The 71,366-nt window shown below is 49.0% G+C and overlaps 1 protein-coding gene and 1 long non-coding RNA gene across 4 annotated transcripts; one reads left to right on the top strand and one right to left on the bottom strand.

Annotated features, from left to right (window-relative positions):
* Positions 1-32,176: 32,176 nt before the first annotated feature.
* Positions 32,177-38,849, bottom strand: BOD1 (biorientation of chromosomes in cell division 1). Its single transcript, XM_034656726.1, is given in 5 exon segments — positions 32,177-32,926; positions 33,875-34,071; positions 35,153-35,277; positions 38,614-38,790; positions 38,793-38,849. Coding segments are annotated over 4 exon segments (555 nt in total). The 3' UTR covers positions 32,177-32,926; position 33,875.
* Positions 38,850-38,940: 91 nt separating this feature from the next.
* On the top strand, positions 38,941-58,917 carry LOC105236565. Of its 3 annotated transcripts, none has more exons than XR_855023.3 (3): positions 38,941-39,362; positions 39,800-39,948; positions 56,403-58,917. It is a non-coding gene; the product is annotated as an uncharacterized LOC105236565 (long non-coding RNA). The 3 variants fall into 3 exon arrangements; XR_004624199.1 differs by having other exon boundaries at positions 55,392-58,917; XR_004624198.1 differs by having other exon boundaries at positions 54,874-58,917.
* The last annotated feature ends 12,449 nt before the right edge of the window (positions 58,918-71,366 follow it).

The following is a 71,366-nucleotide window of genomic DNA, read 5'->3' as shown; positions in this document are numbered from 1 at the left end:
GACAGACCTGGGTTTGGTGGTGGTCTCTACCTTGTACCCGGCGGCCTGGTATATGGCCCTTCATTTCCAAGAACTATTTTCCTTACACGTTCCTTCATAAGCTTTGAGGGGATTAAAAGGGATGCTCTTGTGAGGACCCTAGCCCAAATGCCCAGGGTCCCCTTCTCCCTATGTCCTTCTCTTTAGTTTTAGATTTTCCTGCTAATTCTCTATTTAATTATTAATAATTCTTACTTATTTTTTTATTTTTCTAATGATTTTTTAGTAATATTTTTTATTATGTTAGTCACCATACAGTACATCCCTAGTTTTTGATGTAAAGTTCCATGATTCATTATTTGCGTATAACACCCAGTGCTCCATGCAATACGTGCCCTCCTCGCTACCCATCACCAGCCTATCCCATTCCCCCACCCTCCTCCCCTCTGAAGCCCTCAGTTTGTTTCCCAGAGTCCATAGTCTCTCATGGTTCATTCTTACTGAACATTATTCGTTAGGCACTTTTCAAAGCACTTTATATACGTTAATGCTTTTTTTTTTTAAGATTTTATTTATTTATTTGACAGAGACAGCCAGCGAGAGAGGGANGATAGAGACAGCCAGCGAGAGAGGGAACACAAGCAGGGGGAGTGGGAGAGGAAGAAGCAGGCTCATAGCAGAGGAGCCTGATGTGGGGCTCGATCCCATAACGCCGGGATCATGCCCTGAGCCGAAGGCAGACGCTTAACTGCTGTGCCACCCAGGCGCCCCACGTTAATGCTTTTAATATTTACCATGGCTCTTTCAAAGAGAGGTAGGCCAATGTGTAGGCACATATTTTAAACTCTGCCTGTAGTAAGTTTGCCTTTAACTATGCACAAGGGCAGTTTCAAAGTGCGCTTGGCAGATCAGTGATCACATGTGAACTTGCTAAAACATATGCATTCTCAGGTCCCAGTCCAGACCCACTGAATCAGAAACTGTGCGGTTGGGGCCCAACCATCTGTGTGCAACATGACCTCCAGGTGACCTTGATGTGCACTCAAATTTGAGAACCACTGGCCTCATCTTTCCATGGGTTCAGCTGCCCTGTGTAATGATTAATAATAACCATTGCTAACACTTATTTGACTTTTAGTATGTGCCAGGCCCTGGCTAAATGCTTTGACATGGTTGTCTCTCTCTTTCCCAAAGTATTCTATGAGGCTATTAATATCCCCATTTTATAGGCAAGGAAACAAAGGCATGAAGATTGTTCAAGGTCACCCAGGCCTGAACTCCAGTATCTGCTTCCGTGTTTTCACAGTGGTTGTAATGATGACACAGAGGCATGGCAACATATTATACAATTTTTAAAAAATCTATTCCCTGAAATCCTTGCAACCTCAAGGGTTTTTCTTAAATAGTGGTTGACCAGAAAATGTGACTGATGGGAACTGGCCTGTTCTCAGGGTATCTGACTAATCTAGGCTTTCCTTTGGTCTGGGTGGCATATCCAGATGCCCAAGGGGGAGGCAGGTGACATCGCAGGCATGACAGGTGACAGGCAGTGAGGTGGTCCCAAAGTGAGGCAATAGGGCTTGGTGAGGACTGTGGTGAGCTGGGGTGTATGCCCAGTCCAAAGGTGGAGACCACTCCACAGCCCTAGAGAGATGTTACCATGTGATGACATGGGCTCCTTTCACCCCATTTTATAAGCAAAAACAGAAATCTGGATTTTACGTGAAGTCTTCCAATTTTAAAACTGACCCCCAATTCAGGTTTTCAGACACCATGAAGGCTGAACAGAAGACATCTGGGGGCCAGATCTGGCCCAGGGGTTGCTCCATGGACACTTCTGTGTAGCTCTCTTCAAGAAGGTAGTCTGCCCTGGTCGATTTAGCTGTATTTTCCCAGATCAGTCTCCCAAATTAATTACTGAATTCTATGCATTTTCAGTGTCACCCTGGGGCCAACAGCCAGCCAGCTATGCAGGCAAAAAAAGAAGGGAGCAGGGAATTGAGTAGGATGTCGGAGATCCCAGAACTTCTGCACAGGGGTTGGCAGGTTCTTTTCAGCCCACAGTGGCGGAGGTCATGGGGCCCTGCGGTCCCGCGGACCCGCGGTCCAGCGGTTCACAGCGGTGCCTGCAGGGCAGACAAGGAGGTGTTGCGAGCGCCCCCTAGTGGGAAGAGAAAGGCACTGCCGACAGCCGGATGACTGCGGGCGTGAACTTCTGAGGCTCAGGTCCCCGTGGGGAAGCTGGAACATTGGAAAATGACCCGGGTGGCGGTGGGAAGGGTGGGGGAAGCAGAAAGGCAGCCGGATCTCTGCAATCCCAGAACTACTCGAAATGTTAACAATATCAGTAATAATAATAGAATAAGTATAGTAACCATATTAAAAATAAATAGAATGACATAATAGTTGGTATTTAACAGCCGAAGATTTACAGTTCAGAAGAGGTTTTTCTTACTGTGCCTATTTAATCGTTAAAAACACAATACTCTGGTCACACATAAATGTATTTTCATTGAGCAAGGTTCAAGCGGTATGGAAGAACGTACTCCAAATATTTTTAAGGTCTTTAGAAAACTTTCTTTCTTTCCTTGTTTCTTTCGAGGGAGAGAAAGGTGGGGGTGGGGTGCAGAGGGAGAGGGATCGAAAGAATCTTAAGCAGGCTGTACCCCCAGCACAAAGCTGGGCGCAGACTCCATCTCCCAGCCCTGAGATCATGACCTGAGCCAGAATCAAGAGTCTGACGCCAGTCCAACACTTAACCAACTGAGCCACCCAGGCGCCTCCAGAAAACTTTCATTTTGAAATAATTCTGAACTTACTAAGAAGTTGCAGGAATAGCACAAACTTTCCATACACCTTTTATCTGCTTCACTGGTTGTTAATATTCTGCCACATTTGTTTCTTGAGCATTTGCTCTCTCTAAATACATACTACTATTTTTAAGAGCTGAGCCATTTGACAGAAAGTTGTAGCATGAGACTCCTCACCCATAAGTAGCTCCGTGAGTATTTCCCAAGAACAGGGTCATCCTTTGCTGTGGCCCCTGTCCAGTTATCAGAATCAGGAACATTACCATGGGGGAAATACTATGTCATCTGCAGACCTTATTCAGATTTCACCAATTGTTGCAGTAATGTCCCTTGTAACATTTTTTGTTGATCCCTATTAAAAATATGAAAGTGCAGAAGTTTTCCTCACCCTCTCCCTTGGCCAGAGGTAGCCCTCCCAGTCCTTGCTCTCTTCCAGCCTCACTGGCTTCCTTGCTGTTGCTTGAACACACAAGCACACTTCTACCTCAGGGGTTTTGTCTGGCTGTTCCCTCTGCCTGGAATGTTCTCTCTGATATTCCCACTGCTCTACCTCTTCCCTTATGACTTAGTGAACTGTCATCGTTGAGTGAAGCTTCCCCCTAATTGTTCATTCATTCAATACATTTATTCATTTCTTCAACAAATATTTGTCGAGGGTCTGCTTTGTGACAGGCACCACTCCAGGTACAGAGGAAATATCCTTAACAATATTCTCACCCACATGGAGGAAGACTATAAACAATAAGATAAAAGGTCAATGATAACTATTTAAAAGGGGGAGGTGAGCCGGCAAGGGAGATTGCGTGTGCTGGAGGGCTTGCAATTTAAAATTGGGTAATTGGGGCAATTCATAAATGCCATTTGAACAAAATTTGGAAGAGGTGAGGGCTTGAGTCCTGAGGACACCTGGGGGAGGAACGTGATAGGCAGAGGGAACAGCCAGTGCAAAGGCCCTGAGGCAGGGAACATTCCTGCAGTTTCAAAGAACAGGAAGCACTCCAATGTGGCTGGAGTAGACGAACAAGGAGAAGCAGTAGGAGACAGGAGGACAGAGGAGGAAGGAAGTTTGTGGGGGTGGAAGACGATGGTGTCCAGATCTTTATTCTGAGTAAAGCAGTGGCCACTAGAGAGCAAACACCCTCCTCCTTGCCAGTGCTCATGCTCCCTGCCTTGTTCTGTTATCATCACTCAGTAAACTTACATGCCAGGGCCTTTTCTAGGTTCAGGGGACACAAGAGGCTGTTGCTGGTGGCTGCCCTCAGAGACTCCCCAGGCGAACAGAAGGGACAGAGGAAGGATGAATGCACAGGGAGCTAAGTGGAGGGCTTCGTGGCGTGATATGGTCCAAGGCAACTGGCTGTCTGTTAGCTCATGGTTGTGGTGGCCAGGCCAAGGGGCTTCATCAGGGAGACGGGCAGGCTGCAGTCCATCCCCAGTGGGAGTGTTGACCAGGGTCTATGGAGCTGGGTGTGCTGACAGAAGTGGGGTATTCCTTGCTCAGAGAAGGAGGGCAGAGGGGACACACGATCACCTGTGCACGTTTAACCCAGAGCACTTGCAGCCGCTGTGGTCTCCCCGCTCTGTGCCGGGGCACAGAGAGCGTGCTAGAAGGGCTGAGCTGTCCCCACCAATCCCTGAATCCCAGAGGGGAGTGGGGGCAGAAAAGAGGGCTGGTGCGCCCCTCTCCCAGGTTCTTTGCTTTGTTCTCCATGCTTTATGAGACACTATCCCCAGATACCATGCGCCCTGAGACTCCAAGACTGTGGGCCATGAAACTCTGCTCCCTGAGGAGTTTTGTCCCTGGGGGATCTGAGTCTCAGCCCTCAGTCCTGCTGGAGCAGTTGTAGAAAAGCGACCACTGCTGTCCTGGGAGCGAGGGTTGATGTCCGCTGGGTCACGGGAGGTGTTCGATTCCTGAAGACTGCAAGCTTCCCTGTTTCATAGCGTCTCAGCTGGGAATTGAGAGTGCCAGCCCCATAGTCTGTCTGTCAGCCTTTCATTCCTGCCACGCCTCCTGCTGGACCCTCTGCTGGAGTCGGGAAACAGACACGAAAAGGCACAAGTCGGCCAGGGTTGGCTGGAGAAGGCCAGCAGGAAGCAGGTCTGGGGCAATAGGAGCAGTGCCGTGAGTTAGGACCAGTGGCAGCGTGGCTCAGATGGGGCCACCAAGGCAGACTCAGGACGGGAAAGGCTTCAGAATAGTTTTCTATGCCTGCTGTTATAAGTTGCCACAAACCTAATGGCTGCAAGCAACATACATTTATCCCCTTTCTGTTCTGGAGACGGGAAGCCTCACTGGCTAAGGTCGGGGTATTGGCAGCGCTGGCCCCTTCTGGAACCACCAAGGGTAGAAAATGTTCCTTGCCTTTTTTCAGCTTCTAGAGTTTGACCCTGCTATAGCCCCTTCCTCTATCTTCAAAGCGTTGTCATCCCAATCTCTGCTCTGCCAGAGCATTGCCTGCTCCCCTGTGGTCAAATGTCCCTCTGCCTCCCTCTTTAAGGGTGCTAGCGATGATATTTAGCGTCCACCTGGATAACGTGTGACAATCTCCCGGCATCAAGATCCATAACTTACCACACGTGCAGAGACTGCTGTATGTGGCGGCATGAGTTCGGGGGTTCAACCGCGGACAGCTGGTGGCCTAGCACCGCTTCCTGGCGCAGATGACTGTGAGACAGGGCGAGATGGGTGAGGGTACTCCTGCATGGGGGACGGGCACGAGCAAAGGCCAGGAGGCATAGAAAAGGCTGGCACAGTTAGTGAGGGCAGAGGCCAGATGTCGAAGGGCCTGGGGCACCAAGTGACAGGAAGCCTGGCTTTGTCCTGGGGGAGGTGGTCTGCCCTGAAACTGAAACGTGGACAAAGGTGTTTATCTGGACCGGGGCCTCTCAGGACACAGATGTCACTCTCAGAGGTGCTGTTTACAAAGGGGTGGATGGGGTTCTGGAAGACCAACAGGGATGGGGCCTGCTTGGGACAGGGCAGTGATACGTGACCACCTCTTTGGGAAGGTGTGACCACCTGCAGGAGGCAGACAGGGAGGGATGGTCAGTACCAGAAGGGGTGGCCCTGTGGCCAAGAGTTTGTGGGAAAGGGGTGCAGCTGACCCATGTGACCTGGAAGGGAAGGAGCTGTGTTATGGATGCCCCAAGCCCACTCTCCTCTTGCCCTCCCACGGCCTCCTGATGCGCCCCTACGGGACAGAGCAGAGAGGAGAAGGACGGGGTGGGGGACCGGCCAGCATGGATGTCACAGGGGCGGTGGCCCCACTGGGTCACTTATGAGAAAGATCACTCTGGCCACACATAGGAGGATGGACCTGAGCGGGAGAGAGGGCCAGCTCATTCCAGATGATCAAAACGGCACTTTTAAAAGATAGATTCCCCCAACTGGGGGCCTGTTTACCCTGTGGGGTGTCTGGGAGGGTTTTGGAATCAGCTGGAATCAGTCTGATGGGTTAAAANGGCTCGGGCGGGCTTGGCTGCGAACCACGGAAACCACCCGCGGTGAGTTTAAGCAGACACGGAATTGATCCCCGGATGGTGGGGGGCTCCCAGCATCTCTTGATCAGCCCATGGACCAGGCTGAGAGGCCCTGCAGCAAAGACATGGCCCAAATACACCATTTCAGGGTAGCTCCTGGGAGCGATCCTGTGAGCCCCGAGATGGCCTGGGCACCACCCTGGGTCCTCTTGCCATGGGAAGGGGCCTTATCCTCTTGCTGCTGCCCACTGGGGCCACTAACCGCCGAGCGTGGTCACGTGCCTGTACCCTAGTGCTGGAAACAGAGTTTCTGGCTTCTCTGGGGAGTCAGACACCCAGAAGGAGGGAATTCTTCAAAGCTAAGATGGGTGTTCAAGGGTGCTGGGCACACAGAAGGTCACAGATACATTAGGGGTAAGCAAAGTAAATTACTTTAAAGCTCAGGCCATCCCGCACCTCATCCTCTGGACAGCAGGCACGTGAGTGGCTTTGTCATTGGGGAGTCGTATGTCCCTGTTATTCCTCCAGCATGAAAATCCTATCCAGGGCCCTCCCCCTGAGCGGTATAGGCACCCCGAGGTACGCCTTAGCTCTGGTCCATGTTGCTTTGTCATGAAGTGTACAGCCTTCTCGTGGCCCACGCGGGCCAGTGGGCAGGGTGGAGTAGTGATTCAGTGCTCCCCTTGGGTACCCTTCACTTCCCTCCCCTTCCTTAGAAACATATTGAGGGCCTAGTCTGCTCTAGACTCTGGGGGGACATGAACACGATGTTGTCTGACCCCCAAGCTCTCTCAGACCCAATCTAGGAATCAGCAGGAGCCACAACCCTCTACCTACCACAACTCCACGGAGGCCAGTTGCTGAATGAGACCTGCCCAGAGGCCAAGGACAGGCCCCATGTCCTGATTCCTCCATATGTGTAATGAGTGAGATACCTTTAGTGCGGGATCCCAGTACCTGGACTTGCCTGGATACCTCCCTACTAGATCACCCCATTTGATAGGTACGTTCTGTACTTTCCATGTTGCTGCAGGTTTGCTAAATTTCTGCCTCTCCACAACAGAAGCCCCCTTTCTTCAGTTTTCAGTATATTTTCCTTTAAATCCTCACCACCACCCCCCCTCTGGCAATCTGATGCTGTTGTTTAGACTTTCTCGGACACTTCCTTCAGGGGCCTCCCAGCTTTTGCTGGATTAGGTTTATGTTCCAGGGGCACCCCAGGCCTGGTATCCAACTTTATCCTGGTTATCGATTGCCGTGTAACAGACTACCCCCAAACCTAGCAGCTTAAAACAACAGCAAACATTGATTAGCTTTCACAGTTTCTGTGAGTCAGCTTAGCGGGTTGGTCCGGCTCTGGTGTTCTCAAGAGGTTGTAGTCAAAATGTCAGCTGGAGTGGCTGTCATCTGAAGGCTGGATCGGGGCTGGAGGACCCACTTCCGAGGTGGCTTACTCAGACGGTTGGCACGTTGGTGCTGGCTGTGGTAAGCCCTCACTTCTCCACGTGGCTCTCTCCATCGGGCTGCATGAGCAGCCTCGTAACACGGCAGCAGTCTTCCCCCAGAGCAAGGGGTCCGAGAGAACAGGTGGCAGTCACAGTGTCCTATGACTTAGCCTTGGACCTCATACACCATCCCTTCTGCAGTGTTTTGTTGGTCACACTGACCAGCTCTGATTCAGTGCGAGGGGAGAACACACAGTTGCATGGATGCCAGGATGTGGGGCTCATGGAGGGCCATCTTGGAGCTGTTGACCACAAACAGTTAAAGAGAAAGAGAGAAAATATGCATCATATATACATGTTTTTCATTATAAAAGTAATAAGTTATTTATAGAAATTTAGGAAAATTCAGATTAGTAAAAAGAAGATGGTAAAAACTGTCCCATAATAGCTCCACTCTGAGAAAAACCACTGTCAACATTTTGGGAGTATATCTTATCAGTCTGGGCTTTAAAATTTTTTACAAAAATTGGATAATAGTGGCCAAAATTGTTCATGACTTCTATTATTTCATTTAATAGTACAGTCACAATATATTCTGATGCATCTTTTTTAAATGGGAACATTGTATTCCTGGGAGCTTTGAAAACCCAAGGCCTAGGTCCTACCTCCAGAGAGTCTGATGTGATTGGTTTCGTGGAAGGTAGGCTTAGCAGGTTTTTAAAGCCCCCAGATGATTCAGATATGCTGCCAAGGTTGAGGACTGCTGCTCTAGGATATCTGGTCCTGCACAGGTGTGTGTGTGTGTGTGTGTGTGTGTGTGTGTCCCAGATACCTTCAAGTTTGCATATTCCCAAGGTCACAATTCTGGGGTCGTCCTTCCTGAGAACCCTGTTCCATGTATTATGGAAGAGCCTGGAGATCTTTCCCAAATGTTCCCTGATCCCACCCTTGACCCCCAGTCAGCACTCCCTGCACCCTGTTGCCCCTCCCCCACTCCACCTCACTCCCCACCACAGGGGCTTATGCCTTACTGGTCACTTCCTGCCTCTGATTTCCTGTTCATGCTGAGCACTCAGTCCCATTCCTGTCTGTCCCCTAGGACTGTTTCCTTCTTTCTTTCTGTCCATGTCAACTTAGTGCTGGTTTTCACTGACCACGAGCACACAGCTGTCAAGTTTTGCAGATGTTTCCTGAAGGTCAGCAGTTAATGAAGGGTGTTGTTCCCAGAGTTAAATTACTCTGCCCTAAAGTCCTGGGGTTGACTCCTGCAAAGCCTGCTTCCTCCAGTAGTCAGCATGCAGCGGCTGGCCAGATTCCAAACTGCTGTTCCTTCGTAATCAGAACAATTCAACTCACTTTTTCTATGCATCTCCCCTACATCCACGTAGTTCTGAAAGAGATGCAGTCTCCCTGTGAAGAATGGAGTGACTCTGTACTCCTTCCAGGCGAGCTGGCTCCAGCTGCAGCCAGTGTTAAAAAAACCAGCATCTCCTTTTTTCTTCTATTTGTGCAAATCTTCAGGGATTCTAACAAATCATCTTAATAGTTAGAGGATGCTGCTGACTTCAGTGCAAGTATTCTGACCGAGATCCAGGGTTCTTAGATGAAACCCAATAGTTAGAGGGGTCAGGGGGTTCCCTGGTTCTGGAGAAAGGCAGCTGGTGTCTCAGCAGATGTTCTTAAAGATTTGGGCTTGGGCCATATCTGTTCTGTGGGGAGAGCAGGAGAAAGGGAGGAAGGGAACAGGAAAGAGAGCAAAGGAAGCTAACAATTAAAATAGAAAGATATGGTTCCCCCTAATGTTAAATTCTCTCGTCCCAGAAAAAGCAGGTAGAGAATTGGGGAGGGGGAATCGTGGTGACTCCAAGGCCAGGTGGCCCACCCTCCTTCAGATCCTAGTATCTGCAGCCTGCCTTGGCTGTATGGGATAGACACTTTCCAGCCAAGCTGCCTGGGAAGCGAGCTGCCTCTTCCTTTCCTTCCCTTATATTTTCCCAAGAGGGGAGAGGGCTTTGCTTGAAAAGTTCAATGTCAAACTTCACTGTGTATACTCACCAGATGAGTGAAAATTTGAGAGTCGTCTGATGCCCACTGTTGGCCATAGTGCAGGTGCAAGGGCAACCCTGCTGCTCTGCAAGGGAGTGAGGATAGGTGCTGCTACTCTGCAGAGCAGCCTCGCCTTCCGGTGCTGGTTCAAGGTCACTGTGGGAATCCCCTGCTGCTGACCAGGCCAGCCTGCCGCCCATTGGTATTCAGGCCAGAGACACTCTGTCCTAGGGCCACATGTCGAGGATGCTTATTCAGCGCTGTTCGTGGCAGGGGAGTAGCAGGCCACTGAGGATGCCGTCCCTGGAGGCTCCCATCAGGCAGAGCAAAGGAGGTGATGTACACACAAACTGACATACTCTATAGCACAGACTACATTGAAATTCAAGGATGCACATGAAACACATAAGAAGGCTGCCTACGAGGAAAGGATTGCAAGTGGGACCTGGGGGTTGATGAGGATTAAAGGTAGTTCTGAATGCATGAGCGTTGCTTCCTTCTAGAGCTGGGCTGATACCTCTGGGGTGGGGGGCGCTCTGGCTGGCTAATAGAGTACAGCAGAAGCAATGTGCTATCAGTTTCTGGGTCTGGGCCTTATGAGATTGGTAGTTTCCACCCCCTCTCTCATGGAAGTTGGTCTCTGGGAGCTCTGAGCCACCATGCAGTAAACCAACTACCCTGGCCACCCCAAACTGGCACTCTGGTTTATGATCGTAACTGAGCCCAGCCATCCAGTCAGCCCTGACCCTCCAAGGTCACCAGATGTATAAAGCCATCTTGCATGCTCTAGACCAGCCCACCTAAGCTGATTACCACTGACTGTAGTGGATGCCACGTGGGGCAGAAGAATCAACCACATGTGTCCTGCTAAATTCCTGATTCACAAAATGTGATATGATAATAACATCCTTAAGTTTGGGGGCATTTTGTTGTCCAGCAGTAAATACCTGGAAAAAGATAAAGGGCATTAGATCTTGAAAGCCCTTGCAATGAGCAATGGTGAGGCTTGGTGGCACAGAAGTGTACAGAGTCCCATGAACTGAGCCCTCCTGCCACATTCTGGGCAAGGGAGAAAATTCCTGGATCTATCCATGCAACACCAGTGCTACGGGCAGGGAGGGGGAGGCCAGCGGATCCTTGGAGAGAATACCGCACAGATTCTGTGCAGCTGACAAGGAGGAAATTTACTTTCTCAGTCGTTAGTTCCACAGCCTAGAAGTGGCACACACCTGGTCAATTTGGCCACCATTAAAAATGTGATGGTAATATTAACATGTTTTCAGAGTTAAAATCATTTGAGATTAGAAATATATTGAAATGTAATTCTTTTTTTTTTTTTTTTTTTTTTTTTTTTTTTTTTTTTTTTTTTTTTTTTTTAATTTTTATTTTATTTATTTATTCGACAGAGATAGAGACAGCCAGTGAGAGAGGGAGCACAAGCAGGGGGAGTGGGAGAGGAAGAAGCAGGCTCATAGCGGAGGAGCCTGATGTGGGGCTCGATCCCATAAAGCCAGGATCACGCCCTGAGCCGAAGGCAGACGCTTAACCGCTGTGCCACCCAGGCGCCCCTGAAATGTAATTCTTAAGGCAAGAGATAGCACATCAGCTCACCTGAATAAGAACTGACCAATATTCAGTAAATACTCATGGTATATCAGGCACAGTACCAGCACTGGGCCTAGAAATGAAATAAGACACAGGTATTCCCTGGGGGTACACAAAGAACAACACTAAATAATGAGCTTGCACTCATCACCTGTTACAGACCACGTTGTGAACTTGGAGTTCCTAGAATTTCCTTAAAGATGTGATAATCTCCTACTATTACAGTATTTTAAAAAAATTTTAGTGGGTTTTTCTAGGATGAAATCTATTTATATATTGCCCTTCTTCCAAAGCATCATTTTGAAGGATGGTGGTTGCTACCAATATTTGATAGATAATTGCTAGATCATCAGGAATCTTGTGGTTTTTTTTTGATTGTTTGTTTGTTTGTTTTTGGTTTTTTTGCCCCTAGAATTTCTACACCAGAAGATTCATTGTCACAATTCAGGAGTTCTTTTTTTTTTAAAGATTTTATTTATTTATTTGACAGAGATAGAGACAGCCAGCGAGAGAGGGAACACAAGCAGGGGGAGTGGGAGAGGAAGAAGCAGGCTCCCAGTGGAGGAGCCTGATGTGGGGCTCGATCCCGGGACTCCGGGATCACGCCCTGAGCCGAAGGCAGATGCCTAACGACTGAGCCACCCAGGTGCCCCACAATTCAGGACTTCTGAGTGAATTGGAAAAAAAAAAGGACTGTATTAATAGGGTATGAGTTTTATTTCTAAATGTGTTAATTTCGATTCCATCTTATTGCAAAATGATTTGGGATAGCTGACGTAAATATACACCACATGAACTATTACAAGTCAATAATGAAATGACAAGCCATTTAAAAAATGGGCAAAGCATTTTGAATAGACAGCTCTCCAAAGAAGATGTACACATGGCCAGTAAGCCCATGAAAAGATGTTCACTGTCATTCGTCATCAGGAAAATGCAAATCAAAGCCCCAGTGACTTCGCACCCATGAGGATGGCTATAATCAAAGATCAATCAGAACATGTCTTGGGAAGGCGTAAAAACGAGAACCCTGATAGACTGCTGGTGGAAATAGAAATGGTGCAGCACTTTGGAAACCAGTCTGGCAGGTCCTGAAATGGTTAAACAGAGTCACCAAATGATCTAGCAATTCCGCTCCTCGGTATACACCCAAGAGAAACCGCGACATATATCCCCACAAAAAGTTGGATGGTACACAAATGTTCAAGGAAGCATGCATTATTCATAATAGGAAAAAGTAGGAATAACCCGAGAGTCCATCCATTGAAGCATGGAGAAATAAAATGTGGTGTATCCATACAATGGAATATTATTTGGCAATAAATTAAGAAAGTACTGATAGGTGTTACACAACACGGATGAACTTTGAAAACATGCTAGTTGCAAAGGGCCACATATCGTGTGATTCATTTATATGTTAATAGGCAAGTTAGGCAAATTTATAATAGGTAGGGCTGGGGGCTGCTGTATCATCTGTGTTTCAAAATAGTCCACAGGATATTGGCAGGACACAAGTCATAAACATTATTATTATTATTATTAATTTACTACTCATAGAGTCCAGTAGGAACCAGTGGAGAATCTCAGCTCCTTATGAAGTCTCTGACTTAGTCTAGGAGCCATGCAGTAAACATTGAACAGGGTAGTGGTCCCAGACCCTTGGGAGCTCCTTTAAGAATACCGGACGAAGGGGTGCCTGGGTGGCTCAGTTGGTTAAACGTCTGATTCTTGATTTTGACTCAGGTTATGATCTCAGGGTCATGAAATCAAGCCCTGTGCTGGGCTCCATGCTCAGCGGGGAGCCTTTCTCTCCCTCACCCTTTACCCCTCCTCTTCACTCACATGAGTATGCTCTCAATAAATAAATAAATAGACAAATAAATAAATTAAAAATATATATATAAAGAATGCCTGAGGAAGACTGAGCCATATTTGTGTGCCTGTCTTTGGATCAATGACGGGCTTGATAGACTGAACTTGCATAGCCATCTCAAAGGGGGAAGCCAAACAGATAAGCATAGAAGTCTATAAAATAGACTGTAGGACCAGCTAAGATGCTGAGGCTGGTAAGAAGGTGATGGAGGAAGAAGGCAAACAAGGAAAACAAAAGGTAAAACTAAAACCATTCATTTTTTAAAATAAACTTCAAATTGTCAGTTTTAGACCAACAGAAACATTGTAAGGGCAATAGAGAGAGTTTTCACATATTCCACACCCATTTAACTCTACTATGAACATCTTCTATTAGCATGGTACATTCTTCACAATAAATGAACAAATATTGATACATTATTATTAACTAATATTAACTCAGATTTCTTTAGTTTTTATGTAATGCCCTTTGTCTGTTCCGGGATCCCATCCAGGACTTCACAGAGCAATTAGTGACCATGTTTTTTTAGGCTTCTCTTGGCTGTGGCAGATTCTCAGACTTTCCTTTTCCATCTGGTTTTCGATGACCTGGCAGTTTAAGGAGTATTGGTCAGGGATTTTGTAGAATGTCCCCACACTGAATTTGTCTGTTATTTTTCTCATGAGTAAAATGAGGTGGTCGGTTTTGGGAGGAAGACCACAGGAGGTCAAGTGCCACACACATCACATCATGTCAGGGGAACATACCGTCAACATGACTTCTCTCTTGTGTTGTTGACCTTGATCGCCTGGCCAAGCTAGGCTTTGTCAGGTTTCTCCTCTGTTGGGTTACCCTGTCCTGCTGCTTCCATACCTCCTCTTTGGAGGAAATAACAGCATGCAGCCCACACTTAAAAGAGCCAGGAGTTACGGTCCCCCTCCTGGAGGGTTGGGTAGCTACATCGATTATTTGGAATTCTGAACAGGAGACTGGAATATTCATTTAGAATCTGTTCTCAACCAAAGGGGAAAGTGGGGCAGGGAACATAGGTCTCCAGGTTTGAAATTGATCTTCTATCCTTAGGGAAGAAGGGGGAGCTGGTGCCACTCAGGGATAAGGGAGAGAGGAAGGAGAGCTTGCTGGGCTTCTCCCTTCCTCACAAACCTCGTGAGAGAGGGGTGCTATGTTCCTGACTCTGGTGTCCCAGGCTATCTCCACTGTCCCACTCCTGCTGATAGGAATCTTGACATGATACATTCATGAGTTTCTCAAGCAATAATGGAAAAGTTTTCTATCTTTTGCTCTGAGCAGATTGTTTAAAACAGAAAGAAAAGGTCAGTTATAAAACCACAACAAAATAATCTGTCCCAAGTGTGTTTCTCCTCCTTCCCACCCTCTTTGAGTGGCCAGCACTGAGCTGCGTGCCTAGACCTCTTGAGATGACGTGCTATCCAGCGAAGGCCCCAGAATCACCTGACCAGGGCATATGGGGCCCTTGGGACTTGTGAGTGGGTGGGTCCCAGGTCTGGGAAAATGCCACCAAGAATTTTTCCACTCTGTGATGAAAGGAAAGACTCTTCTGGGTTGGATTGTTTAATGAAAGGCAAAAGTAATTTGGAAAAAACAAGATCTGGCCACTAAATTGAAAGATTATTTTTACTGTAGAGGGCCAGCCATCTAATAAAATGCCACCATTGCCCAAGTTTGTCTCTCCCCCATCCCAGGAAACTTTACAGGCACCCAAGTGTCTGTCCTTTTGATTAGGCTGTGAGTGTCTCGGGGAGTTCAGTGAGAGCCTGGCCAAGGTCGTGGAGTCCCTGCCAGTGGATTTGGTGTCACCTAAGGGCTGAGGTTTATTTCCAGAAGGAGAGATTGAGGTTTCCGTTTGTGACAGTCACATAATGCTTCCTCAGTGCTGTCCTGCTCAGGCCATGAGCTGCACCCACACGTCAGCTCGGGGGCTGCAGGACACTTCGCACGAAGTCTTGGTGGTTCTGTTTTGGAGCTGCCTGCAGACACTGAGGGGTGAGATGCAGTTTTGTCCTGAGTTCATGTGTCTCGTGCACAAATCCCTTGCAGCTGGACAGCAAATATTCTCTGACGGTGATCTGTAGACAGGTTTAGGGCTGAGCACGGTGTCTGCGTTTCTGAACCCTGACTTAAGATGTCAGATAAGCCATGGCCTTCCTAATAGGTATTTTGAAATCAGCTTTCAGACCTCCCCCAGCACTCGCTGCATGCCTCCCCTCCTCTTCTAGAGAGACCAGCAGAGCGGTGGCAAGACTGGGTTAGAATCCTACATCTATCACTACTTACTATTTGACTTTGGACAATTCACCAGCACCTCTCTGCCCCTCTGTTTCTATAATTTCAAGAGGGGATGATAGGACACGATGACTGCACGATGTCTGCACAATGACTGAGAAACAGTGGTTTGCACAAAATAAAGCGAGTGAATGGTAAAGAATACGTTTCTTCTTCTGACACAGAGCCCCAGCTCTTGAATCTTAAAAAAACTCAATGATTTACTTTTCTACTACTTAAAAAAAAAAAGAAAAGAAAGACCTTAATTTTTTACAGCAGTTTTACGTCCAACACAAAATTGAGAGGCCGGTAGAGATTTCCCACATATCCTCTAACTCCCCCCCCCAGCCTCCCCCATTATCAGTGTCACTCACCGGAGTGGGACAGTTGTGACCAAGGACAGATCTACCCATCATAATCATCCAAAGTTTGTGGTTTACCTCAGTGTTGTGCATTCTATGGGTTTGGACAAAAGCATAATGACACATAATCCACCGCTGTCATATCATACAGAGTCTTTTGCCTGTGCTCTGCCTGTTCATCTCCCCGCCCCCAACCCTGGCAACGACTGATCTTTGTACTGTCTCCATAGTTTTCCCTTTTCCAGAGCGTCATATAGTCAGAGTCCTTACCAGACTGACTTCTTTCACGTGATAATCTGCATTTACGTTCCCTCTGTGTCTTTTCATGGCTGGATAGTTCACATCATTGTAGGCCTGAATGCTATTCCAGTGTCTGAATGCCCCACAGTGTACTTATCCACGCACCCCCTGAAGGACATCTTGGTCACTTCCAAGTTTTGGCAATATGAGTAAAGCTGCTATAAACATCTGTGCGTAGGTTTTTGTGTGGACATGAGTTTTCAGGTCCTTCGGGTGAATACCTAGAGCGCTGTTCCTGGACCGTATGGTAAGATTATGTTTAGTTTTGTAGGAAGCAGCCAAATTGTCTTCCCAAGTGGCCGTGTCATTTTGCATTCCCACCAGAAGTGCGTGAGAGCTCCTGTCGCTCCACGTCCTCGCCGGCATTTGGTGTCAGTGTTTTAGATTTTGGTCATTCTAACAGGTGTGTGGTGATATCTCCTTGTTATAAACCATTTCTTTTTTTAAAAAGCATACGTTGCAACAGATTATTGATGTGGTTTTTGAAGACCCTAATCTTCCCACAAACCTGAACGTGGTGATTTATCACGGACCCTAAACAATGGCTCTGCCTTAGGTTTTCCCTTTTAAAAAGCATTTTATGAGAGAACCACTAAAGTCTCACCCTATGCTCTGTGGATATTTAGGGGTGCCTATGCCCTTATGTGCTGGGACTATACTAAAAGAGTAGCCAGTCTGAAGGGCTAAAACACACTTTCATATGACGGTGCTTAACAGCTAGGCAGAAGCATTCGTATCCTGTGGAACCGATATGACCTGTACCAAGAACTTAGGGTACGAATCTGGTAATGTTTCTTTTTTTCTAATTCATCACTTGAATACTCGCCCCGCTCAAACTCTGTTGTTACAAAGTTTAATATCTTGCTTTTGATTTTTCCAAAAACTCCAGGGCCTTACTCAGTCCTCCTTTTGAAATACCAGATGCAGGGGGACCTGGAGAGTCGACATCCTCTTTTGCTCTTGCCTGTCTTCACCACAAGGTGGCGCTGTTGAACAGCAGGCCTGCACAGCCCTGGGGAGGGGAGGCCCTTACTCTTCTCTGTCTGCTGTCCCTGCAGTGATGTTCTGCTCTCAGGCCCCAGAGTACGCTCCCTTGGTTCATGTGCAGATGTTATTCCCCCAAATGAGACCCTGAGCAGCACCTACCAGCTTTCGGGTGTTGAGCCTGAATCATCCACCACCTAGACTCCCATGTTTTTCCTGGTAAGCGTGATGGACTGAATGTTTTGTCCCCACTCCCTGCTGCCCCCCCCACCTCCACCCCCAATTCATACATTGAAGCCCTAAACCCCAGTATGACTGTATTTGCAGATAGAGGCTTTGTGGAATGGACTAAGGTTGGTAAGGTCCTGATCTGATAGGATTAGGGCCCTTCCAGGGAGAGACACCAGAGAGCCTGATGTCTGTCTTCCTCAGTGAGGCACTTAGGAAAATGTATAGGGGCAGGAAGAAGTCAGCACTGTACAAGCCGGGAAGAGGGCCCTCCCTGGCGCCCTGACCTTGGACTTCCAGCCTCTGGAGCTGTGAGAAAGTAGATCTCTGTTGTTTAAGCCCCCAGTCTGGGGTAGCTTGTGATGGCAGCTGGGGTGGACTGCTACAGTGAGCTGCTCACTGGGTGTTGCAGGGAGTGGCCTCTGTGGCACTCCCCATGTCCAGTCCCATCAACATCCTTTGATCAGGGGCACCGCTATCTTACCTGCCAAAGCTGCTTGGAAAGGGGATGCTCGCACACTGAGTTCCCGGGCCACAGTCTAGCGGGAGCGGGAAGGGAGGAGTGTGGGACCCAGGTGGGCATGTCCTTGGCCCTTGCCCTGGGGGAGAGCATGGTCAGAGGAGGGGCATAGCAGGGGCCTCTAGAATGTGTGGCCCAGGCTAGGGGTCCTTTTCCCCAGCCTAACGCCAGGCTGCCTGGGCTGGATCCTGGGTCCACCACCCACTACCTGTGAGCCTGGGGCCAGGTTCTTTATTCTCTTTGTGCCTCATTTTCCTCACCTGGAAAAGTGCGGCGGGTTGGGGGAAGGGGATAATAATGGGACCAACCTCCCAAAATCTTCATGAAGATTAGATGCATCAGTGGCGTGAAGTGTGTGAATACAGTAGCTATTACTTAACAACACACCAGCCCCTGTGGGAGCTTGCACAATCATCCCCCCGCACATGAGCAGTGCCTGTCACTGCAGACTTTACTCAAGGTTGGGGACGTGGGCCAGGGGCCTGGGGTTGCATCGTGCTCTCCACAATAAAAACCCTAAAGGTCTCCTTCTCTCATGTTCTCCTTGGTCATCCTGCCGCCAGGCTGTGTCTCTCTGGCCCATAGCCCCAGGGGTCCCCAGCCTTCCCATGTCTCTTATCTAGTCCTGACTTCCCTTCCCCTGAGAGAGGACACCTTCCTTTCCCTGTCTCCTCGTCCCCGTGCTAGTCAGTCATGTCCTTGTTCATTTGTACAGGAGCTAAGAGTCTCACCCTCCATCCCAGTCATTCTGTCAAAATATTTCTTTCAAAGAAATAAAATGTCCTCCTTGCTGGATCCCGGTGGAGGATGTTTTCTCCAGCCTTCCATGTACCGAACTGAGAGCGGGGCTAAGGTACGCTTGGGGAGCCCTGCTACCCCCTTTCATTTCTGCGTCTGTAGCCCTCATGGAAAAGTGAGTTCCCCGAAGACAGGGATGACACCTTATTTGTGACAGCAGGGCCTGGCTCCAGGGGCATGATGACGTGTGGGTAGGGTGAGGGAGTGCTGCCTTTGCTCTCTGCCGTGTCCCTCAGTAAGGCCTTCCTGGGCCTTTCCTCTACTCTCATGAGGGGATGGTTCTGCACACCCTGACATGCTCTGAGCTCCAGGCTCCCTCCTGGGAATGGTACTTTTCTAGCACCCACTAGTCATTTCCACTTTTATCTTCGCCCTTGGGCTTCTGAGAAGCTTGCTCTGAGCTTTTCCCTAGCAACACAGAACATTCACAGCTTTGGCGTTTAAAATTACCCCCTTCAGGTCGTTTTGCCTCACACAGAAAGAAAGCAGGGAGACTCAAGTGCCAAGACTTAATTGGAGACCCCTCCCCCACCAACGTTATGGACCAAGGCCTGACATCAATCTCTTATATAAAACCAAATATAAATGAAGAGTTTATGTACATTTATCCGCCCACAAGCAACCAAGAGGTAATGCTTATAGCAGTTTGGTCAGACACTAGCTTAGTAAATGCATACTTTTAAAGGTATACACAACTGTGACTTGTTCCAGAAATAGAGACAGTTATAAAGTAGAGTTATAAACTCATATATATATAGTTTGGTTTTTTTTTAACAAACACTTATTTGGGGGGCATGTGGGTGGCTCAGTTGGTTAAGCATCTGACTCTTGATTTCAGCTCAGGTCATGATTCAGGGTCGTGAGGTCCATCCCTGTGTTGGGCTCCGTGCTCAGTGGGCAGTCTGCTTGAGATTCCCTCTCTCCTTGACTTCTGCCCTTCCCCCACCCTCTCTTAAAAAGCAAGCAAGCAAACAAACAAACAAACAAACAAACAAATTTCACTTATTTGGAACCATTCTGTGCCAGGAAATGTTCTAAGAAGGCTACAAATGCTGACTCACTGGCTCCTCATGTCGACCCTGTGAGGTAGGCGCTATTAGAATCCCCAGTTTACAGAAGAGAACACTGAGGTACAGAAGAATGAGGTAGTTCACTCAAAACACGTTGCTGGTAAGGGGCAGCCAGGAATCCAGGCAGTGCGGCTTCAGGGTCCATGTGTTTAGCACCTATACTATGCTTCCAGAACTTCGAGGAGCCTAGGAAGAAATCTGTGTGCATTCATGGAGCACGCTCACGGTGATCCCCACTGCTGTGCCGGGTCCACCTAGGGCGCTGGCCACCCTGGAGGGACCGCGTCTGGGGGTCGCCCTCACCGGGCAGCGGGGCTGAGTGTGGCATCAGGACCCCAGGCCCAGGAACGCCTCTGAAGGGCGTGAGCCTCGGGCACGCCGCTGAAGCTCTCGTCTCTGCTTCTTCAACTGTTGCCTGAGCCTCAGACCCCCGACCCTCTCAGGCGGTTTGGAGGCTGGGACAAACTGGTGCTTGTGAAGGGGCTTGCGGAGTACTGACGGACACCTGCTCAACCCACCCGTCCTCCTTCAGAGAGACGTCACCTGTTCGGGTTCTGGCCTCCGTGTCCATCTGTAGAGTCGGTCAACAGACGTGCTTTGTTGGGTGGTGTGGGAGTGTGTGCTTGGCGCTGGGAGAGAAGGGTAAGGTTGAGCCTGAGAAGTGTCGAGGGTTGACTCCAGGGCAGGCAGAAGTGATTTTCCAGCCTGCAGCAGGCTGAAAGCCGAGGCGTGGACTCTAACTCCGGTCGGCTCTCCCCAGCTCCGTGATTTGGGGCTGGCCGGTTTACTGAGAGGTGGCTTCTTGAGCTGAGCTGGCGCCGGTCACACGGGGCGGTGAGGGGCTTAAATGAGACGGGTGTGTAAGGCGCCCGGGTGTGCCCTGCTGTCCGAACCGCCGTGTGGTCCGAGTGGGGGTGAGGCGGGCAGGATGCACAGGTGCTCCCTGTGGGGAGGGCACATGGCTCAGTTAGAAGGAAGACCCCAGGGCCGGGGTGGCGAGGCCCCATGGAGGGTGGACGGGACGGAAGTCGGGGACACCGCCTGGACGCCCTCCGGCTTTCTGCGCCTCACTTGCCGCTCTGCCTGGCCGGGGGTCTTTCACGGCCCACCCTGCCCTTGGCTTTGGTGCTTATTGACATCCAACCAGGCTGCCGCCCTCCACCTGACCTCTTGCGAGGCCGGCGACCTTGAGGGCCACCAGCGAGCGGGTGTTTGCTTACACGGCCTCTGTCTGTTTATAGCAGTGGAACTGCTGAGACGGGCGCTGTGGTTGGGCCGGGGTGGCTGCCCCACAAAGACAGCTTTCAGGCCACACTCGGCTGGAAATCTGGGGACAAAAGCTGGGTGAGATAGAAGGCAAGGTCAGGCCCGGATCGGGTTCAGGCTGAGAGGGAAACTGGCAGGCCTCGACGATGTTTTCGGTCCTTACTACATGCCAGGCTGCACTAAGGGCCTCACGTGCACTATGCCAGCTGCTTACTCCACAGAGATGCTGAGAAACTGGCCTCTGGCTGCTTAGCCACTTTTTTGGAGAGCTGGGATTTGAGCCCTGTTCTCTCTACGGGTCTGTGCTCTCTTCCCCTTGGTTACTCTGCCTCCCCAGGTGAAATGAATATCAGCAGTTTCTGTTTAAAGATCGTCTATAGTCCCCAAAGCACTGTTCTAGATAAGGAGACTAAGGTTCAGAGGGGACCAGTGACTTGCTCGTGGTCACACAATTAGGAAGTGACAGAGCTGGGGCACATGACCCAAGGAGCCTGGCTTTCTGACCAGGAAGGTCTCTTCTGACAGACACTTTTCCTCCAGGAAAACGCACGGCGTGCCCCTCCTGACCTGCCTTACAGGTCTTCTCCCTGTCTCCCTCTTCCGGCGTGCTGTGTGGGGTGTGTCTGAGGAGGACGGAAGTCCGGCCTCCATCTCTGCCCTCGGCTCAGCCATCTCCAGCTCCGTGACAGGTGATGCTAGGTCACCCAGCTATGGAGGGGTCCACGCGCTGGACTAACCTGGGGGGGTTTCACTTCAGAGCTCGGACGGTGGCTGCTGCCTCCTGCCTCCTGCAGACCCTCAAATTCTGAGGGCCTCTCTGTTCCCTTCCCTATGCCCATTGTACCCTCTCCAGCAGGTAAGCCTGCTTCTGACCCGCTTTCCCCTCAGATCTGCCTCCTCTCTTGCACACCCCTGCCCCGTCCGTGCTCCACCTTTTCCATCTCTCTGTCTCCTGTCCCCAAGTCTTTTGGAGCCTGGCTGTAAGATAAAGTCCATGCCTTCAGCTGGGCTCCTGGAACCTCCTGTGGGAGACTAGCCCTTGCTCCGGCTCTGCTGCCCTCAGGCCAGTGGGACAACTTGGGCCAGATGGCTTCACAGCCCAGGGCCTCAGTTTCTCCATCTGGAAAATGGGGGGATGATGGCTGCTCTGCATTCTGGGGTGTTTCATGGCTGCTGCCCCGGCAGCCATTTCTAGGGACAATAGCAATATTTAATGAGCCCTTACTGTGTCATTAGCGGCTGGTGCTCTCAGGCACCATCTCATTCCCTAAATGATGGAAAGAGGCAGGTTGAGTGGCGTGGGTGTTTCTGAGCTTCCTGTTCTTGCTGTTTCCTCTCCCTCTTTCCCTTCCACTCCTTCTTCCTCTTCCCCTTCCTCTCCTATCCCTCTTCTGTTCCTGGAGAGCCTGGCCATGAGAGGACTGCCACACTTCAGAGCCCACGGAACAAGAAAAGCTGCCAGATAACAAAGGTAGAGGTTGAGGCGACCCTGTTCCTTGAGGATGTGGTTGTATCACTCCTCCCAAATGGACGGGCCTCAAGTCCCTGGCCAGTGCCACATTGGGGCACTTGGAAACCATCCCAAGGCAGCCGCTGGGAACTGCACACCTCCTGTTTCTTTCTTTTTTTCTTTTTCTTTTGAGAGAGAGAGAGAGAAAGAGAGCACGTGCACAGGGGAGGGGCAGAGGGAGAGGGAGAGAGAGAATCTTGAGCAGACTCCCCGTTGAACATGGAGCCTGACGCGGGGCTCGATCTCACAACCCTGAGATCATGACCTGAGCCTAAATTGAGAGTCGGATGCTTAACCCATTGCTACCCAGACGCCCCACACACCTCCTGTTTGTGGTTCTTACAACAACCCCTGACAGATTTGCAGAAGGTCTGCTCCTGCCTCCCTGGGTCCCTGTACCTTCCTTCACCCCACCCTGGGGCTGATCCCACGAAGGACACCCCACTCACCAGGGGAATGAGGCTGTAGGAACTGGTCAAATTCCAGGGCTCCTGTTGGGCCACAGGGCTAGCGTGGCTTCGTCACTGGTGTCCACTCACAGGCCCAGTGCCCTTGGTCGTCACCTTTCTTTGCCCACCCATGAGATTAGCGTGGCACAGAGCTGGCTCTGTGACCTCAGAGCAGGCCCGGGCATCTTCTTTCTCTTTCTTTTCTGCCTGGGAGGCAAGCATGGAGAGCAAGGCCTGGAAGAGTCCTCTCCATTTCTCATGTTGTCTCTCCCTCCCCGTGGCCACCCAGCATGGGACTTTCTCTGGCCTGACATGTCCTGGGTTCAGTTCAGCTGCACTCCGGAATTGGGGGCCCATGAGCGTCTCTTGTGGTCCTTCCTCTCTCTCTTATGCCTCAGGTGGGGGAGGGGGCACCTTGCAGCTCCCAGCGTGACAAATTCTGGGGAGTAGGGTTTGGGCATGGGGGAACAGGCAGAGATGGCCTTCCTAAAGCTGATTTTTGTTCAAGACCATGTCATCCCGGAACTGGCTTGGGCAAATAGCCCCCCATATTGTCCGGCTTGTTTCCCCGGAGTTCTGTGTCAGGGCTGTGACCACAGGCTCTGCAGATAGTCAAGGAACATTTTACTGATGTCGACCATATAAACATGTCCTTTCAGGGATGCGGGAGGCGGGAGGCTGGGCCAGGGAAGGACAGAATTGGTCCTGGGTCTCCAGGTCAGATGGGACTGGTTTACAACTGCAAACCACAGGCTGTTCTCAGCACGGACTTAATGAAGGGAAGTGGAATGATGTATTACAATACTCCTTTTATGGGGGTTTTATCCAGTAATGTTCACTGAGTTTCCATCCACCCCTGCCCAAGCGTTTATGGGGAGATGTGTGCTTGGGATGGAATTAATAAGATCCCAGCCTATTAATAACTTACGGACTATAAATAAGTTTTTGTGAGTTTCCACAGCTTGTGCAAATGGCAGCGTGGCCTTTCACCCCATCTGGTGGGCATGTGTGAGGTGGTCTTGCTGGGTGTATGAAGAATAAGTTACAGGCAGGCCTGAGAAGGACAGGTGGCCTGCTACCCGAGTGGCTGACACGGAGCCCCAGCAAGAGACACAAAAGGCAGATGGGGTTGGGGGGAGAGACAATAAGATAATGTGAACAAAGAGAATACAAAGGGCTAGCTTGACCCCAAAGCCTGCTCTTGTCTCTCTGCTCTGCTCTCCTGCACTGTCCGGGAGGCAACCCCACTGTTTCCCCTCGTAGCCAAGCCCGGAGATGGCCGAGCCACCTGCCCTGCCTGGCAGGGGTTGTCACGTGGTGATGATTCACTGTGTCAGCCATTTCATCTCTTCATTGTCACCACCTCGTGGTGACTGTCACCACCCCTGGCCAGCTCCCTCCCAGGCAGGACTTGTCTGTTCATAATCATCTGACCTTTAGGCAGGGCTCGGGCTAGAAGTTTGCAAACAGTTACCGAGCTGCTAGGTCGGCATCCGTGGAGATGGGGCAGGGGGCAGGAGGCCAGCACGGGCTGTCAGAACTGGCGAGGGGCCGTCTGTGTGGGTTCGAGGTGTTGACGGTGACAGGAGGTGGTTCTGGGTAGAGGTGACCGATCCGGTGTAAATATATGGAGGATAGTGGGAGAGGCTAGAGGAAGAATGAAAATTAAGGGAAGGAAAAAAACTCGAATGCACCCCAGGAGGGTGTGGGAGCGGGGGCACATCCGGCCCTCAGCGGGATTTTAAATACCAGACAAAGGGATCAAAGATTCTTGGAGAAATGGCAGATTCCAGGGCAGGAGCAGGAAAAGCAGGAGATAAGCCTAGACCTCCTCCTTGGGTCAGAAAGTAAGGAGGTGCTCAAGGACAGACGGTGGAATGTCGCGGGCTACAAAAGCCAGCCCAAAAGGCTGCCCACTAGCCAAATCTGGGACAACCGGATGCCAAATGAGGTAATGATAGCCCCGGATTGTATAACACATTGAGTAAAATAGGAATCCATGGGTCCATACGGATAGAAATAAACAAGTGCATCGATAAACAGGGACAAGAAAAAGCTTTTTATTATAGTAGGATGCCAATGAGTGTAGAAGGAACGATGAGATTGCAAAATGCCCACTTGGCCGTGGTCAAGAGCGGTACTTGGTTCAACAGAGCTATGTCAATGGGCATGAATGTTGGATGAAGAGCAGGGTATGTACAAAATCTCAAAGTCCCTCCCCACAAAATACTAATTTATTACAGATGGACAAAAGAGGGATCTGGCCGACACCACTTTAATCAAGTGATGAAAGTTAACGTCAGCCACAAAGGGACAGATCTAACCATGTGTCTCATAGGACGCTGTGACAAGAATGCATCATCGCTCCTGTGATGATCCTATCCAAGATGCAAGATCAGAATCTCATCATGAGAAATCATCAGATGAACCTAGTTTAAGAGTTGTTCTATGCAAGATCTGGCCTGGAATCTTCGAGAGGGACTGCAGATTAAAGGAGACAGAAGACATGAGGTCACTAAATACACCATGTGATTCTGAACCGAATCCCTTCACTGCACAGAACGAAATCGGGCCCAACCGGCAGAACCCCAGGGAGGTCTGAGGACGAGGTGGTAGTGGTCAGTGAGCGGTCAGCCAGTCGCGGAGCACAAATGCGGTACGGCTCCACTTACGTGGGGTGCCTGCAGTCCTCAAACTCATAGAGATGGCGGTAGAATGGTGGTTATGGGGGCTGTGGAGGGGGAATGGGGAGCCAGTGGCAATGGGGACAGAGTTGGAGTTCGGGAAGGGTAAAAGTTCTGGAGATGGACGGTGGTGACGATTGAATAACAATGTGAATGGACTTCATGCTGCTGAACTGGACACTTAATTAAGATAGTAAATTTTATGTATATTTTACTGCAGTAAAAAAAATGGGGGAAAATTGCGTGGCTTTGGAGATGAACAGAGCAAGGTTGGTCTCTCAGCTCTGACTTGTCACTGGATGATCTCGGGTGAGTGCTTGTTTCTTTCATTGTCAGCAGGGACAATGACCCCGTCTCCCTGCAGGGACGCCCTTTAGTGAGTGGCTGCAGTGGCCTGCATGTGGCAAGCACTCAGACAGAACAGGCTGCCTCCTCTTATCTGATCATTGCACATCGTTGACTCCGTAGCTGCCAGCTGGCTGCCATTTTGCCCATCACCTCCACCCCAGCCCACCCCTGTGTCCTGCTGGCCACTCAGAGCTCCTAAGCCCGCGATCATCTTCTCTCCAGGAACTTCTCATGGGGGCAGTTGCAGAGGTAGAGAGGGTCCCAGCTAAGGACAGTTATAGGAGCTGATGTGCTTGTGCACGCATGAGCCGTCTCTGGAGGCGTGAGTACGGACCTGGTACTGCAGCGGTTGCTGCTGGGAGGGTATCTGGGAGGGACGCTGGTGGGGAACAACTTCTTCCTATGAAAACGTTCATGCCCTTAGAATGTCTCCCCACATATAAGCATTGTCTATGTAAATAAAATAAACACACAGCTCCATCATTACCAAAGAGGTGCCGGAGAGGGGCCCCCATTCCCTCCTCTGTCTCCTCAATGCTCTGCCTTCTGGCAGCAGCCCCCCCGCTTTCCAGCTGAAACTGCTGTGGTCTTTGTTGATGAATTCAGTGGATTTATCCCTCTTCCTCTCAGCTCTGTGGCATTTCGAAACACCGCTTCCCCCCACTTCAGAGAAACCAGTGAAATATATTTGTGATTTGGGGAAGGGCCACGTCTCTCATGGCCACTGTTGTAATCCCACAGTGAAGGGCACTGCCTGACATACTTGTAAGTGTGCAAAAAAGATTTTTTTTTTTGGAATGAACAAATCATTCAACAAAGGAATAAAATGTTTTAAAATGTAATGACTAGCCTTAATGCAAAAGGAAGCTCAAATATCATGGCATGGACGAACTCACGAAATCATTTTGATGTGCAAATAGCCAGAAATAAAGACAAAGGCCATCGTTTTTAAATAAAGCAGTCCTGGATGTGGGATTATATTATTGTGTTGTAAAATGTTACCAACGGAAAAACCAGGTAAATATCAATGTTTACACAGTCGCTGTCAGTATTATTTCTTATAACTACATGTGAATCGAATTATTACAAAGTAAAGAGCTTAATTTAGGTCATGTAGGAAGTGCAAGCCCGATCTGTCAGATGAAGACACATCTGTCAATTGGGGGATTGTTCATGGACAAGTCAATCAGATGTCATCAAAAGGCTGGTCAGGGCATTTTCGAGTTGTAAGCTGCAAAAATGCAAATAAATCAACCTACGTAAAAGTAGTCCGCGCTGGGCAGCAGTAGCTCAGGGGCGGATCTTGTGCCTAAGGAACCTGTGGCTCTGAGGGAAGAGGCGGGCTAATGGATTTTTAATAGCATTGTATGGTTCACGTTGCCTGCGTTCGGCAGGGTCTTACAAGAAAGACATGAGATCAGAAGCGAGCGTAGAGAATGCTCATGTGACAAAGGCCTCCATGCAACGATCAAATTAAGGATGTGGTGCCCCAGCCAACTTTTCAGCTGGACAGAATGGCTCAGGGAAAAAAGTGTAAGGCTTAGCTATTGCACGGACTCAAAGTTCCCATCGAGAGAGAGGGATGAGAGCAACGGAGCAGAGGAGTACAACAGATTTATGAGTCGAGTCTTGAAAAAAAAAATTGTGAGTGTGGCTTCTGGCCCATGTTGCTGGTTGGACTGTGTCAGGTAAAACTCCTACTGTGTCTGTAAGATAGCCATTCTGACCCAAACCCCCATGAGCCCCAGGCTCCCAAAGTCTCAGCTCAGAACTTAAAATGACCCTTGGGGCTCTAGTCTCCTAGAGCAGGACGGGGATTAGGAAAGCTGATTCCCCAAGAGTGTGGAGTGGCCGGAATGTGCTGAGAAATGCAGTGGCTGTGGAAGCACCTCCCAGAAGGTGGTGCGAGAGGTCACAGAGAACAGCAGGTGGAGCCCGGCCTACAAGGGACACCCGCCATGCTGGGTTCCGTGGCTTCACAGCAGAACTGCAGTTTTCCCTTCTTCCCTTTTGTAGTTAATCCTCTATTAAGGATTGGGTGGGATATTAGGCGATGACTTCTCTCTTTAGTTCTGAGGTCTAATAGAGGAGGCAGTGCCCAACGCTAACGCAGGGACCTCCTGGGCGTCGAGCTGGATGAGGCCACTAGATGGTCCTTTGAGACCACCTTCCGTGGGCAGGATCGGGAGCTCCGCGGGAAGACACAGTATATCCACTGGTCGGAAAGGCACACCGAGGCAGCCTTCTGGGACTCAGCCACATTTGGTTCTCCTCTCCTTCTGGGCACGTGAGTGTGTGTACCTCTCGGCGCCCTTGCAGTTGGGTATGGCCACGTGCCCAGTGAAAGCCACGGTAACCCTTGCAGGCCGCATCCTTCATCCTTCACGTGAGACCTTCTGTGGTTCTCTTCCTCTGCTGTGCTCTTAGGGAAGAGGTCTTGGGTTAAGATGATGAGCTAAAAGCTTGAAACAGCCAGGATGCTCAGTGTCACCTTGAAGACTTGCCTTGGAGCGTTGCCCGGATCACAGCCATTTTGTGTGAGGAACTTGTGTGAGGTTGATGAGATTTTGGACTCTCTGTTCACGTACTGTAGCAGAAACAGAATCTATCATCACTAAGGTTGCCCCAGAGCCCAAGTGGCAGAGTCACGACTGGAACTTTGAGCCTTGAACCAGCACACCGTATGAGCTCATAGATTGTTGTGAGGATGGCCGTCATTGGGACTCGGGGCTGGGCTGAGTCTGACAGACTTCTCCCACCTGCCGACAGAATCACCTCTACGGAGACTGAGTGCTCCTTCCTTAAGAGTGCTGTGTAAGCTTTGCCGCATTCAAATGCCCACCCTGACCGTTGTTTAACTTCTGCCATATCCAAGCTATTGCTCTTGTATGGGGGTGGAAATGGTTTTCTCTCTACCCTTCAAGTACTTGGCTGAGAGCCCTGTAATAAAAGACAGATTAACAAACGAAAAACAGAAGTTTCTTAACATGTGTACCTCATGTCGCCATGGAAACATCCAGGGAAAAAGAACTCCCCGGGGTGGCTTAGAATTCAGGATTAAATTAAACAGGGAAGGAAGAGAGGGTAGGTAGGCCTCTTAGGGGAGTCAGTGATTTTTTAGGAAAGATGAATGGGCCTTTAGAAGAACAGATAGGAAGTATAATAGTTTGTGATGAAGTTTGTCAGGGTGCGGGGTTGACTTCTAGTCTCTTCTCTTGTGGTGTCAGTCCTCCCTGGTTGATGCACCTTCCGGGAGGGGCACCTGTGACAATGGTGTTCCTTTGCGGTATCTGCCTTCAGGCAGATAAAAGGAATTCAGTGAAAGCCTCTCCCTGTATTTGCTGTTTTCCAAGTGTCTGCAGCTCTAAGTAATCTATATATCAGAGGCAAATTTGCAGGTAGCATGTCCTGAACTCCTGCGGTCATATTTTGAGGTGGCATAGTCTGCCACCCTTTGCTCTCTCATTTGCAAGACTTTAAGCTTCACACATTGATTAGGCTACACAGACATGCCCTCTTCTGGCTTCAGCCCTGGCGAGACTGCTGCTCAGGGTGAGTCTAAGGGGCTTTTGAGAATACTGTGTGCTGGTTCTCTCAGTCTGCATCCTGGCTGTACCCTGAGCCCACCTCTACATGCCATGTTCTGTGACCTTCCCTCATCATTGGATAGGTTCAATCTGGACGCCCACAGAGAGATGTTAGAGAAGGAACTTCAGACTCCATTCCAGGCTTGAAAATTCTGGAGCCCAACTCAGGTAGCTGAAAATCTAGTCTCCATGAAAAATCAGCCTAGAAGATCTGGCCCTCTAGCTGGGGATGTTTTGAATAATCTTAATCACAGGACGATGACACTCTAGGGCAAGTATCTCCAACATCCCCGGGGCCAGCAGGGCGATGGAAACGAGAAGCCAGCCAGTGGCATCGGCATGTCCCACATGCCGTCTAAAGTGGAGAGTTGCTGCAGAGTTCTGGCGGACTGTTATCCCGCGGGAATACAAACAGGTTGCCAAACCTTGACATTTTTCATTAGGAGCCAGAAAGAGAGCTCTATACGGAATTCTCCCCATTTTGAAATACTGGAAATTAATTAAAAACAAAACAACAGACAACAGTTATAACTCCGTGGTCAAAGAACATGCCTGGAGGGCAGTCAGTTTGCAAACTCTGCCCTGTGATAGACATTTGAGTGAGGGGAGCAGACTGGCTAGAGCTAAAGGTACTCATTGAGATGTAGCAGGAGGTCAAGCTGACTTGATTTTGGCCTTCATTTGGAATGAAGGATGAACCCCAAAGGACTGACAAGTTTGACCTGTTAATAAGGAGGCAGAGTAGCAAAGGGGTGGGGTGCGGAGGGTAACGTGAGCTTTGAGTTCAGAGGCTTGGGCTCTAACCCTGCTCCCCTACGTGATAGTTGTATATGAGTTTGTTGCTTCACCTGAGTCTAGGTTGCCTCAACTACGGAATGAAGGATAAATCCTAGCAGGGTCATGAGAATTAAATTTATGCCTGAGAAAATGCCTGCCACCTGGTCGGTGCCTAGCTCGTCTACTTCCTTTCAAAGGTTCCAGAGTGAGGAAGAAATTTGATAAAAGCAGTGTTTCTGGAAGGATGGCCAAATGGCAGTTTGGACACTGGAGACAGAAAGACTGGCTAGGTCTCAGGCAGTGTGACCAATTTGAGAGGACGAGTAATTACTACCATGTGGCCTTGGAGCCAAGCCCATCCCCAGTGACAAGACCATAAAAGTAGGCCCCTGGCTCCTTCACGGGTAGGGTGATGGCAGGGCACGATACGTAGTGCCAACAAAAGCTTGGTTGTGCCAGCTGTCCTGTCTGCTCCCACCCTGTCCTCGGCCTCCCTAGGGCAGCCAAGAGGAGCAGGGCCTGGCCCCCTGTCAGGGCTGACCCAGGTGCAGTTTTCAAACGGGACCTCAGTGCCAGCCTCAGGCCCACGCCAGACCCTGACCTTTGCTGGGTCCCGATGACATCGCTCCTCTATCTTGAATAGCCAGTGAGTGTCTGCAGTTCTCACCAATGTTCTGAACTGCTTAGCAAACATCTTCAGAAGACACTTTTGAAAGATGAGAAGGTGTAAGTTACATGCAGGCATTTCTGCGTCAAAATGCCCCAAAGCGGAGTCCTTGCAAGGAATTAAAAAACAAAACAAAAACCTCAATAGTCTCACCCCTCAGGAGCCGTTGGAAGGAACTGTTTACACACTAATCACAAACTGTCATTGCCAGTCAACATCACCAGCTTCCCAAAAATGGTCCTTAAAGAGAAAATGATTTTTCTTGTGCAGAGAATCACCTGGAGGGCTTGCTGGGCCCCTCCACGAGTCTCAAAATCTGGGCTGGGGTGGGGGCTACATTTCTAGCAAGTTCTAGGGCGATGCTGCTGCTGGTGGTCAGGGACTCTGCCTTCGGCAGCACTGCTGTAACGGGCCTGTTAGTACTTATTTCAGTGCCAGTGAGCGATCCAGAATACATGGGAACCTATTTCCCCTTGATGAGTAAACAGAAGCTGAGGTTAAATGGCAGAGACAGGGTAAATGCCTGAAAAACTGACTTAAGAGCCACAAACTTCACTATAAGCCAAGAAATGGCAAAGGTGGAGGCGGGTCATTCTAACAGGGAACGAGCTAAATAGGTTACAATTTATTGGATGAACAATATCCAGCGACAGATTCAACTAAGAAGCAAAACTCTCGGATATCAGCTTTGGTATTCTTCAAGGTTTGCCGTACCAAGTGTTTGCCAAGGGCCGGCAGCATGATCATCCCCTGGAGCATGAGAAACAGGCTCGGACCCCACTCCAGAACTTCGGGTCAGAATATGCACCTTTCTAAGAAGCCTGGGTGATGCTGCTGTCCACTCGGGTTCGAGAAACATGGAGAGATCGTGCTGCCCTCAACTAGTGACAGGCAGCGGTCGTGGTCCCGGGGAGAAGAGGGACTGCCTGCCCACTTCCAGTGCTACCTGCTAGCTTCAGGGAGTGGGCAGCTCCAAGTTACGCTCACCCACCCCTCCCCCGGCTGCTACTCCTGTGTGGGCACAGGAACAGCAGGCAGAGGACAAAGGTTACTCTTCACAGGTTCACAGGCCTGGAGGCTACAGTCAGTTGAGGCTTCTGAGTAAGAGTATCAAATGATTTTATTACAAAACTTAAGCTATTTATTGATCATTCAACTTTTCTAAAAAACACAAACGTGAGAATAAAATAAACACACCCAAGACTCACTAGCCCTTGCAGGATAAGCAGCAGCAGCCCTGGACAGAGAGCCTGCAAATGTTTTTCCTTCTCCCTGATGTCTGTACTTCACACATTCTAGGGTCCCATGTGTTGTCACCTCTCACAGAGGAAAGGAAAGCGAAGCTACAAGGTTCACGTACAAGAGGGTCATGACAACTTTAGAGCTATGTGGTGCTGATGGCTGATACATCCCAGTTGACAAATAAGCACTAAGTCCTACTCCATGCTAACCTTGACTGTCATCTCTGGGACTGGTCATGTTCCTTCGCGGTAGCCACAGCCCCTCTAGGGATCCCGGAACACAAACCCTAAAATCCACAGTCTTCAAGTTCAAGTAGAAAGGTCTGTTTCAGGACAACCCCAGACTGATGTAGTGTTTCTTTACATCTCTGTAGTGTCTACTGGGCGTCATCCCCTTCGGCGGGCTGACCAGATGGCAGCACGGTGAGGGGGCACACATGGTCAGCTCTGCTACTGCCTGTCCCATCTGGACACTCCCCCACAGTCAAAGCTGAATGCTGAAATCAGTGGCGACCTCAGCCTGTCTTCATTCTGAAGTTGTACTCTTAAGTAACCGAATCCATTTCTTCATGGTTAATTCAACGGAGCTTCCAAAAGGTGCCAGACATACTCTAAAAAGAGAATCAGATCAAGATGCTTTTGATAAGAGACTACATTTAATTTTATGTTCTTAAAAGAATTTACAATTAAACTAGAATACTGGTAATGTTTTATACTCCATAATGGAAGGGAGTTTTTTCCCCCAGTACAGGCACAAATAGACACCCCCCCTTTCAGGCAGTGCCCCACCCGAGCTCTGTGCTCTCGCTCTGTTCACTCAGATGCTTTCCTATCAAAAATAATAATCATCTTAATGAGTCTGACAGACAGAACACCCAAGGGCAATGAGGGCACAGGTCACTAACAATGGCTAGGTCACGATCCACTGCTCACCTGCTGGTCACTGCTCACATTTACTGATGTCTCAAAGCCTGCAAAAAGCATTGCTTTGTGCATCTGTAGCTGACTTGTAAGATTAAATTAAATCCCAAATGTAATAAGAAGGGGCATGCGCATAACAGAAGAATCCCATGGTAGCTGACAGTGGTAAACTCAAATCTCTAAATAAAAGGAAATCCAGCAGGGCTTAAAGCAGACTGTGAGTCCCATTTAGGATGCCACTTTAGAACGCACTGTCTGATTTTATATTCAAATTGCAAACCCAAGTTTAACTCATGTCCAGGCGTGAGACTCATTTAATCAATTTCAGAAAAACAGGACTTTCATTTGAATTTCTCTTGTGCACAACAATCATCCCAGTTGGTTTCTAATGAAGCCTCTATTCACAGCTTAGATGTTTAGCTCTGGTCGCACAGATCATACTGACACAGGAGAATGCTACTCATTAGTTCCCGGTAAAAAAATGACTCTTGAACAGTAGCTGAAGTCTATCTGTAGGAAATGCTTCTCTAAATATATAAAGAACATGATCCCCAGCAGTGGCTTACCCCTTTTCTATCCATTTTATATATCTATAAGCCAGAGATGAATGCTCCTGGACAAAAGACGGGATACTGGACCTTAGGAAGCATCCTGGGAGGGAGCGGGGGGGTCCTGGCTCTCCGGCTCTGGGGGGGGCGCTGGTACAGCTTCTTTCTTCTTGGCTGCCAGGAACTCGTGAATTGCTCTTTCTATCTGTGGTCTGAAGATGTGGTTTAGTTTGGGATCCACCACTTGAGAAATGATTCTGTCCACTCCAGCTTCCAACATCCCTGACCTTGTGGAGACAAACAGACCATTCTCTGAAGGCCCGTGCACCCCTCCCCTCATCACCCCCATCTGCACCATGCAAACCTGCAGTACAGTATCAAAACTCGGAACACGACACCAGAACAATCCAGCCTGGCTTCGTCTTCACACATGTGGCTGCACGCCGTTGTGTGTTTGCACAGGTAGCTCTGGGCCATTTTACCACATGAGTGACTTCAGGTAACCACCACCACAATGAAGATCTCACCTTCACTACCACAGCATCCCCTGGTGTGACCCCTTTCAGGTCACACTCACCCCCATCCTCCTGTCCCTAAGCCCTAGGCAACCCCTAATCTTGTCCCCATCGCTGTCAACTGTTCGTTCACCAATGTTACATATATGGAATCAGCACCACGCATCTTTTTAATACTGGCTTTTTTCACTCAGCATAATTCTCTGATATTTCTATTTCTAAAGAGGTAGGCTTCACAAACTTTTAGATATTCCAGGAGAGTTCACGGGATCAAGACCTGAACATGAGTGCTAGTAATAAGAGCAAAAAAAGATCACGAGCAGATTAGAAAAAGCCAGATGCCATGACCCACCTCCATTGTTGTGCCCAGTGACACTAAGTCACTTGGGTGAGCTAGCAGTAGCACCTTATTAACTAAGGTTCAGTTTGTGACTGTGAAGGACATGCTTTAACAAGACTGCATGCCTTCCTAAAAGCTGCTGTTACACTTTAGACCTCTCGCCCAAGATCCAAACACTGCTCTTGGTATAAAACTCCCATGTACGTGCCAACTACACTGAAAACTTCAAGCAGCAGGGAATTATCTTTCCTAATTTGGAGTATCTTTCAATGCACCCGGTAGAGTTTACACAGGAGGCCTATGGAGGCTGGATCAACTAGCAGGAATGTCAGTGGAGTCCTTTGCTTACTTGCACCTTAACTTTAGGTGGTAATAAAGGGGTGGACTGCTGCGACTCGCGTGTGGGATGTGCGGTGAAGTACCATCCACCGTGACCTAATAATGACGTGGATCGGCTTTCTCGCGCATCATGCTGTGATTACCGCCTTTCCACTCTTAATTCTAGCTACTTACTGAACCACACTCTGCCTCAGACCATTTCGCAGCTGGTTTTTGTTCATTGTAGGATTCCATTCCTGCTTGTCCAGATGTGTTGACACAAAATTATCCACTTTCTGCCTCAGGTTTTGGTAAGCTGGCTGAAACATTAAAAAGAAGAGGCAAGGTAAGAAGTTACAGGCACCAAAATTTTAGAAATCAGTCATTCAAGAACACTGCTTTCCACAGAAATGTGGATGTTTCAAGTCCTTCGGGACACTTGCACCATGACAACGAAGCCGGCCCTGCAGCACAGCAGACATGAATTCACGAGCAACCCAGTGCTTACTTTACGGTGGGCCGGCACCAGGCCAGAAGCTTTATCATCTGTTTACTTCCCAAATAACGGTACAGGGAGGTTCTATTAACTCTCTCCTGCCCCCACGCTGGAGAGTAGAAACTTATGCTCAGCAAAAGTAAACAACTTGCCCACATGGCCAAAATGTGGCAAAGCCAAGATTCGATCTAGTCTTTTGAATCAGGAACTGGGTTCTAGCCTGGCACCATAACTAACCGGCTGCCTGACTTTCAGCAAGTTACCAACCCTTCATTCTCAGTTATTTCCATTTGTAAACCTGAAATGTTACTGTCCCCCTTACCTCGCAGAGTACCCTCAGCAATAAATAGGGGCTCAGGAAAACCCCCTGCATAAAATGAAGGGCCACCCAAACCTCAGCAGGATGTGAAAATGGAGACTGAAGTCAAAGCCTATGGAATGCCGGGAAAGGCTGAGGGGAAGCACAGCTTAAGTCCAAAAATGGAGCTTGAGGCTCTTACTGGCTTCAAATGTTTTAGACCCAACTACGATCAGAACAAAATTAGAAGGCATTTGGTGAACACATGGAATATGTATTCTCAGCCTCTAAGACCTTGTGGTATGATCAGCTGCTCTTCTTCAAACCAGGTATAATAGTGTGCATTGCTGTTAGGCATCACCCCTGCCCCCTCTGCCTGGACAGAGACTGCTTCCCTACCCCAGTGATGTTGAGTCTTAGCAATGCGACATGGTCTGGTCAATGGAGTGCTAGTGACAAGCGGCCTTAAATGTGGTTGTCCTCTGTCTGGCTTGGTTCTTGTGCTCCGGTGGCCCTCTATGAGGGCATGTCCTGGGACCTGAGATGAATTTATATGTAGCCAAGCTAAACCCAGCCCAGGCCACCTGAGCCACCCAGCTGAAGCCTACTTAGATTAGCTGAACTTTAGCTGACCTGCAGCCCTACCGGCATGAGAATGAGTGCTTATCATAAGTCACTGTGACTGCGTTTATTATGCAGTGTTACTGTGGGCAAAAGTTTGCTAGCAGTCAGGTAAACGAAATCGACAAAAAAAATCAGCAGGCTTCAACTCTATAGGTGGACTCTTCCAAAAGGCCAAGAGAACTGACTCACAAACACCCACATACTATCCACCTAGCAACTCCTTCTTCCTCTCCTCACAAGGGTAGGGCAGAGGGTGCCATGTTCTCCTGACCACAAACGTGGTGCCTGACCCATGCTAAGACAATGCCGATGTTCCCTGGGATTTTCTGAATAGGAATTGAGGGTCCCTTTCTAGAGAAAGAAGATGTAAGATGTAATCAAAATGCTAGTAAGCAAACGGATGACTCTGCTCTGCGGTGACAATAAACTAGTTATTATAAAAAGCAGAGATGAAAGCCCTCGTGGAGCATCCCTGGTTCCAAATGCATCCCTACTCTTCTGGAAGTCTGCTCAATCAGTCCTTTCTTGGGTTGCCCAAGTCAATAGACTCACCCCTTTGCTTAAAGAAACTAGAATTAATTTGTCACTTGGAACTATGTATGCATCCTGATTTAAAATTTCAACTCTTCCAAATAAGTCATCCAGTTTGAAATGATAGTTATTGTTTACCGAAAAAGCACAAAGGACAGCAAATGTCACCACCAACCCTGAACAGTTCTTGACAACATAAAATAATCCCTTCAGTTCTTGAAGTGAAAGGACAGAACGTGCCTGCCATTAACATTTTATTGCATTATCTATCCCTCACTTGATTTGCTTCTCAGTTTGTTCTATTCATTTGTATTTGGGGAGCACTGCAAAGTAAATTACAAACATCATCAGTACACTTTCCCCAAAATATTTCAGCCGTCTGGAAAAGGGCCTAAGAATATACAATTCTAACAGGTTCCCAGGTGATGTTGATGCTGCTGATCTGAGAGCCACGCTGAGAACCACAGGGCTAAAGCAACAGCGCCTGAAAACACACTTTCCAGAATTAAAACCACCCAGTAACTAATGGAAGGAACACGTAAGGTGTTACACGGGGAAGGCTCCAACTCTCCTTCCCCCAACAGCTTTACAATACTAATTTCCTTTCTTTCTTTAAAAAATAACAGCATACTACATTGATTTAGCCGCACAAAACAGAACATAAGAGATATAAGTGGAGAACGTGTGACGGAAAGTTGAGAACATCCAGGGTCCTGGGAAAGGTGGAAGCTCAGTTGATACGTATCTGTGACCCTTAAATAAGGAAAATTAAGCATTAAATACTAAGCACTTCTACCACCACGTACTGTATATATCATCTGGTCTACATGTCATTGTTCTACCCTTGAGTACAAGCTTGGAGGAAAGGTAGTGACTTACTTGTTCCTGTATCCACACAGCCCACAGGCTGTTGGCCAGTAAATGTTCAATGAATAAATGGACGATGTCTTTCCCTATCTTTGAGTTGTAATTTTAAGTTCACAATCTTCCTGTTAGGTAGGCAGATTTTCTCAGAGAGGAGGATCACTTCCCTAGAGGCGGTAACAGAGCCTCCCAAACCTACAACCCTAGTCTTGTTAGCAAAGCTTCTCAAAAGGGAGAAAATGGAACATTCCAGCAACTACTGTATGTCTGAAACTTAACACACCTGACTTCATTGCGTCCCCACGACTCTGGCAAGTACTAGGGGGTTGACCTATGGCATTAGGATCTAAAATTGGCACCAAATCCCCTTTAATTCACAATGGGGTGGAAGATAAGGGTTCTGCGCCAGTGTACCTTAATTCAACTGGATACTCAAGCCCACAAATCACTGAGCTGGAGAAAAGGAGGGAACAAATATCTACAAAGTTCTGATGATTGTGCATTCAAACCATTCTCGCTTCCTTATGGCTTTCTGCAATGTTCTTAACCCACAGAGGTTTGATACTGAGGGGCTTAAAGAAGTCTCAGCTTGGGAAAGATAGGATACAGGCTCTGAAACCGGTACTGAATCCCCAAGTTCAGAGAAACGACTGGACTGTCACACAGCTAAGAGCGATGGGGCTGGGAGCCCAACCCACGTGCACACCGCTCAGAAAGCTCCTGTAGTGCCTCAAGCGGTCTAATACCTCACTGCCGAGATTTTTTTTTTTTTTTTTTCTGTAAGTATCTTTTGTTTTTCTCTCCGCTTTAGAAAAGCCAGCCCGACCCCGTCGCCCCGGCTACCTTGGTGTCCACGTCCGCCAGGCAGTCCCGGCGGAAGCTGTCAAACAAGCCCCGGCTCTTGAGCTGCTCTACGATGAGAGCGATGAGCTGTGGGTCGCCGGGAGGCAGTGAGGCCGGGTTGATGGGACCGCCGCCCCCACCGGCCCCCGTCGCGCCTGTCGCCGACCCCGCCGAAGCCCTGGCCCGCTCCGCCCGCCCACCGAGCCCGTGCCCCCGCCGCCGCCGCCGTCCGCCATGGCTGCGCCCTGGGCCCACAAAGGAAACTGAACACGACTTCTCAGAGATACAGGGCCTGAGTCGTGTAGAGGTGGCACAAGCGCCCAAGAAGAAGGCGGGGGGAGTTGAGGAGAAGGAGGGGAGGGAGGGGGCGGCGGCGGCGGAGGTCGGCTCTGATGCAGCAGAGGTGGTGGTTGGAGAGGTAGAAAGGGCCCGCTCCATCCCGGGCGCTCTGCAGATGGCGTCACCAATGGCCTTTGCATTGTGGGGCGGGAAGTTTTCGGCGTCATCTCCTCCTTTCTTATAGGTAGAGGTCTGGCTGACGGAAACTACAACTCCCGGCAGCTCCGGCTCATCTGGCGGCAGTTTGCGGGGCAGTGTGGGAATTGTAGGCTCAGCCGCTCGTGATTGCCAGAAGCTGCGCTGGCCTTCGTCGTCCAGTCACTGACGCGCTCGCTTTGAATCAGCAGGTCCCAGCACGTGCCCGATTATAAGAACCATCTGTGAGACTGAGTAAAAGTATACATTAACAGGTTTGTCCCTGAGATGTTCGGATTCACTGTTTCTCGGTCGGGACCTAGGAATCTGCTTTTAACATGCACACCCACGCCCTCCTTGAACAATAGGAAACCGGGAAATTTGGGCAAAAAGGGACTAATCAAATTTATATTATAACAAAACTTGTGGGTACTTTTTCTTCCTTCAGATTTTAATAGCAGTACATACTTATTTTAAAAAGTTGGAAAATAACGGAACATTGTGACGAAGAAGATAAAAGTTTCCCTGAATTCTTACGTGTGTGGATTTGGTTCCAGAAAATATAGACACTGCCGATAATAATGGTGATAATAATAATAATAATAATAAACTAATATCAAGTAAATGGAGTATGCAGGCATGATGCAAAGCCCTTTACACCCGCTACTTGACAAGAAACTAAAAAGCAGATACTCTCATTGCTGTTTTACAGATGCGACAATGGAGACAGAGTTTGTTGCCCTGGTCACAAAGCTAAAGGCTGAAGAGGAGGCTTTGAACTCAGGTTTTCTGAATACAGATCTTGCAGCGTTTAACCCAAGCTATGCTACCTCCTCACATCTAGCAGGCATCATACACTAGGTAAGGGTTTTTATCCTGATTTGTTTTGAGCCGCAGTTCACCATGGGAACCCCGTGGCTGCCACCACTATCCTCTCCTCCTTTCAGCCTTTTGCCTATTATTAGCTCAACTCCTGCCCACCTGGGGCAATTAGGTTCCCTGTTGTTATTTCCTCATCTTACATAAACAGTGGAGGGGATGTAAATAATAAATTCTGCAATATCCTTGGTTACTGGGAAGAGGCAGAATAGACAGATCTGGGATGCTTTCTGCATTAACATTTCTTACTCAAGAGAATTTAAGTTTATCCTCAAACTAAATATTCAGGTGTTAGTTTATACTCATCCTTTAACATCAGCTCAGTCTTTCTCAATTAATGGCCAACATTAATGTTAACGGCATTCTGTTAATACCTCACCATCCTTGAGATGACCCAATGCCTATTCTTGCTAACTGACCTCACACTTACCATCTTTAGCCCCAGGAGAAGCCCAGTTCGGGCCGCCTGGGCCCCATATTCATTCTCCTCCAAGCTCTCCAATCACTTTCACCAGCCTTTTCTCCATTTTGGCATGGCACACCTTACTGTCTTTCCTCAGGGAGCATTTCTGACCCTCAGACCTAATCTGCCTTTGGTCTCACTGATACAGACTCTCAGAGCAAACTCTCTTGTAGCAGTTATTATAATTAAAAATGGATCATTCATAGACTAATTAGCCACTTGTTTCCCCTATTAGAGTGTAAGCTTTAGAGCTGGGACCATGACTTGTTGTTCATCACTGTGTCCCCAGCCTGTAGCACAAATCCTAATTCAAAGTGAATGTGTACGTTCCTGTCTTTCCGGTAGTTTTAGGATAGGGTCAGAACGTGTGTGTGTAGAGGGTGGGTATCACTTAAACCACAAGGTCCAGAAAAGAGAGAGGCATTATAGCAGGAAATTATGTATTAATCTGTTGGTCTAAGGGGAAAGTGATCCTGGAGATTGGCAGTAGGTGGTTCACCCTTTAGCAATCTCAGTGTGGGGACCCTTGTGTCCTGGTTGATGGAATTCTGAACCGAAAGAAGATGCTACACCATATATCTGTGACTTTGCCTCTGAAATTGATATAAATGATGTGGGGTGGGGGTTTGAGGAGCCAAGGTTATGAAGCCTAGAGGAGGCTTATTATTCCTCCAGACTTAGAATAGGAAGCCACCGCGTAAATCCAGAATGCTCTCATCCCCAGTGAAGGAATGTGTATGTCACAGTGCACTAGGGGGCACCATTGCTCTGTTAATAATCCAGGACCTTTAGAAATTCTACGCAGATTATTGCTTTTACTTTGGCCCCAGGTAGTCTCATTTTCAGGTATTCTTTAGGAAAAAATAGTTGTTGAATCTCGGTTTTAAAATTGGTCTTTAACAAGTTTCTCAATCCCAGTGAATTGCACTGGGTTCTGGAATATTTTATATCAAAGACAGCATAAAAGAGTGGAAACTCTATTAGGCCCAAACCCAGGTCTCAAAGGAGAAAGGGCAGGACCTGGAAAGAATTGAGATCTATGGGTTGTCAGGGGAGATATGAAAAAGCAGCCAAGTGCGTGCATGGGCTTTTTGCATCAGGTGATGCGGGATTGGAATTCCAGCTGTCACTTTGGGGCAGTGTGACTTTGGGAAAGCTGAATCACCTCTCCAAGCCTCCACTCCTCAGGACCTTGGAGAGGATTAAGCGCCATTTTGGCAATCCATTTAGTATAATTCCTGGTCCTTAGCAAATGTTTAATAACATTTTAGTTGCAGATTTACCTTTGGATGGGGGTTATTTGATTTAACTCTGTCTCCCCTACTGACCTCTAAATTCCATGAACGGATTGTCTTTTTCACCTGGAACAGTGCCTGGTGTATACAGGCTCTTGGAAAATGTATGATGGATGAACGAAAAAATAATGAATGAAGGGGAAAATTGCTCTTCTAAGTATGGATAAGTTGATACTGCCTTCAGTCGAATGTCAGAATATAGCCAGTATTCAGGGAGTCAGCTGAAGTCCAGTAAACTGTCCATAACGTATGAGTAAATGTTCCATAATATATGTCTACAGGGACTAGGAGACTGGGCCAGGGAGCAGACCCCAGGGTTAGAAGTCAATCGGTGGGTTGCCTTGGTAACCTTCCAGCCGAGTAATCCAAGATCCTGGTCCCTAAGCAAGAGCATCCGAGAGCTCTAAGAACCAAATCCAGGGCTGCATTTAGACACCACAGCCACTTGGGGTAGACAAGTGTTGTTGATTTTTATTCATGTTCACAGTGTGGCCCTTTTTCTTCTTGTTTCTGTGTCGTCATCCAGAGAGCTCTGCCAATTCTTAGGCTGGACAGCTGTTCATTTCCTAATTAACAGCATCCAGAGTTTCTCGAGATTGCCTGTCTGTAGTGTGTTGGCTACATCTATACCATGTGATCTTGGCTGCTTCATTTTGTTTGTTTCTTTCTGATATCTTCCAGCATATCTAATGACAAAATGGATCCAAATTATACACTAAAAAACAGGGCTTTAGTAAGCAGGAGTTCTCAGCACCAATCAATACGATCACTGCCTTTCCTACCAGACATGCATGTTAGATAACATTTCAGGCTTTGGTGTTTTTAACACATTGTCACTTCAAATTATTATTACTAAAAGATTTCTAGTGAAAGAGGCAACCTGAGATCATATTGAGGAAAGAATGAGAAGTTAGGAATCTGGGTTGGGTTTGGACACTTACCTCTGCATATTGGCTATGTGACTTCGGGTCATCCATTAACCCATGTGAGCCTTGGTTTGCTCATCTGTAAAATGGAGATGATATTAATGCCTACCTTTTGTTGTCCTGAAAACTAGTGGTCATATATATGCAGAACCTGGTACCTGGTAGGCCCTCGACAGCTACTGGCACGGCCTGGCTACGACACTGGTGTACTCGATTGTAGTATACTGGTGGGGCAGAAATCTTGATTAATATGTATCCAGAATTAACATACACGTTACTTTAGTAGTTTTAATCTTGTGATGACCTAGGAAAGCACTCAGCCAACCTCTAAATTGGTGAGCTCAATAAAGCCAAGTTCATAGTCAAGCCCTCCATGCTATCGTTGCTGGGGTCTGGACCCATCAGCTACCTTTGTCGTCATGCTTCTAACACCGTCTCTCATTCTCCAGTGACACCCCCTATCTACGTGTTTATTTCTAGCAGCTTATCCAGTTATTTACCAGCAGAACCCAGTTTTGTTTGAAGCTGCAGCGGGCCCTGTCAAAGCATCCTTCCCTAGATTGCACTGTTGCTAGGGGTGACCGCAGTCCTGCTTCTGATCAAAGAGGTATCTGCTGAGGTTCCTGGGAGTGCTTGGCCTTGCTCATAGACTACCACCCCTTCCTGCTATAGCATGAAGGCACAGTGGTCATGAAGCAATACCCTGAGGGTTGGTTGGGCCATGTAACTAGTTCTAGTCAGTGACTTCTGAGCAGAAGTGACTTGTGATACTTCTGGGCCAGAACATTTAAATACCAACATGAGACCCTCCAAGAATTCTCTTTCCATCTGCAATGATAACTGGCATGATTTAACGTAGTGGCTGATCTGTTGTCCCGGGCCCCAAAGTGAGGAGATGTGGAGCAGAGGCCCCACTGCCTCCTAATGGACATGTGGCAGGAGTGAGAAATAAACTTTGGTTGTTTTCAGCCACTGAGCTTTTGGAATCGTTTGTTAGTACAGCATATGCTAGTCCATTCTGACTGATACAACCCTCACCACATTCCTCCACGAAGTCCATCATCTATGATATAACTAAATGCTGAAAACTCCTGGGTGAATGATTGACTGAATGCTAGGCCCCATCCCTTCAGCTCATGTCTAGAAATGATTGTACGTCAGCCTAGGTTACTATGTACCCCCTGTGAGACAGCTTCAGTCAGACCTTCTTCAACTTTGGTGGCCATCCAAATTCCCTGAGGACCTTATTAAAAATACAGATGATCACTATGGAACATAAGAACTAGGAGGATCGGTAGGGGAAGAAAGGGATAAAGAAAAGGGGGGTAATCAGAAGGGGGAATGAAACATGAGAGACTATGGACTATGAGAAACAAACTGAAGACTTCAGAGGGCAGGGGGTGGGGGAAGGGGATAGACTGGTGATGGGTAGTAAGGAGGGCACGTATTGCATGGTGCACTGGGTGTTATACGCAACTTAATGAAGCATCAAACTTTACATCAGAATCAGGGGATGTACTGTATGGTGATTAACATAATATAATAAAATAAAATTAATTAAAAAAAAAATACAGATGATCAGCTGCCCACCCAAACCTGCAGGAGCTGTCCCTGGAGGTGGGTCAAGGCCGTCTGCATTTTTAAACAAGTTTCCTGGGAGGTTCTGACAACGGGCCAGGATTGGAGACTGTGGTCTCTCTGGGTGGAAATTTCCAACCCCATCAAGAGGCCAGAAAGAGTGATTGTCTTCGACATGTGGGTTTTCAGCTTCTCTCAGTCATTCCCTCCCCAGCTCTGACTCCCAACCCCAGCCTTGTTCCCAGGTGGCCACTTTGACCTAAAAGCAGTTACTTTTGGTAGAGGTTCCCTTGAATATGTCAGTGACATCTCCTCCCCGACCCTTGTATCTCTAATCTGTCAAAAGAAGGGAGTTGAACCAGGGTGGCCAGGAGAGCCTCTGTGAGGGGTCAGCACTTAACAATCAAACGTCTTTCACACACACGTCACACGCATAATGTGATTGTGCTGCTTCTAAGATAACACAGGCTTAACACATATGTGATGCGTAGAAATTCGTAAGTGTGCCCCATGCCCTGTGGTATAACCATCAGACAAAGTTTAAAGCCCTGTGACAGTTATTGTCTTTGTTTCTTCGGTGTTTCTCTGTGACTATATATTTAGCCTTATTTGGAGAGAATATGTAAATTTGAGGATTGGATTGTGACGCCCAGGGAATGGCCCTCTAACATTCCCCCCCCCCACCCCCATATCATGACAGGTCCAGGAGAGGCAGAAAGAGGCCTGATGTTGGGTGTCTGGGGCCACCTTCTGTGGCCAGGCTCTGTCAGGGCAAGCGGCAGTCTCTGAGCGGAGGGGGGTCCCTTCCATTTCTGAGAGCAGAGCTGGCTTTAGGGTGTGCTGGTCTTCATGGAAACAGCTGAAGTGCCAATGATTTATGACAAGAGGACAGGCAGAATGGCAGGTTGCCCCAGCCAGAGGAAGGGAAGTAATATTTATTGAGCGCCAACTCTCTACCGGCCCTGGTGGAGACTCCTTACCCCCACTACCTGTAGTTGGGCCAATGGCTCTGCGAGGCCGACAGACATCCTTCTTGTTTTCTAGACGAGGACACTGAGGTACAGGGAGGGGAAGTCAGAATCAAAGCTCAGACTAGGTCTGCCCGATTCTAGAGCCCGGCTTCCACCTTCTGTAATGTTTTAGGAGGACTGTGATCTCTGGAGACCGGTGTGGGAGAGAATTCTGGCCCACCACATTGTGGCTATGAATTATGGGTCATCTCTCCTGTTGGACCTCAGTTTCCTCATGTGTGACATGACAGTAGTGATAGGACCTACGTCATAAGGATGTTGTGAGAATTATGTGACACAGTGCCTGGCAGAACAATCGCTACCTGCGATTGTTCTAGAGAGAAGACCGGTGGCAGTTTGTTGAATGGGGAAAGGCCCGTGCAGGGGTGAGGAGGTATGTGCATGTAGATTTTATTGTTCCTGAGCTCAGGAAGCTTTCTCAGGGCAGAGAGGGTTGTCATTCAGTGTGGCCCTCGAGTGGTTGAGCTGCCCTGCCCTATGACAGCCTGCTGCATTCACTCCTCCCTCTGCCTCTACCCGCTGTCCCCTAACCCCCCAACCCTGCCCTGGTGGCTGTTCTGCTGGGCATTCCAGGCTACACTGGGACATTCATATCCTTCTGGGCTCAAGGACAGGGGTGCGTGGGGAGCCCCTAGGAGCTCCCGTACCCTGTGTCCTTCTCTCCCCTGAGACAAAGTAGGCAAGAGGGCTCTAGAAGGTGCCCATGGGCTTACAGAGGAAGTGAGTGCTGGGCCAGTCCCCTGATCTCCTTCCATTGCCTTCTCTGGTCAACCTTGTGAGGCACCCGTGGGTTTGGGGCGCAGTCAGCAGTGTGGGCTGAGTGTCTTTAGCAAGTTACTTAACTTCCCGGACAGGCCTCACTTTCCCCACCTGCAAAACAGAGAGGATCAAAATCATGCCACTTGCTGTAATTTTTGTGAATTAATAAAATATGGTACATAAAGTACGCAGGATGGAAGTCAGTGTGCAGTAAGTGCTCCATACGTCATGGTTCTTATTACCCTCTGTCCTTCTGGCAACATAGGCTTGCTAGTGGAGCTAAACCACTTGTTTGTTCACTCAGAAATGATGGTATTTGCATTCTGTGCTAGGTCCAGAGGGGTACAGAGGAGAGAGGGGAGATACCCACATGAACTTGGCGTTGGTCCTCATGCTGGAGGAGTTCAAAAGTTGGAGGGAGATCATGAATAGAGTGCCTGAGGAGGCAGGTGGGTACAGAGGGAAGAGAGGGGCTGCAGGTAACTGCTCGAGGCCACGTTGGGGATATCACAAAGGAGGCAGTTTTCGAGTGGGGTCCTAAAGAGTGCAGTGGCTTTGGTCCTGCCTTGTGGAAGAAGTTTCTATGAAGACGCCCAGCTTATAAGTCTTGGCAGGACACATAGAGGCCAGAGACTTGATTTCTTAGCTTCCCAAAATGTGTCCTGGACTCCAGCTGTTAGAGACCAGCCACCCAGGCAGTCTGATGCAGCAGGGCGCATGTGAGCAAGCAAGGGGGAGGTGGTGTCCCCTTCAGAGGGGGCCATGGTGGAGTTCCCGCGTGGGTCCAGTACCTGCGTGGGCAGCATCAGAGACACCTGCTGCCTTGTCTGTCCCAGCAGCGGCGGGGGGGGGGGGCCGCAAAGTCACCATGGAACACCTCGTAGTGTGACTTTGGGTGTGGCTCCTGTCTGTGTCACCCTCAAGCCTGGATCTCTGGCCCTCCCAGAGATTCTGGGAGCCACACTGTGTCATGTACAACGTACCTTTACTACATAAATCAGCCAGAATTCATTTGTGTTGCGATTAAGAACATTTCCTGGATAAGTAGAGAGGCTCCGAGTCCCAGGCAGAGGGTACGGCTTAAGCAAAGGCCAAGAGATGTGAAGAGCACGGATATATTCTGAAAAGAGTGGCCAGCCCATGAGCTCTGTGGAGCTGCAGAGCATGTATCATGGAGTGTGGTGGGGACCAGCAAGAGGTGAGGTTGATGAAGTAGGCTGGAGCCTCAAATGCCATGATTTCAGAGGGTGAATTTGACCTTGGTGTGGGGACAGTGACTTTTAAATAGGGCAGGACCAGCCTCCGATGTGCAGTTTGCAAAAATTTCTCTAGGACAGCACAGAGTCGGATTGGACTGGGTGAAGCTGGAGGCAGGGAGACCAACGAGGAGGCTGCAAGAGTCCTCTCACGTGGCAGATGTTGGCTAGGGCTTCCTGCCCCTTGGGGTCCAGCTGAGACCGCTCAACCCCCTGCCCTCATCCTGGCCATCCTGGGCCCTGCAGAAGGCCCTGCCTGACCCCTTCCACAGATTCTGCAGAATCTCCACGGTCACCTCTGCTTTGGAGAGCCTGCCTTTCCCATATTCATTGTAGCTTGTGGATTTTTGTAGGAGACTCATCATCTTGATTCTTTGGTACTGACTAGAATTCCAGAGGTATCAGAGGAGGCACTGGCCTTTCAGCAACGTTAAAAACAAACTGCAAATTGTCCTCTCAACCTTCTTGTTCTTAGAGGACTTTCCATATCCGGACGGATTCATGGTCAGCTTTTTCTCCTCACGAGTGCACTAGCCTCTGGCCAACTTATTATCTCCTGGCTCCTCTCCCCATGCCCCATCTCCTCTTCACCCCCACCCTCATGGTTTGCCAGCAGAATGCCAACTTTTTGTGATGGGACGCGCTGTGAGTCAGCTCTCTTCAGCTCCTTTTTCCAAACAGCCCTGGGCCCACTTTTGCATCTCCCAGCCTTCAAGGAGGTCGTCCAAACAGGAAGGTGATCAAACTCCACACTTCCTTGAAGACAGGAGTGGTTAACATGATTTTCCTGCTTCTGCTATAGCTGTTCACAGTTGTGTTTTGCTGCTAATAACTGTTAACCACAAAATAACAGTAGCTTATGCAAGACAAGAGTTTGTCTCACGTAAAAGTCTGGAGGAAGGCAGTCCTGAGCGGATAGGGTGGCTCCATGACCACCTTAAGCCCCACCGTCTTCAAAGTGCTGCCTCATGATCCAAGATGGCTGCCCTAGGCTCCTGGCCCTAGTCTTGGAGCTTTCCCGTATAGCCTCCGGTTAAAAATTGGGGTTCATATTATTAAGGAAGAAGTGGCACATGTATACTGGGAGGAACTAGTGGTCTGTGCTGTATCTGTGTATCTCCTACTTCTCTCAGAAGCTACAACTGCACTCTTCCCTGGACCGGGCGTCTACGGGAGCTTTGGTGTTTAGTATGTTGGTCATTGGTCAATAGTAATTGTTCTCATTCCTTAGTGTCAACGTTGCGACTCTAGGAAGGGCTGTGTGGCTAGTCAGACTGGGGTGTGTGAGGCCCTTCAGAGATGCCGGCAGATCCTTGCTCTCGATGCCAGGCTTCTCTGCATTTTTCTGGGACTCTGCTTGCCTGTCGTCTCTCTGTGACAGAGGTGGATTAGGGCCCAGTGGCCGGTAGATGTCCCAGCTCCTGCTGCCTGTCAGCCAGTTGCAAGCAGAGGGTTTATTTCCAGAGAGAATGTAGAGCTATGAAGTGCCCGTCTTTCTGGGGAGGCGGTGCGGTGGCTCAGGAGCCAGTGAGCGAGGATGAGGCTGCCTGCGCTCCAGCCAGGAGCCTGCTCTCGGCTTCCTGCTCCGATCCCTCCTGGCACTTCTGGCGTGTAGTGATAGACTGAGCTCTAGACATTTGCTGCTGCCGCTTGCCTTCTGTGACCACACCCCAAAGTGGGGGGTTGCTCAAGCCTCTGGGGATGCTTGGGGAATACACAGATCTTTGCAGCTCTACCTGGAATGAAACTCTGGTCCGTTTCAGTGCCTTTTTCTTCTGTTCTTTCCCTCGATGGGCTGTGGTTGGCAGGCTTCGGGTAGCCGACCGTAGGCATCATTCATACTATTCTCCAGATACTCCCGGCTGTTTGCCTCTTATACCCGAGGCAGGGTTGCACCTGCTGGCCCCAGGGCAGGGCCATGTGAGTAGTCTAGCCAATGAGCCATGAGTAGAAGTGACATGTGCCACTTCTAGACTTGGACCTTTAAAAATTGCTGCTTCGAATCTCCCTTTCTGTTGGGGTGACAGTGGGCAGTATTTGAAATGGGGGATGCTCTAGGTTAAGGGTGACCTGAAGCCGAGCCCCCAGCTGGCCCTTGATGCATCTATAGATTGAATAAGAAAGAAATCTTTAGTGTCTGAAGCCACTCAGATTTAGGATTTTTTTTGTGATCACAGCATTACCTAGCCTACCTGACCAATGGCGCACGTTCACCATTTGTGGTTGCCGGGCATCCCAGTGCCCTTCCTGTTTGGGACTTTGTTCCACCCTCTGAGACTTGTCGAGAGGCAGAGCCTTCCTGTAGAAGGTGAAAATGCCAGATACACACCCACTTTCCCAGCCTCCCTTGCAGCTCAGGGGTGGGCACACGACCAGCGCCAGCAGAGATGGTCCTGAGCTTTGTGTCGGGGGCTGTGCGTTCGTAGGAGCTGCGGCGGAGACGGTGCTAGGCTGGTTCTGTAGCAAGGGTTTGGGTTATGCTTCTGGCTGTGTGACCTCCCTTTTTTCTTGCCTGCTTCCTAAGCCTCATTTTCCAGCCTTCCCATCTGTTCCGTGAGCTGCCCAGTATCTTTCTATAATTTCCCTTTCAGCTTAAATCACCCAGCGCCCATTCATGCTGCTGGAGACGAGGAGCCTTGGACCAATACAGCCAATTAGGGGGCGGTTGTGAGGCTGCAGGGAGACAGGAGGGAAGGGACTGGCAGGATGCGAGTCTTCCCCTTCACGAGCTGCTTCCCTGGGAGCAATCCTTGTCTGCGAGTCTTCCCCTTCACGAGCTGCTTCCCTGGGAGCAATCCTTGTCTGTCTTAGCCCAGAGCAAGCCAAAGGGAACTGGACTCGTGGGTTCTGGTCAGACGTGGGCCACCTTTAGGCACATGAATCATATATTCCTTATCTGTAACAGGGGGCAAATAATAGGCCCTCACTTAGGGGGTGGGTTGCGAGGAATGTATTTGAAAGAAAATAGGTTTGGGAGAGTGCTGGAAACCCTAAATCAAACCCCCAGTGCAAGTGTACCACTTTATCCTCGTGTTACCTTGTTGAGCAGATCCAGCTGGGGACGCTGGGGTGGCATGACTGTAAAATGGAGGCTGCCTGTCGTGACGTGGTTCTGTCACTCACCCCCTGGGTGGTCGCAGCGCAGTCCTCTCAATTCGGACCCATCTGAGCTTCTGCCCACGAGACGGGAGACCTCACGTTTAAGGTAATGAAAGGATTCCTGATGAGCTCAGAAAAAGCAGAGAAGCATAAAGGTGGGAAGGGACACTTGGGGATTTTTTTCTTCAATCTTCTCAATTTCCAGAGCTCAGAGAGGGAGGCCTCCTGACCCAGAGCCACACAGCAACTCTGTCGCTGACCTTGGGGTTGGGATGCAGATCTTTTCACTCTGACAGTGCGTCTTAATCCAGAGGCATACTTGTGCTGTCATCACATTGGTAAAAATGATTTGGAAAGACAGCAACTCTCCCTCAAATCTACAGGCTCCATTTCATAGCAGCCTGTGATCACCTGATCCTTATCCCCCCCAGAGAAGGATCCTTGCAGTACACTACTTTTTTGCTTTCTCAGCCATTTAAAACACTTTATTACGGAAGGGTGAAAAATTGCTGAATTGATCTTTTTAAATTAACATGGGATCCAAATGAAAGAAATTTGGAAGAAGAGAACTTTCTCATCCAAGTGGCTGCCAGCACCCAGCCCCACCTCTCCCAGCTGAAGTGTCCCTTGTTCTTGCCTGCTCTGCCCCAGATTCATGGGCCGCTCTCGGAATCGTTGGCAATTTTCTCTGAACTGTCCTGACAACCTCGGGCCATGAAATTAAAAAGCTAGTTACCGAATCTTGCTCGAACGGCTTTGTCCTTGCCAGCGATTCCACAGAGAAATCTGGAAGAGGGAGCCTCCCCTATGCCTGCAGTGGGCTGAAATGCCACCGGAATGACAATGGGCTTCATCAGGGGAGGGGGAGAGAATGCGCAATTTGCCAGGAATGAATGCATGAAAGAGAGAGAGAGAGAAAGAGCAAACTTTGGGCTTCAAATTGAAAAATTCCAGTGTCTCAGCAGAGGTCTTGGTGCCTCTGCTCCGGGACCTGCTACAAAATGCTGAGCAGGGCACATTTCCCCACACCAGTGCCCTCTGGTGCTCGGCCAGGGTCCGGAGCTCACAGCTGGAGAGCTGGGAAGTCAGAATTTGGGGAGGAAATGGCTCCAGACTGAGGCAAGCCCTCCCTGGGAGGCCAGCCCACCTAGCCAGCTTGCCTGTGGCCAAGCCCCCCCCCCCCACCTGCCACCTCCAGCTTCAAGGCTCTCCCCTGAATGTAGACGCCAGTGCTCACACCACGTACTCTCACCACCTACCCGCACTCCCAAGGAATTTTAAGAAATCTCAAAACTGGAAGAATATTTTAGTTACCCTTAAATAAGAAAAATCTTTCTAGAAGACGACTGTGGGGTGGCTCACTGCACCATGGGTGTCCCTGAGCTGCAGGTGGGTGGGGCTCAGTCTCTTGGCCTTGGCACCTACACAGAGCAAGGGCCTGGGAGATCCTGACTGGGTGAAGGAACAGGAACGGCTCTCTCAGAGGACAGCTCTCTTTCCTGCGTAGCCTGCTTTGGGCACGGGCTTACAGACCCACAGGTGGATATACAGGGAAGCGGGAAAGAGGCATTTGAGCCCTGGGTCACCAGGGAGGCCGAATGAGGTCCTTGACTTCATAGCCCAAGACCTTGATCAAGTTACTTCAGCTCCCCAAGTAGGACTCCTTATCTGTGAAATGGGAGTCACCGTGGTGGCCACTCAGAGGGAGGCTCTGAATTAGCCAGTGTTGAGTAAAAATAAAAACTTACCAGGGCCTGGACCCAGAGCCCATCCTGACCGGCAGGTTCTTCTTGAGAGCTCTGGGGACTTGGGGTTAGTGTCATTACTGGACAGGCCTGGCACTGAATGGCCCCTGGCAAGCTGTGTTGGTCCCTCGCTATTTAACTGAACACAGGCACCCACTCAGTTCCCGGTCGCTTATTCATTTATCTGTACCAGGACTTATCAGGTGCCTTCTCTGTGCTGCCCTGTGCTGGGACTTGGGCTAAGGGCGTAAGTGAAAGGTGGCATGGGCTCGGTTTTTGGAGCTTACAAGCAAGCGAGAAATAAACAAGCAAAATCAAGCTCAAAGTCATTGTGGAGTTCAGATCAGGTGGAGGTCAGGGAAGACTTCTTTGGAGACGTGTTGTTTGAACTGAGACCTAAGCATGAGAAGGAGCTGCCTACGCTCAGACCTGAGGAAGGAGGGTCCCGGGGGAGGGAGCAATAGTATAAAGGCTTAGAAGTGAGAACGAGCCTGCCCGGAGGCTTAGCGTGTCCACGGTTGATGGAGTAGCGGGACAAGGGTGGCAGATGGGTTCATTGGAGAAGTCTTTCCACAGGAAGCCTAGCCGGAGGTTTGGTGCTGGGACTGTAGTCCAGAACACATGCTGGGGGTGGAATACTTTCACCAGTGTCTTCCCTGAGGCTTGCTCTGTCCCCCTCTGTGTCCTGTACCTGCTGTGACTGCTTTAGAGACAGGTCGTGCAAAATGGTGAGGTGGCTCCACCAGACTCCACATTATTAGGTATGGCCCACCTTCTTAAAAGTGCATGTCTCCCTGACCTTGGGGTCATGCCTGGGTCGGGGGGCTGTCCTTTCCTGCCTGCCACCAGACTGTCCTGTTGCCCACCCTGTGTGGGGCACACTCTGGTGCTGGCTGCTGGGGCTAGAGGCTGCTGAAGTCAGAGCTGCTCTTCCTGAAGTGTGTCCTGATTGGGACAGTGGTCAAGTGAGCTCCATGGTGGGCCTGTCCTCTAGGCCCCCAGCCTGAGCTCACCCTTATGACCAAGCCTACCCTGGTCTGATCTGTGCCAAACGAGGACCTGCAGCCCCCCTGGAGGTCAGATCTGGGGTCCCAACACCCTGCTGACATGACTAGCCAACACACAAAGGGCTGTCCACTTGGAGTCAGGCAGCCAAGGGACCTCTGGTGACATGGAGTCTGAGATTTTTTCTGTTGCAAGGAGCTAAGAAGCTAAGAGGCATTTAATCCGGCCCCATTCATTTGTTCGTTCAGAAAATGTGCAGCACCTGCCATGTGCCGTGATTATATTAATGTCAGGTCATAGACTATTCTTGGGGAACTATGTGGTGAACAAAACAGAAATGGTTCTGGTCTTTATGGACATCAGTATTTTTAGGAGGCTGAATAGACACAAGATAAGTAAGCCAAAAATACATAATCCTGAGCCGTGATAAGTGAGAGAAAAGACAAGAACAAGACCTGTCGCATATGTCACAGGCTCGCCTGTGGTCGAACCTGACCTCACGGTACAGGTAGGAATGCTCAAGTTAGATTCAAGTCACACGTAAATATCCAGAACGCTCGAATCATCTGTGAGGTTCATTATTATTAATAATACTTGCCAGAAAAAATAAATACAAAAACCATGTTGTAGAGAAAGTCTGAAATCTGGCCAGTCTTGAGATCAGCTGGCGAGCCCTGATGTTAATGAGGTGGTTAAGTGTGATGGTCGTTGACAGTGTTTGTAAACTCAGAGATGTGAACAGCTGACACGTGTGGGACGTCTCCCGCGCCGAGCACTGCAGTGGGCATGGGAGGCCCCCAGGGTGTTAACTGTCGACTGGGAACCTGCCCCCCTGCCTGCTTGGTGCCCCATCCCAATGCTGGGCTGCGCCACGTGAGAGACGGCTGGGCTGCACATCCTGGTTGTTCTGTTTTGCTTCAAGGTTTGGCCTTGTCACCAGATTTCTGTGGAGATTAACCTGACAGAGCCCCGAATGTATTCCTTCTGTGGTGGGTTGGGTTTTCATACTCGATGAAGTCAATTATACCTACATCTTGGTGAAGCAGGCACAGAAGGGGAGGTTTGTATCGCAGAAAAATCTCTTTTTAGATTAGGCAAAATAGAATTCGTGCTTGAAAAAAGAGCGCTATTTCTGTCACCAGTCTGATTTTGTACCCATTTCAGTTTTAAGCTCTGTGTCCCATTCCAGAGCAGAATCTTCCTCCCTCTTCCTCCCCCTCCTCCCCCACCTCCTCCACCCCCTTTCCCTCCTCAGATCTCCCTCATCCTTCCCCTCCCCCTCCCAGTCTCCTCCCCTCCTCCCCCTCTTCATCATCCTTCCCCTCCTCATTTCCTCTCCTTCCACCCTTCCCTCTCCTTCCTCTCAACTCTTCCCCATCCTCCTCCTCCTCCCTCTCATTATCCCCTCCGCTTTTCTCCATCCCCTGCTTTTCCTTCTCCTCATCTCCTCTGCCCCTCCTTGTCTCTCCCTTCTCTCTCCTCCCGCTCCTCTCTCTTCCTTTCCTCCCACCTCCTGTTTTCTACTCCTTCCTTCCTCTCTCCCCACTCTTCCTTCCCCCTCCTTCGTAAATCAATCCATATTTATTTGCCTTTGATCTGAGGTGCAGTACTGATCAGGAGCCTTACTGTTAGAAGTCAGAGAACTCTGGAGCAGCTGACCTCATTTATAGGAGTTCCTCTGTTTTCTCTATACAATGGGAACCATTCGACAGCACACGTATTGACTTGAGCCTGTGTTTGTTTTTGCCAGTCTTCTGGGTTCTGTGAAGAAGAAAAGAGGAATAAAGAGGACAGCATCCTCCCTTTTAGCAACTTCCTCTCTCAGTGGGAACCTGCTGTGTGATGGGAACTTTCTGTCTGGAGACGTTCGAGACAGACCACAGTATGTGACTGTCTGTATGCAGTTCATAGCCAGAGAGAACGGCTCAGGCCACAAATGCTACTAGACACCAGGGTCAGTGTGGGCTGGAGGAAGGCTCCACAGATAGTGCGGTGCTTAAACTGAGCCTTGGAGTTTGGAATGATCTGGAATTGGAAGGGCGGGCACTCCTGATTCTGATCATGGGACCAACCCGTCTCTTCCCAGATTCCCATTCCCGCACTGTGTAGACCTGCCTTCTTGTTTTCTTGCCCTTCTCCTCCTCATGGCAGCCCCCAACCCCTAAGTCTTTCTGGCATTGGACCTTTCCTCCCCTCTTCCCTCTCACTGGAAGTAACCAGCCCTGTCACTCATGCTCATGGCTCGGATGTTTCCCTTGGCGCTCCCAGGAGATCCTGACGTCCTCATGCAGCAGAAGTAACGTGGTGACAGATCAGGCGTGCACTGGAGTTCACACTGACCTGAGTCTGGATCGTCTTCTGCTCGGGACTTGTGGACCTGGGCAAGCTGATCAACCGGATCGGGTCTCTATATCATCTCCGGTACTGGGGGCTGATGATCCCTACTTCAGGGCTATTTTCTGGATGACGTGAGATAATGCATGGGTAAAAGGTCTAGTGCAAGTAGAAATACCCCCAAAATACTGGTCCCAGCTTTGCCTCAGTTCATTTCCGCCAAGTCTGATGGCAGAGGGGACCAGTGGGGGAGAGAGAAGTGTGAAAGCATTCACACTGGGGAGTCTGATCACACTGGCGTTGGTCCTGGTTCCCGATTCTAGGAGAGGTGTCTTTTGGACAAGTGACTTATCCAGAGTCTTCCCAATTGCTGTGCCCTGCATGAAACTGGATAATGTATGTGAAGGGTCTCGCCCAGTGGCTGACGTGTAGAAAGTCTGAGCATGACCGTCATGGCTGAGCCCAGGCCACAGAAACTGAACCCCTTGGCGGCATCAGACAGAACATGTATACCGACCTTAGGAAGAGGATGAAACACTTTGGAAATGATGGATCGTCTCCGTGAAGTCTTCACACAGGTGTTCCCCAACTCTAGTAGAGGTCCCTGTGGGCGAGAAGCATTTGGAAAGAGGACGTGGGAGCCCCAGCGTGACTGATTTTCTTGAGTTGCCCTTTGGAACTCACACACAACATTGTGTCCTCAGAACTCACACAATGCCGAGAGCTCATCACGTATCGAGAACAGAGTAACCAAACCCGGGGCAGCTGGCATCGTGGGGCGCTTTGTTTGCTAACCTGACAAACAAACCCAGCGCACTGACAACAGCCCGCCGGCCTGCTTCAGGCAGCACAGAGCCCAGGGACGGGGAGCTCTCCTTGCCTGCTTGTTGGAGTGACAGCAGCAGAGATCAAAGTTTAATGCACCGATTATCTTTCTGTTTTCAGGGGCCCAGCAGGATTGAATGGGCTGCCTCATCCAAGGAGGCCACAGAGGGTGGCCGGGTGGAACTGAAAAAGGAAGGAGACTCGGCTGAGACAAGGCCAACGCCACCGCATTTTTCACCAGGCTTTGAGTGCCGGGGGGCCTTCCCGGGGAACTCGGCTGTAGGGCCTGCTTCCATATCTTCAGGCTGCTCTGGTCCACGAAGGTTTGGCAGGCAGGAGGCACAGAACAGAGGGACCCAACTGAATAAACCCTCAGAAATAGAACTGCTTGAGGGAAAACCAAATAATATCTGGACATCTTTTCGTGCTTCTAGACCTGCTTAAAATGCATGCAGCTAACAGAGCCTCTGCCCTTACTGTTGGAAAATGGGCCATGCAGCTGATACCAGGAAAGAATATGCTCACTCCCTCGCCCTTGATTATATGTCACAACAGTAATTATTATGATGATAGTAACAACAAAAGCAGCTCACACACATTGAGTGCTTACTGTATGCCAGGCAGTCTACCGAGCACTTCATGTATGTTAATGCAGGCAGTTCTGGTTTTAATCTTGATTTTCTTTATGAATTTGTTCTGTGTCCTTGAGGAAGTTACCCACCTTCTCTAAACAAAGAGATATTTACATGCATTTCATAGGTTTTTGGAGAGAATTAAATATAATTATGTAAAGTGTGAAGTATATAGCAGGTGCTCTGTGATGGTGACCAATATAATTTTAATTAATAATGTGAACTTTCCTGTTTATTTTTTTTTTTTGTACCTGTTTCCAAAGGTCTTGCCTTCCTAGGACCTGTCCTTCTGAAACAGGGAATGTAGAGATCCACCTTCTCTTTCTGGACGAACTCCTACTTAACCCTCAAGACCCATTTCAAAGGTTTCCTACACTGTGAAACCTTTGTCAGTTTCCACAGTACAAAACATACTGCACATCCTGGCCCTCATCACATCGTAATTGGGTCTGTTTATGGTCTGTCTTCTTGGAAAGCTTGGAAGTTTCTGGAGGTACAGTCAATATCTGCTGTGCTCCCCTAGCTTAGTGGTTTTCCTGGTGTGGTCCGCAGACTTCTGGGGGTCTGCGAAACTCTTTCCGGGGGTCCTTGAGGTCATTACTGTTTTCATAACTCTGGGACATTATTTGCATTTTTCATTCTATTGACATTTGTAGTTGTGGTGGGTAAGACTGCTGGCATTGGTTTCAATCAAGGATATGACATCAAAATGTACGAGGAACCGTATCCATCACCATCATACAGTTAATGTTAAAACACATGCCAATTTCACTTAAGAATGCCCTTAATGAAGTAGGAAAATGATGAACTTTATGATATCTCGACCCCTGCCTTTTTAATAATCAGTATAGAGAAAAGTGGGAGCGTACGAAAGCGCCGTGGTTGTGAAGGTAATGTCAAGGAAACGCACATGTTTGTGATTGAATTGTGAGCTGAATTAGTCATTGTGTGTTCATGACACATGCTTTTTACTTGAAAGAACAACTGACAAACACCGTGGTGGTTCAGATTTGGGCATTTGGCAATTGTCTCTCAAAAATGAATTCAGTGAGCCTGTCACTTTTAAGGAAAGCAGTGTTTGTTACCAATGAGAAAGTTCAAGCTCGGTGGAAATCAGAAGTTTGGAAAACTTGATCTGGCATTCTGAACTCGTTACATGTCCTCGAAGAGAACTGCAGTGATACTAGTGAGTCGGAATTTTTGATACTGTATATTGAAATGTGTAAATGTTTGGAAGATCTGCATGAGTCTGAGGCAGTTGTTTTCAAATCGAACACTCAAGATGTTATAAAATCACTGATGGGTAAAAGACCCATTCAAAGCGTGAGACAGTGCGCCTGGGTGGTGCAGTCAGTCGAACGTCCACTCTTGGTTTTGGCTCCGGTTGTGAGCTCAGGGTCATGAGATCCGGCCCTGCGTCGGGCTCCACGCTCAGCATGGAGTCTGCTTAAGACTCTCTCCCCCTCTCCCTCTGTCCCATGCCCTCAACGCATGTGTGCCCCCCCCAAATGAATAAATAAATCTTAAAAAAAAAAAAAAGTGCAAGATGGACCAGTGGATTTTACTGTGGCATAGTAGAAAAGTTCAGCAACACGATTTCAGATTTTATATCACAACAACCCATAACAAAAACTTGTCAAGTGTGTCTGTTGTACCAAAGAATATCCATTATTATCTGAAAAGGCTATTAAAACAGTGCTCCATTTTCCAGCTATGTATCTGTGTGAGGGTAGGTTTTCTCTCTACATTTTAGCCGGAACAAGCTATCGGAGCAGACTGAGTACAGAAGCAGATCTGAGAGTCCCGCTGTCCTCCACTAAGCTGGACGTTAAAGAGATTGGAAGGTATGTAAAACAATGTCGCTCTTCTCACTAAACATCATCGTTCTGTAAACTAGAGTTTATTTTTGTACAATATGAAAATATTTCTATTTCATGAAATAGGCGACACGCTGACGTGTGTGGGTTTGTTATTGTTATTTTTAAATGAATAAATGAATACTCGTGCGGTTCTTCAGTGTTAATTTCTTATATGGTACACAGCAGCAAAAGCATTGTGGGGTCTTTCCTCAATAATTTCTGAGCGTGTAGAAGACCAGAGAGGTTGAGAGCCACTGACTCATGGCCTGGCACATAGTAGGTACTCACTGAATAGCTGTGGTATCCAGGCCTTTGGAGGTGATGACAGGCCAGGCTGCCTGGTCCTGATGTTTTTCTGCTTCTCTGTTCTTCGAAGGACCGTGTCTAGACTGCCTGGCCCTTACTCCTGTGACTCGGAGGGGGCTGGATGTGACCTCGGAGCTCCTTCAGACTGAGTGCCACTGCCTGGTTTATGCTCAGTAGGATAACTCCCGAGTCCTCCCATCCACATCCCAAAAGCACCCCTGCAGACTACAGGTTCTAATTCCATTTGTTTTCTGCCTTTATCGCTGGGTTTAGGCTATAGTAGGAAGCCTATGGAATTGCTGAGACAGTAACTTGCAATTAAATTTAAGAAATGTTAGGGGTCAAATCCGGGGCAGATGTAGGCTATTTTTAAAGACAGGCCATTTAAGAATAGAGCAAAGGTGGGTCACTTACCACTCAGGCCCTCCTCTGCCTGGCTCGGAAAGATGCCTCCTTAAGGAGGGTAAATGCTGATTGCTCTCCCCTTGCTCAAAGGCAGACAAAGGTAGGGGAGCAGTGACCCTTCCCTGACACCCCGTAATCCAATCCCCCCCTCCTTCCTCTCTCCTGCCCTGGCCGATCCCTGTGGGCCTGAGAGAGAGCATCCTTCTGGGCCAGCCCATGTGGCTGCCTGTCATTAGAGCCGAGACCACGATACACTTGAGGAAATGGTAATGGGGCCTGGAAACAAAGATAATTAGCTAATGCACGAAAACATATTAATAAAGAAATCCAGCCACCTCTAAGGCTTTTAGGGCTTGTGGAGGTTGAGGTGACCCCGGGGCTTTAGTACCACCAAGAGCCTTGGGGAAGGGCCGATGCACTGGGGCTCCTTTCGCTTGGGTCTCAGTTGGGGAGGGACTGCTGGGAATAAGGGCTGGTTGCAGCTTTGGATGGGACACATGCCTCTGTACAGTATCTTAGGTGGCGTTTCCCAGGCAGCAGACTCGGTGGCATTTGGGGGGTCAGGCCCGGGAACCACACCTGTGAGGGAGCATGGGGAGCAGGCCTGACAGGGGCTGTTGGTCTGTGGTGCAGCTGCGACAGGGGCCTCAGCCAACCTGCGGGGAGCCCGGAGCCGGGGCAGCCCCCACAGTGGTCCTGAAGCAATACAAGAGGTCTTCGTGTTGCCCTCTCACAGTGCTCTGTCCCTAGTTGCCAGCTGTGCCCACCCCAGCCGGAGTGAGGGAGCGGACCCTAAGGCCACGTGGTTCCCCTCAGTCTAATGCAGTTTCCAGAGAAGGGCTCATCGTGTGCCATCTGTAGCCTGGAAGCCAGAGGAACAGGTGCCTGCATCCTGAGGGGTGACCTGGGCAGGGCATTGTGGCACAGCCCACAGAGGCAGCAGGAAGCCATGAGGATGCTGGGAGCGAAGGATGTAAGTCAAAGGGTGGACAGAGCCAGAAGCAGTGTCGTAGTTCTTCACTACAAACGAGCACTGCTTCAAAGGAAAGGTAAGAGAACATAGAAGATACTGAGTGCAGTATGGATGGAAGAATGGAGAAAGTAATGACATTCATGTATGGGAAACATACGTACAGGGGATAAGTTTGCTCTTGGGCAGGTATTTAACCTTTCTGTACCTCAGTTTTCTCATCTGTAAAATGGGAATATAATAACAGTACCATCGTCATTGATGTTTTTGTGAGGATTAAATAACTTGATATGTTCAAATGCTTAGAAAAGGGTCCGCTGTACAATAAGAACTATGCATTTGCTGTGATGGTGATTGTTGCTCTTGTGGGGGTCGTGGTTGTTACTGTCATGCAACGTGCTCTCCCACCATGACAGCACCTAGGTACAGCCATGGAGTCCACCATCTCCCAAGAACACAATTACAAACCAATAATTTGCAGGAAACCATGGAGGCACACATGTGGTTTGGGGCCAGCTTGGGATTTGGCTGGGACAGAGTTTCTCAAAGCGTGGGGACCCCAGTACCTAGGGTTTTTTTAGTGCGGGGACACATGAAGCATTAAAGCAAGTGTTTCTCTTGTTTCCGTCCTGACTCGATCCTGATTATCTCAAGGGGAAGGTCTCAGGCTGGTGCTGGGGTGTCCCTAATGCCCCTCTAACACTTGCTGTTCTCTCTTGTTAATGACGGGAGCATGGGCTGCAGACTCTGTACTTCCCCGGGCGGCAGAACCGTGGCTGGATTTCAGTAGGATTATCTTGCTTTTAACATTCTTATTTTTCTAGTGACCATCTACTCATAAGCGAAATCTATTTTTTAAATACTGTTGTGAGAGAAAGATTCTTCTTAACATAAGTTTTATAAAAATCAGTATGCCGACATAAAGAAAAATGTGGAATAAATACGCGAGGGGGTTATACTAATGACTGGTTTGAGATGCGCTGGGTTTAACGGAACAGGAAATGTTTGGGAGGCAGGATCGGCAGGGCTGGAACCCGCCTGCATTCCCTGGCACACAGTTTATGCCACAGAGAATGCCTCTGCCCTTTCCTCTCTGTGTGGCTCTGATCTGACACACCTTTCCCAGCCTCGCTTCATGGCCACTTCCTTCACAGACTTTTCCCCAATTCCTCCCAGGTGAGTCACGTCTCTCTCTCTTTCTCGGCTCCGTTCCCATAGCACTTTGGGGACAATAAGACGCTTCTGTTCTGTTGGAGCAATACAGACCAAATTCCAGTTGTCTGTGCCCAGCACATCACAGAGCACGCACACGGCAGGTACTCGGATGTTCGCTGTGAGTCTGCACGTCCCTGAACCGTGGCCAGATGAAAAGCGTGTGCACCGATCCAGGCCAATGTAGCCAGAGAGGGAAGCTGCAACAAAGGGCCACGGGACCCCCAGCTGCCAGGTGGATGGGCCTGTGATTTAAGCCTTTGCCATGATCATACTTACCTCAAGCTAAACTTGATAGGAGGAGGGTGTGAGGGCTGGGTGGTGAGGACAGAAGCGGGCAGCTGCCATCCCTGTGCATGTGAGGGGTCTGTTAAAGCTGATATCTGCAGTAGCCTTGTTTTATCCCCAGGAGCCATCTCCTTGCATCAAAGCCACACACTCCTCCTCCCCTCCTCGTAACCCTGTCAAATCCTTCTCCCCATCATAATGTGATCAGCCCTTTGTGCTCCTTGTGCGATCGGAAGATCACACAGTGCTGATCAGGAAGAAAGAGTGTCTCTGAACCAACAGTCTTCTTTCAACATGACAATGACCTTTTGTCTGTTTCCACCTGGGGAGAGAGAGTTTGGCCAGGTGGAAGGCTCTCCAGGGTGTTCTGACGTATAGACTGGGATTTGAACCTCCGGGTCCCCCACCGATGGCTCTGTGACCTCAGCCAAGTGACCATCCCTCTGGTAGCCTCAGGTCTCTCACTGTGATCCCTGCCTCCACGGTGTGGCTGGCACAGTGCTGGGCAGGTGGCAGGAGCTCCAGCAAGTTCTGGCACTGCTGCCTGCTCTGCTCTGCTCTGAGGTTGCCATGTGGTAATGGGCTGGCATGTCTGGGGAGAAAATGTGAAAGGGAAGGTGCTCCCACCCCCCCCCTTGTAATGGATGCGGATGAAAGGTGAGACCCCATTGAAATGGAAGATCCAGGATTTGTAGTTCTCAGATTTTAGTAAGCATAAGCATTTAAGGATCCTTGCTAAGATGCAGATTCCGGGGTGCTGGCTCCAGAGATTCTCCATGCAGCCAGAGAATGCATTTGAAATAACCCTCTCAGGTATCTCGTGTGTGTGGTTCCTAGATTGCGGGGCTGGACAGTCTAGTCTAGAGGTCACAGATGGGGGATGACTACTCAAAATGGAGTTTTCCATTCATATCAAGATTTCTTCTTCTTTGGGAAAGAGAAATTAGGGAATCCATCCCATTTACAATAGCACCAAAAACCATACGTTACCTTGGAATTAACTTAACCAGAGACGTAAAGGACCTATATTCTAGAAACTATAGATCACTCTTGAAAGACATTGAGGAAGACATAAAAAGATGGAAAAATATTCCATGCTCATGGATTGGAAGAATTAACATAGTTAAAATGTCCATACTACCCAGAGCAATCTACACTTTCAATGCTATCCCGATCAAAATACCGAGGACATTTTTCAAAGAACTGGAACAAATAGTCCTTAAATTTGTATGGAACCAGAAAAGGCCCCGAATCTCCAAGGAACTGTTGAAAAGGAAAAACAAAGCTGGGGGCATCACAATGCCGGATTTCGAGCTGTACTACAAAGCTGTGATCACAAAGACAGCATGGTACTGGCACAAAAACAGACACATCGACCAATGGAACAGAATAGAGAACCCAGAAATGGACCCTCGGCTCTTTGGGCAACTAATCTTTGATAAAGCAGGAAAAAACATCCGGTGGAAAAAAGACAGTCTCTTCAATAAATGGTGCTGGGAAAATTGGACAGCTACATGCAAAAGAATGAAACTTGACCACTCTCTCACACCATACACAAAAATAAACTCCAAATGGATGAAAGACCTCAATGTGAGACAGGAATCCATCAAAATTCTAGAGGAGAACATAGGCAACAACTTCTATGACATCGGCCAGAGCAACCTTTTTCACGACACATCTCCAAAGGCAAGAGAAATAAAAGATAAAATGAACTTATGGGACTTTATCAGGATAAAGAGCTTCTGCACAGCCAAGGAAACAGTCAAAAAAACTAAGAGACAGCCCACGGAATGGGAGAATATATTTGCAAAGGACACCACAGATAAAGGACTGGTATCCAAGATCTACAAAGAACTTCTCAAACTCAATACACGAGAAACAAATAAACAAATCATAAAATGGGCAGAAGATATGAACAGACACTTTTCCAATGAAGACATACAAATGGCTAACAGACACATGAAAAAATGTTCAAAATCATTAGCCATCAGGGAAATTCAAATCAAAACCACACTGAGATACCACCTTACGCCAGTTAGAATGGCAAAGATAGACAAGGCAAGAAACAACAATTGTTGGAGAGGATGTGGAGAAAGGGGATCCCTCCTACATTGTTGGTGGGAATGCAAGTTGGTACAGCCACTCTGGAAAACAGTGTGGAGGTCCCTTAAAAAGTTAAAAATTGAACTACCCTATGACCCAGCCATTGCACTACTGGGTGTTTACCCCAAAGATACAGACGTAGTAAAGAGAAGGGCCATATGCACCCCAATGTTCATAGCTGCATTGTCCACAATAGCCAAATCATGGAAGGAGCCGAGATGCCCTTCAACAGATGACTGGATTAAGAAGCTGTGGTCCATATATACAATGGAATATTACTCAGCTATCAGAAAGAACGAATTCTCAACATTTGCTGCAACATGGACGGCACTGGAGGAGATAATGCTAAGTGAAATAAGTCAAGCAGAGAAAGACAATTATCATATGATTTCTCTCATCTATGGAACATAAGATCTAGGATGATCGGTAGGGGAAGAAAGAGATAAAGAAAGGGGGGGTAATCAGAAGGGGGAATGAAACATGAGAGACTATGGACTATGAGAAGCAAACTGAAGACTTCAGAGGGGAGGGGGTGGGGGAATGGGATAGACTGGTGATGGGTGGTAAGGAGGGCACGTATTGCATGGTGCACTGGGTGTTATACGCAACTAATGGAGCATCGAACTTTACATCGGAATCCAGGGATGTACTGTATGGTGACTAACATAATATAATAAAAAATCATTTAAAAAAAAAAGATTTCTTCTTCTTTGGGAAAATTGGAAACATTGGCAATACTGAGTCTGCTTTTCTACCTGACAAGGGGCCAGAGTTCAGTTGTTCCTGCTGCCTTCAAACAGGGCAGTGGTCTTTATTTAAAGTCCTGGCCGAAATTCTCCTGTCGTTGGAGTTTGCGGCCTCTGGCTGTAAACGGAAGCCCAGAGCCAAATGGCTTTAGTGTGGAGAGCCAGCTTTGGACGCCCAGGTCAGAGGAGACCTTTGAAGATCTGCTGTGTCCACTGTGATCAGAGGGGGTAAACAGAAGCAGCGAGGGGAAGAGGAGAAAGTCAGTGCAGGGCGCTCCCAGTAGGGGAAAAGCATGTGTAAAGACCCCCAGGGCCGAGGGCGCAGCCTGTTGGTGGGGCCAGAGAGGCTGAGGGAGGCCGTGACAGGTGAGGGGCAGATCCGAAGCTGCTGAGCCCTGATGAGTGGCACAGTCTGGGGATGGAGAGCTAACTACCGTGTGGTAGACGAGAGGTGTGGGCCAGCATGGCCAGAGGATGTGGATGAGGGAGGGAGGAAGGAAGGAGGAGGGCCTTCTGCATAACCAGTCCTCCTTGAGGCTGCAGAAAGCAAAACCCAGAGATGGGAGCAGGAAGAGAGAGAGAGAGAGAGAGAATTCTCAGGGTATTACTTGAACTCCCAGATCCAGCTCATTTTCATAAGTTAGTAAGTACCCACCCCACCTAAGCCTGCCAGACAAGATACAGGTTGGCCAGTTAAATTTGAGTTTCTGATACACTGAGTGTTTTGGGGGTTTTTTTGGTTTGTTTTTTTATTTTTTTAGCCTAAATATTTGAGAACTACCTGTATAGAAACTTAGTTGTTGTTTATCTGAAATTCACATTTAACTGGGCATCCTCTATTTTTATTTACTAAATCTGCAACCCTAACCTTTGGCTTAAGCCTGCCTGGTTGGATTTCTGAGTTTTGTAACAAAAGGGATCTCAATGAGAGCAGACAGTTGAGAGGTGACTCAACTTGCCCGGGTCACAAGGCCAGTGAGCAGCTGGATTAGAACACAGGTCTGTGACTCAGAAACCTGTGATTACCCCTCCAAGAGCCTGGGGGATGGCAGAGAACAGATGATCTGAAGCTCATGCGACAGAATTGGGTCTGAACAGAGTGTGGATCAGGAAGAGGAGAGAAAAGGGAACTGGGAGTCACAGTTTTGTTGACTGACAGAGATGACATTCATTTTTTATAGTACGTGCCAGGTGCGGGGCCCCATGCTTGTTAATCTGATATCTGCAGTGAGTTCGTGGGATCATTGTTTATCCTTCCCATTTTGCAGATGGGAGAGTGAGGCTCAGAGAGACCATGGGTCCTGGAGCTCCAAGGAGCTGGGGTTTCCCAGGCCTGCCCTGAGCTGCCTGCCCCACCCTGCCAGCCCACACCAAGGCCCATCTGCCCCAGCGCTTGCTGTGTGTTGAAACCCAACTCCCCACCCCCTGTCTGAGCAAAGCAGTGAAACCGAAATTGCGAGTAAATGTTCAGTCTGTGTCTGCCCTTGGCAGGTAGGTCTGTGGTGACATATCTGATGTTTAATCCTGTCACCCTGTGGCCTACATCTGGCCACAGCCCTCCTTGCACGTCTCCAGGGTGCTGTCCAGCCACGTCTCCTTTCTGTGTTGTGGGGTGGAGGCTGCTGGGGGGCGGGGGGACAGGAGCTCAGGGCCTCAGCGGTGCCGGAAGTTGGATCCGGGCCTCTGGTGCCATGGTGACGGTTACTATAGAAACGCAAGGGCTGCACTCAGCAGGACGACCAGGATCTGTGTGGGTTTTCATAGACTGAAGCCAGCAGAGAGGGGGATCTCGGTAGTGCTTAGAGACCCCCCGCCACACACACTCCAGAGTGAGGGCCCAGTCTCGTCTTGGGGCTGCCCCACCTGTGTCTCCCTCTTCCTCTCCTGCCACTTCTCTCTCATCCTCTCTCCTCATGCCATGCAGCCTCTAGTTTCAGTGGCTATGGCCGCTGCGGTGTCTGCCTGGAATTCCTATTCTGGCTTCTTCACTTGGCTAATTCCTGCTTACCTTCCAGGACTCATCCTGATGCTTTCTTTTGTTCAACAAATATGTATGGAGTGTCTCCTTAGTACAGGCCACTATTGTGGCCCCTGGAGACTGAGGCAGACAAGGGCCCTGCTCTCACGGAGCCGCCAGTCTAGCTAGACAGACACAGGCATGTGTCTGAACACGTGTCAGACACAGGCAAGTGACTGAACGAGAATACATTCAGAGGGTGCTGTGGAGGGAGCAAAGGAGGGTCACAAGGCAGACGGTCCTGGCTTGTGGGAATTGGAGGCCAGGGAAGATGTCTAAGGAGTGGTATCTGTCCTCCCTGAGCCCTCCGGTTCTCCTCACCTGCATCTTCTGTCCCTGAATCACAGCACTGATACAATGTCACCGCCTGTCTCCCACCCTCAAGTGCCTTTTCCTCCAAGGCAGGAGCAAAGTCTCATTTGTCCCTCTGTCCCCAGGGTCTGGTACATAGCAGGGACTTGATGGGGCACACACATTACAGAGTGTGACCCATGGGTCGGGCAGTGTCACAGCTCTTATTTCCCCTTTATGGTGATTCCATGACACGAGTGTGATTTGGTCACATATGATCACTTTAGAGGTTCAGGAACCAAGCTCAACCAGGTGTAGTATCAGCTTCCAGTCCGCATAGTAGGGCTGACATTCCAACCCAGCCTGCCCCTGTGTGCTCCTTTTGTGCAGCGTGGTAACAACTTTATGGGGATAGAATTCACACGCCATGCAATCTGCCTTTTTAAAGTAGGCGAGTTAATGGTTTTTAGTTTATTCATAGAGTTGTGCCAGCATCAGAACAGCCGAAGTTAGAACAGCCCAGAACACAACTGAATTCCTTCAGGCAAGGCCCTCAACCTCAGCCTCGTAGGAGGACCTGAAGTTCAGAAGTTGGCCACAGTCGTAAATTTAGAGCTGAGGAGTTCTGTGTGGGCTGGCTGCCTTTCTCTTGGCATATCAATAATGAGCTCTGGCTTATTGGCATTTTAAATGTATATGCTCGGCCTCTCTGAATTAAGACCCCTATTCTCTACTAGAAATCTCAAAACCACCTACGGACAAATAAATTGAATTCCAGAAGGCCCTCACGAGGGCTTTCCTAGCTGAAACACGGGGCGTGTGGTCCATGCAGCCACTCAGAATGTCTGGAATTCACCAGGCCCTGAGTTTGTAAAGCCCCAGAGGCTTTATGGAAGCCTGACTTTGTGGCATGTGCTGGCCCAGAAGCTTCAGCCAGGGGGAACCGGGGCCTCTGAACCCCGGGACCACTCTGCCCCCTCCTTCCTGAGGAGCCCATAGCGCTCAGTTTAACCTGCATGGCCACTTCACTGAGCCCCAGAACCAGTGGGTAGAGTAGGTGACCGATCTTTTCTTTCCCCATATGGGCTCCATTGTCACACATTTTCCCATCCTTCCCTCACCTGCCCTTTAGCTAACCACAAGTGCCTGAATTTCACTTCTGAAGATGTAGTCATTCAAGTGTTGAAGGGGAATGGGTAAAACTTTTTCCCCCAGCCGGGTGCGCAAAAAAGGTCATTTGTCTTTTCACCACGCACATCAAAGCCCCAGGGGCCCGATTTGGCAGAATGTTCAGAACCTGTCTCCCGGCCCCATCCCTCCCTCTGAACCCACGTTCTTCACCAGTTTCCAGGGGTCAGGCTGCAGTCCAAGGTGGGTGAAGTGGAGTCTGGAGACCCTCGTCAGTTCTTGCATCCTCTTGCTCCCGGCTAGCTCCGCATCTCTCTCCATACTCGGAGACACGAACCAAACTGGCCAGAAAAATATTTCTTAGAAGTTGTTTGTGGGGGAGCTTTGAGAATCATTCGGTGGGCCAGGCACTCGGGCTTGGGGATCACTCAGCTAGGAACAACTTGCCAAACAATACGGCTGTCCTCTGCCGGGCACAGACCCTGCCACCCACACGTCCCACACTGGCAGGGCCGGGCCCCGGAGCCAGGGGCTGACGCTGCCTCTGGACCCCTGCTTCAGCTCCTGGGCGCCACCCTTGCCGGCATGGGTTCCATGCAGTCCCTGCTTCTCAGTAGTGACCACGTTCATCTCCTGAGAGGGTACGTGTGGTAGGAGAAGCCTGGCTTACCTGCTGTCTCTCTAGCTACAGAGGAGGCTGGAAAGTGAGTTTTGACTTTTGTAGTGGGAGGTGGGCTCTGCCCACCAGGTAGCCTCCTGAGGTGGAGAATTCTCCCCAAAATGAGCAACCCACACAAATGACCAGTTACCCGTGGATCCTAGTAGGCAAATTTGCCCATCTCTGCCCTGGACCTCTCTACCATGGGATTTAGAGAGGGACACCGTCAGCCCCCAAATAAATCTTCTTCCCCCTTCCCCCAAGACTGTGGGTGTCTGTTTGCCTGCTATGAATAAATAGAGAAATAAAGAAGCCTGCTCCAAGATGACCATAAACCCACATGGACACAAGTGGGAAGAGCTGTTCCCCGAAGGAAACCAGGGTGCTCTTTCCAAAAGAAGGGATTCTAGGTGGGAAAAACAACTCATGGTCACCGCAGCTGGGAAATTGCAGAGGATTTTATTTTATCTTATTGATTTAAACTTACACTGAATTTTATCTTAACGTATCGAGACCCAAGTTAAGTCCCAAAAGTGGAATTTCTGGGTCGGAGGTCATGTGTATTTTAAATTTGAACAGACATTACCAATATTTCCAAAAAAGCTTCATAGTAATTCTCGTCCCTTCTAGTAACCTATGAGAGTGTCTTTTTCCTGCTCTTCCCAGCCCTTCAGGATTTCTTTTTGCCAAGCTGAGAAAAGTGATGTAGGCTCGCTATGTTCTGTATACTCCAGGGACAGCATCTGTGTGTGTCTGCACTTCTGTATTTGTTATCTATCTCGTTTCCCCACCTTTCTTCTTCTTCACAGCCTGGTGAGCTCCTACTTGGCTTTCAGAACCCAGCCACAAGGCCCTGTACTTGGGAGGCTTCCCTACTCCTCCAGAGTCAGCTTGCCTTCCTCCCTACCACCTGCTCTCTCTCTCTCACCCCTGCCAGCCCCATCACTGGGTACAAACAGGATTTGGGTATCTGGAAGTCTTCCCCAGAGGACCGTAACCTTCTAGATGAGAAGGAACACATCACAATCTTCTCTCGGTCCCCTCTGCCTGAACTGCGCCCGGTGCGGAACAGTGGCCCAGGAAATGTTTGCTTTTTAAATGCCATTATAACAAAGCTTGTCCACAAATGTTCGTGGAATGAGGGAAGGGATTTTGAGAAAGGGGACTGGTGCTTGTAGCTGTCCGGGCAGGGTGAGCTGGAAGGAATGTGCAAGGACGGAATCTGTGGGCAGAGCATCTCGGGACCAGAGAGACCCTGAGGGCACCGTGTAGGCCTTGATCAGTTTAGAATGCCTACGATTCTGACATTCTCTGTTCTTCCTGGACTCGGGCGTCCAAGGTCACCTCATTATGGCTCCCTGTGAAGACAGCCCCCCAAAGGGGCCATCGATTTGGAATGTCTGATCAGCTTTCTGAGTCAGATCCACTAGCTTGTAAAATCCAATAAATGTCAAAGATCTGTCAGGTCTGTTAACCTCCGGAGGTCTATTAAAAGACTGCTTTTGCTAAGGAGGTTCTATTTCTGTCACACAGATGCCAGGGCCGCCAATTTGAAAAACTCCTGAATTTCGGAAGTTAGGAAGGGGACAGATTTAAAAAGGGACAACCAGGGCTCTATTAGTTTTGTCTTAAGACCCTGCCATTTCTTCCACACTGGTCCATACAGAGCACCTGCTAATTTGACCAGCCCTGTGGTAGGTATATGGGTGGGGGTCTGCTCCAGGAAACATTCCAGAACTTCTTTACCAGGCTCCAAGAAAATGACCCCAATCCCTCCCTCATAATGCCCTGTGCACATCTCTGTTTTATCCCATATGCCACGGAAACATCATTATTTGCTGCATGTGGGTCCCTTCTGCTAGATTGTGAGTGCCTCAGGAACAGTGTTTGTAGGGATTCCCTTTGATAGGAGGTGAGGTAAAACCTGAACCCAAATTACTTTAGCAAAAAAGGAAATTTGGTTGACACACCTGTCACAAGCCCTTTCCATACGTGGCTGGATGGCCACTGGCAGATTCCATGTGATGGCAAGCCTGTGTCTGGCAGCTCCAGGCATCCTGCTGCCAACGTAACAGCCCTGTGAGAAAGCTTTTCTCTCCCAGGAGAGCCAGAGCCAGCCAGTCTCCCAGGCTGATTCCCACTGGTCCGCTGATGGTCCACTTGCCAATCCCAGGGCGTTCTTCTAGCAAAGCAGTTACCATGTTGTGCTGTAGTTACTGCTTTACTTGACTGTTTCCATCCAGAACTATGAATTCCTTGGTAGGTGGAACCAACTTCAGCTTCCCGGTGCCTAGTTTAAGGCCTGGATCACAACAAGGGCTTACTGAATGTGTGTAGGATGGATGAATGAATGAATGAATGAATGAAACATTGTTAAATGGCTCCAGTGTGGAACTCCATCTGTTGGACATTGTGTTTCCAAAGTGGCTACAAATATATTCCCTACCTCCCATGCTTTTTTGTGAGGAG

Source organism: Ailuropoda melanoleuca, chromosome 3 (genome assembly GCF_002007445.2).
Source record: "Ailuropoda melanoleuca isolate Jingjing chromosome 3, ASM200744v2, whole genome shotgun sequence".
Lineage (NCBI taxonomy): Eukaryota > Metazoa > Chordata > Mammalia > Carnivora > Ursidae > Ailuropoda > Ailuropoda melanoleuca.
Note: the sequence above shows the minus strand (reverse complement) of the source record. Positions and strands in the feature narration are given on the sequence as shown.